Source organism: Charadrius vociferus, unplaced genomic scaffold (genome assembly GCF_000708025.1).
Source record: "Charadrius vociferus isolate BGI_N301 unplaced genomic scaffold, ASM70802v2 scaffold514, whole genome shotgun sequence".
Classification (NCBI taxonomy): domain Eukaryota; kingdom Metazoa; phylum Chordata; class Aves; order Charadriiformes; family Charadriidae; genus Charadrius; species Charadrius vociferus.
In genome coordinates, this window is record NW_009648118.1 from 135592 (window position 1) to 206808 (window position 71217).

Consider the following 71217-nt stretch of genomic DNA (forward strand, 5'->3'; position numbering starts at 1 on the left):
GTATTAGTATTGACGTTTTCAAAATACAGCATAATTCATATTATGTAAAAGATGTTTTGCAATTATATAAAGGCAATAGGAAGGCAGTCACCTCCTTTGTGTTTATCACTGATGTGATAATGACTTGTAGAGGTTGCAGTGATACTCTGTTAAGAAATCCTTTATTTATTTTTTTCTTCGTCCTCATTCCCTATTCTTTTTTTGGCTAGGAATGAGCAAGAAGACAAACAGCAGAGCATTGGCTCCAGTGCTCCAAATTCAGTGCACGCTAGGTTGGGGAGAACTGCTGGTAACAGTGTTCTCTCATCATCTCGGGTGCTGCTGGCGTCTTCTAGGAAGCTACCAAGCCATCGTAGGTTGCCTTCTCTCACTTCTGACCAACTCTCCTCAAAAGCTCCTAATATATACAATGATGAAATCCTTAGGGGGACTAAATTGTGAGTTTTTTCATTTTATTCTTTGCTTTCTTCAGAACTTTACTGAAATTTCACCAGTGAAGGCTTTTGCAAAATACTTGGGGACTAACCCAAGATTTATCATAGAATCATGGAGTGGTTTAGGTTTGAAGGGACCTTAAAGATCATCCAGTTCCAACCTCCCTGCCATGGGCCGGGACACTTCTCACCAGCCCAGGTTGCTCAAAGCCCCATCCAGCCTGGCCTTGAACACCTCCGGGGATGGGGCCTCACAAGATTATTACTGATTCTAGAATTCAGAGAGGAAAAAGAAAGCAAGCAGAACCATGTTTTTTGAGGAGATGCATTCATTTTGTTGGTGTGGGGTTTTTTGTTTGTTTGTTTTGAGTTGGGTTTTTTTTGCTGTATTAGTGCTGTTGCTTTCTGTAGCTGTGCTCTATAAAGAAATGTACTGCTTAATAATTTCATAGTACTTCAGTGAAGAAGTCTTTAATATGAATTTTCCTAAAAGAGGAACCTTTAAAATTCTGCAGGGTTGCCAGCTCAGATCGTTTATCTTCTGCTCGTGCACCTACAACCCGGAACAAGTTGCCACCAATAAACACAGAGGCTGTTGAACAGTATCTTTCAGTACCTCGACTGCAACAGATCTCTGTAAGTTGTGTTCATTTTTTAACTGGTGAAGAACTTCAAGCTATTTGGAAATAAATTGCTCTGTGTCAGTGATTGAAATGAGCAATTTTACAGGTTTTTTTTGGTTTGTGTTTAATATGTGGTCTTAACATGCTAATCTGTGTTACATCGGGGTACCACTAACATGCAAGAGAAGCCAGTTTGAAAACCCCAGTCACAAACAGACCATGGTGGTAAGACTTACCTGTAAAAACAGAAAAATCTTTTGGGAGGAAAAAAAAAAAAAAGAGAACCAACTAGCCAGACAGACAGTAACCTTGCACTTATTGCATCTGGATTTAAATAGCTCTTTTCAGTGTTTTATTCGCTAATGTTTGGTTATAAGAAATAGAGTATTATGCTGACTGAAGTAGAAGAGGATACTGACTAAAAAAAAAAAATAAATAAATGTTATTGTTACTGGCCTGTTTTTGAAGGTTAGGGAAGTAATAAATCACCACAATGAAAGTAAATTGGTATTTTGATGTTGTTTTGCTTCTGAAAAATATTTTTAATTGAGATATGTGAAGTCTATTATTGGTATTATTATTTTATTTTAATTAATATAAGAATTTGGGAATTGTAGGCTAATACTAGGGAACAGCTTCAAATCTCTTTGAAAAACATGAGTACCCTTAATTTACCTTAAATTGGTGCTTTTGGTTAGAGAAAACATATTTTTTCTTTTCTTTTTCTTTTGTATTTTTTTGTATGCCAATGGAAAAGTCATTATATTAACCAATTCAATTGCTTCATTCTCTCAATGCTCTCTTTAATTCTCTCAGCATCGAGGACGATATGCTCACAGCAGAGTGTCAAGCGCAGTGCCTGGCAGTACAGAGCAACGGCCACTCAGAGAAAGAACTGTCATTATTGATCAATTTTCAAGGCCTAACACAACTCACACATTCAGGGTATGTTACAATGTAAGTAGAGCCATAGAGAAGTGAAGAAGCTTCCATTTATGCCCGCTGTTGGCCTACAGGAGGTCTTATTTACTGGGTCTCTCCTGATTCTGGTGTACATCCTGTGGAGAGGAGGATGTTAAAAGGCTTTGGGAGGGTGCAGGACCTTGAAAAGCAGGGCTAGTGTACGGGGAAGAAATTTTTTTTCAAGTCTAATGCATCAAACAGTTTCTTTGAGGATGTCTGCGCACTAGAAGGGTGTGGTTTTAGTACTGCTTGGAGCTTTGCAGCTTGGTAGGACTCACTCTGCTGGACTAGATTGTAAAAACTAATCAAACCATTTAATCAGGTGACCATACCATACTAGCTAATAGTATGTCTTTCCTTTTACAGACAGACGCACCTCAGAAGAGGTCGCTGACTCCCTTGGATTTTGCTAACCACAGAGGGATGGGTCAAGGATTTTTAATAGGTGGGCAAAGTAAGAATCCCTTGGAAGACAAAAGACCGACAAAAACTATTAACCCATAGTACAGTTGAGAAGTAAAGTGCTCAGAGAGAGCCACCTCCATATAAAAGAACAGGTGTGCTTGGCAGGATCATTTGAGTTTGGTTTTGAAGTTTCTTCTCTCTTGGTCTGTGATAGCCCGAACTCTGGCTGTTAGGAGCCCTGCAAAGCTTCTATTCGTTGTTATGACGTGGAAGGAAAAGGATTCCCCCTCCTGTTAAATTTTTATTTTTAAGATTTCAGCGTATTTACAATTATGGCAAGACTATGTGGTGTACAGGCTAGACCTTTTGCAGCTGCTAGAGTAGCAACACAGATAGATGTTTGTGAACTGTTTCATGATGTAAATTTTATTTTAGCCCCTATATAAATTCACTGAATTAATAAACTTATGAGGGGAAAAATAAAATTGAAAACGTGCATTTATAACATAAGTATAAAGCTCTTTTAAATAATAATAAAAAAAAATATTGATTTGCAGCTATGTCTTCCATTTATAACACCAAAAAAGAGAGCAGCCCTATGTGGCTTATTTAGTTCCATTGTTACAGTAAAGCTGACTAGCTAGTTCCTGAGGTATTTGAGTGCTTGTATGTAACCTTTATTTGTTTGGAAGTTCCTTGAGTTTAAATAATTATACGATTGGCATAATTGTATAAAAGGTGATGTAAGAATAAGGGCAGGTTAGCAAACATTCATCTGAGCAGGCTGGTGGAAATAACATATGTAGTCTTGAAGTGTCTTTCAGATTCTAGCACAACTAACAAACAGTATTTTACCTTTTCTAGGCTCACAGCATTACTACAGATCCTTTCAGAGAAATCCTCCAACCTCAAGAAAGAGATTTCAGATTGCTTCTTAACCCATCTTAGGAAGAAACAGAACCGCCCTGCACTGTGTGGAAGACTGAAACGCTAAATTTGCCAGCTGGTATCTTGTGTAAAAAAAACAAAAACAAACAAACAAAAAACACCAAAAAACCCCCAAACAAACAAAAAAAAACCCCAAAAACCCAAACAAACAAAAAAACCCAAACAAACAAAAAAACCCAAACAAACAAAAAAACCCCAAACAAACAAAAAAACCCCAAACAAACAGACAAACAAAAACAAAACCAACCAAACAAAAAAAACCCAACCACAAAAAAACCAACCAGAAAAAACAACCAACAAAACACGTGCAGTATGCTGGTTTCTGCTGAGCCTTGCAATCCTCAGGATGCCTGCATTGCCTTCTTTTAAAGTTGTCTGACCAGGGGTTAGACTAAAAATTAGAGCAAAGTGAAATAAATGCTCTGTTTGCAGAGTCAAGATGCTGTTGCTGCTGCACTTTCTTCTCAGGCATTCCTCCTTTTTCCGTCTTTCCTTAAGGAATTGTTATTCTGCATATAGAAGAAGCAAATAAGTTATGTTTAGGCCATGAAGTCCTGTTCCCACTTTTTTGTGTTTCCTCAGTGTTAAAGATGTTCTAGTCTGTCCAAACATCACTCGTATATAAAATTTATACTTTTATACAGGAGATTGTGGGATCTCCTCTTTAACTGCTGTTTTAACATTTCTCCGTTTTTCAGTCTGTCTGCTTATTGCAGTTGCTCTCTTGTAAATATTCTGTCCCTACTTTTTCTTTTTCCTTTAATTCTTTTGAGATGGAATTTTTTCATTGTTTCTAATTATGCTGTTCTAATTGACAGTAACTGTGGGAACTGCTGGGATAAGCTTTGTTTACAGGATGCAATGTTTTCCCTGCTCAGGCCAAACATGTTTATAGATGCTGAACGATTGCTGACAAGTCGGTAAAACTGTTCCCACTTCTTGAGATTTCCTGTAAAATATTGCCCGTTATTGTACAAATTGATCATATTTTGAAATATCCGAGCCTTCAAAGTTTTAACATGAAAATGTGTACTTAACTGATGAAAATATTCTTTCATACCTCTTTGTGTAGACCCAAATGGGAAGATCCAAGAGGAGACTGGGATTGCCTTCAGCCCAGAGATCACAGCCCTGGTCAGGTCCCTGGCTGTTAGTACTGTGCGTTCACAGTCGGAGGATTCCTCCTTCCGTCAGAGAGCCAGCAGTTTAAGTAGATGTGGCTGAAGAGCTGTTGAAGTGGAAAGGGAGGAGGAGAAAAACTTAATTACTTGCCCAAATTGTGCAGTTAAGAATAGAATCAGTTTCTTCTACTTGGGAACTAATACCAGTTCTTCTCGCTTCTTTTTATGAATGTTTGAGGATTGGGAACCCAAGGCAAAGCATTTGTAGTGTATATTTTATATCTGTACTGTTAATCAGATTTCTGGTTTTTGTAAATGGTCAGCACACACTGCATTCTTTTGAGTAAATGAAAGCATTTTTAAATTACTTTCCTGGCTTAGTATTTTCCTTCTTTGGCTACACCAAGTTTACTCACTGGTGATACTATGCTATCTGAGAAAGCAGAATGCTTTTGCTTTGGAGTTGCAGGTCGATTTCATACAGTTTCAGGTCAATTTGATGCAGTTTCTTCAGACATCTCAGATCAAAGATGATGTAACATTCAAAATTCACATCTAAGTTGTCTTCAATGATGTGTCCAAAATGTACTTTTGCTGTGGTGAGTGCTCCCTCCTGCACTATGTAGACATTGATAAGAATGCAGAGAAATGATGGCAAAATGTGTCCCTCACCATCTTGTGGCACTTCATGGCAACCCAGATCTTATGTTGTAGACTAAATGAAAAGATGAGTATGCACGAGTTTGGTTCTGTAACGGCAGAAGTGGGAACCACACAGTGAAGAGTGGTTCATCATCTGGCACTTTGTGAAAGGGAGAAGATCGCTGACCTCTGCGAAGCGATGCAGCTCAGTCACTGAATTTCTGAATGGAGAGAAGAGCAGAGAAACAAGTATCTGCTTCTGCAGCTTTAAAGAAAGAAAAGATCTGCTAATTACTAGAGCAGCAATGGTATGCTCTCAGGTGGCAGAGGAGAGGGACAAGGGATGTTTGCTGGCTACCAGAAGTATTTTAACACTTTTCCCTTCTGGTCAGTTTTCAGGCACCTGACAAAATAATGGGTCATCTTTCAACCTGATAATCAACATGTTGGATAGAATTCTTCACTTTTTGTTTTTCTTGTGGTCATGGGACTACTAAGTCTCACTTCCCATACTACCTGCACACCTAAATATTTATGAAGCCTACTTGAGCACAGGAATGGTGTTGAAGTGAATGTCTTTGTAAATTTGGACCTCTAGGGCCACAGTACGACAGCAGCTGCGATGAACTGGTCCCTGTACTCACTTGGACATAATCCTGAAGCCCAGAAGAATCCTGAAGCCCAGGACGAGGTGTTTGATACGGTTTCCATTCCTTCTTTATCAAGGTTGAAGAATTGGAGGTAGAAATGTGTCTTGTGGCCCTACTGCAGCTTTAAACAGCCAGAGGTGGTTGGGATGGGTGCTGCAAGGTCTGCAGGAGAGTACTAAGAAGGTTTCCCACGTAAAGGGTAGGGTTTTCCTCATTTTTACTGTAAAGCAGTTTGTAGGAAGTCACTTATTTGCTGTTGTTTTGACCCTTCTGCTCCCTTTCCCTTTTCTTTTCAGGAGGATATCAAGTACCCAAAGGCAGAAATATTGTTGTCATAACTTATTCCCTGTACAGAGACCCCAGGATCTTCCCTGACCAGGAGGAGTTCAGGCCTGAGCGATTCTTCCCTGAAAATTTTAAGGGAAGATACCTGTATGCTCTCCAGATATTTAGCACTGATAGCTTGTGTGTGTCCATCACTTTGTAGCTGACGTCTCTGGACTCACTAGGGAGTGATGTGGAGGAAATTCCACCCTTATTTTCCCCTTCAGTCTTGCAATGGTTTCACGGTAGGCTTTTCAGCTGGGAGTAGGTGTCAAGGTGTTGGCAAAGGGGGGTGCTGCTGGGGTGGCCTCTGAGAGAAAAGGCCAGGGTAGAGAACACCAGATCCTGCTGGCTCCGTAATGGACCCACTGCAGGGCATAGCTGAGCCCAGCAGCCAAGCTGGTGGTGCCTCTGTGTAAATGTATTTAAGAAAGGGTACAAAAAGCGCTGGACAGACAGCAGAGGAAGGGAAAAAAAGAGAGAGCAAAACAGCAGTGCAAACATCAAGGTCGGTGAAGGAGGAGGAGGAGGTTCTCCAGGCAGCGGAGCAGAGATTCCCCAGCAGCTTGTGGAGAAAACCGTGCTGGGGCAGGCTTGTCCTCAAGGGCTGCAGCCCATGGAGGAGAAAACTGTGAGGAGAGAAAGGGAGTGGCAGAGAGGAACATATTTTTTGTCTTTGTTTCTTGCTTCCCAACTCTTTATTTTTAATGGGGAAATTTTAATTTAAATTATTGCCAAAGTTGAGTCCATTTTGCCCATGACGGTAACTTGTAAGCAATCTTCCAGTTTTTATCTTGACTCATGAGCTTTTCCATCCTGTTTTTATTCCCTGTCCTGTTGAGGAAGGGGAGGGAATGAGTGAATGGGTGGGTGTCTGGCTGCCGGCCAAGGCTAACCCACCACAGCTTCTGACAGGTTCTACAGCTATGACTGTGTTATATGCAGGCACATCAAACATAGACAGTGAATTTCTGAGAGCAAACGTCAGACACCAAAATCTTCCATGTTGCAAGAGTGCAGGTGGGCAGATTTGCAGTACGGTGTGTTTCTGTGAGCCACCATCATGAGTTCTTCCAGATCTTACACTGCCCCTTTTATTTGTGCTCCATGCTCTCTGGCTTGCTTCATATACTGTGTAGCATGCTGCTAGATTCTTTCTTTGAACTTGCTAGAGTTTAGCAAGGAGAAGAGCCTGTAGGATCTAGCCAAACCACAGAAGAGCGGGCAGAATCTCCACCTGTGACCTTGGGATGGGTTGAGGCCGTCCAACTTGGGAGTATATTTATTCCTTGACACGCAGATGAATAAACATGGGTGTGATGCTTTGGTAGCTGCTTTGTATTAATGCCTATTTATTATGACAGCATTGCTGGTAGATTATCAGAATTGCTGTACACCAGCAGGCCGTGCTCTGGGAGATGGGTGGCGGCCTGCTTTGTTGCAAGGCATGTTGTTCTTATCCTGGCATGGAAGATTTTGGTTTCTTAGAGAGGAGGCATACTTTTGTATTCCGTTGGGGATAATTCATTCATGCAAAACTTCCTGTAGTGAAGGAGCCCAAATGATGGCTGCAGAGCAGAGCAGTTGTGGCTGTACAGTGAACAGCAGGTTGCAGAAACCATAGCAAGGTATGCTTGATTGAGGTGAGCATCACAACAATCAGTCTCTGAAAAGCGTAGCTGTGGTGTCTGTCTCTCAAATGTTGCTAATTTCCTTTACCTGTGTGAGGAAAGATTATCTACAGAAGGATTCGAAGGTGGAGTCTTCCTCAAGCTTTGGTCTTTGAAGGCTAGGGTTTTGGCTACTGTGGCATGAATTTCAGCATCAGGCCTAAAATTCCTCTCTGAGGACTGGGGGAGATCTCTGAGCTGCTCAGCACTGATGGTGTCTTTTCAAATGAAGGCATACTGTGTTCTTTTCTTTGGGGGGGATGGGGTGGGGTGGGAGCTCTAGTGAACTACAAATTAATTTTTTTTTTTTTTTTTCTTCAGGGCGAGTAACTTTCTACGTAAAGTTTAATCATGTTGTAGTTGTGTATGTTGAGAAAGAGGGAAGCTCTTTGTAAGAAAAAACCTAACTGCAAATTAATTGTAGTGATTGCTAAGTTAGCAACCGGTTAGTCTTGCTTACTATGGATGCCATGCGTTTTGCAAGGGATGGCAAAAAGTCAGGTATGTCTTGGCTGGGGCAGACGACTAATGTAAAGAGCACACCACAGTTTTTTCAGAATGCGTTGTGTACTTCTCCTTTGTCCTTCTGTCATATCAGATCCATTTTAGCCTTGCTTTGCTTTGGCTTTTTGTTTTTCTTGCTGATGACAATGATTTTATTGATTTCCTTATTGAAGAATCCAGACCTGCATTCTAGGGACATAGTGCCTGTGGGCTGACAAAGCTGCCTGTTGCATTAAAGGACAAAGTAATTTGGCAGAAAATAAACCCCCTTGCATCCCAGCCTGTGTATCAGAGGGGCTGGGGGTGACTGGGCTTAGATTCTGAGTGATGCCCAATTCGGCGTTAGAACTCTGGTTGCTTTCAATATGTATATTGAACTATCACGATTATGGATGCACTAATAACACCATACACAATGCAATCTAGCAGCATTCCATGAACTAGCACGGTCACACTTAAGGAGTTTGGTCACGTTCACTATGAACTCTCATGGCTAGATTAATGAAAAGTGTAGTTTATTGAAGCACCAGATGCACAAGTTCTTTTGGATTGCTGGTGATGACACTACTGTCTGCAAAGCACGTGCAAATCCTAAGGATGTTAGTGATACAGCCTGGCTACAAACACGCTAAGTTATAAAGCAACTCTATAGAGATTTCTAAGTTTCGGGGGGAAGCGCTTGGTACAGCCAAGTGTTCGAATCTTACCCACAAGTGTTCTTATGGGGGGAAGAGAGCCTCAGCCCCATCAACAGATCCCAGAAGTCAGGGGTGGTCAGCGATGCTATTTCCCTGACCACATTGGTATCTTCCCTGACATCCCTCCTCTCTTAAGCTATTTTTATACTATTTTTTACCTTCCAGGTGGAGCTTGAGGGACTTTAGTCATACATGCTTTTGTTATGCTTGGTGTAAAACTTTCTCACTTCTCTTTTAAAGGTATATACTATGAAAAGTTCAGAGTGCAGACTCTGTGAGGAGTGGTCGCATCTTGGAGGCAGGTGGCTTTTGGGTTGGAGGTGTGTTTTGGTATTATAATAAGCAAAGTTCACCCAAAGGATAGTGTTTTGTCAAAAAATGACAAATCGTTGGCTCAGGGTAGCAATTAGGCAGCTTATTGGTTCCATAAGGCCTTCAAGGGTTCCATAAGAATTTTTCACAGAAAGAGTGGTTGGGCATTGGAACAGGCTGCCCAGGGAGGTGGTTGAGTCACCATCCCTGGATATGTTTAAGAGCCGTTTAGATGTGGTGTTGGGGGATATGGTGTAGGGGAGAACTTTGTAGAGTAGGGTAGATGGTTGGACTCGATGATCCCAAGGGTCTCTCCCAACCTAGACAATTCTATGATTTTCATAAGGCCTTCAAGGGTTCCATAAGGCCTTCAAGTTCCCATTTTGTCACAGAGGTTGGCCGTGGTGTCTCCACTCTGCTCCATCCCTCACACTGTTTTTCTTAGAGTTAGCACACCAGACTCCCCTGATGTCACCAACACCTAAGGTTGCCTAAGGAACCTTTGTGGAATGCATCCCTTGCACACCAGCTGCGCTCTGCCCTGAAAGCTTTGTCGATGCTGCACCTTTCTTTAAAATGTGAGTATAACTTTAATTTCTAAGTCACCTCCAACAATTATTTCACGCTGCCCGACAGGGTGTGTGCCTTCTGTCAGCATGGGCAGATAGGCCGCCACTTTAGGGAGAGGCTGATTAAAGGCAGATTTGCACTGTAACACGGATTTATAAAAGCAAAGATTCACTAACCAGCAGAGTGCCCACTGAAATCCAACAATGAGCAAACCATCTCTCTGGGTGAAAAAGGAATGCTAATTGCGTTCTGGTTGAAAACTTCTCTCCTACAGAACATCCTCCAAGGTTCATAATGATTATGAGTCTCAGTGAAATAATTAGGTCACAGAGATGCCAGAGCTCTCATTTCTTCTTTCTTGGATGTATCTTTTACATCTCATTCCAGTGTAGCTCTGCCTTTTGTTAGCAGCGTCACCATTGCCAGCTGCTGGCAGGATTTTGCAATGTTTGTTCTGCTGTGTTCCCCGATGGCCTCCCCGTGGCTTTTCACCCTATCCCTGCTGCTTCACTGGTTTTCAGTTTGTTTTTTCTTTTTCCTGCAGAAGCAGTTATCAGCAATTAGAAACACAGATTTTTGACTTGGAATCACAATTAACCGCTTCATCTACCTATCGGCTTCATGAAGACAACAAGCTGCAATTTTTTTTTAAAAAGCAGAGATTATAATTACCAATCTGATCTCCATGTTACAAAGTCCTGCACGCTTGCTTCCTTCCTGGGACGTCACTTGAAGAAAAGAGGGGACTGATGGCTACATAGCTTGCCTTATGTGACTGCAAGACAGGGGACGTATCTGCTGCTTTCTGTCACCATTACAAATAACAGCAAGAGTAGCAAAGTTCATTTCCAGCTGTTTACTGTGCAGAAAAAGGCAACAGTCAGCACTTATGATAAAGTGTTTGCGGGGAGATTGCAGGAACAAAGTGCCAAAATTTATTCCCCTCTGCTGCCAAGGGTCATCAGCCCTTCCTTAGCCTCTGATGTTCTGAGCTGTCTCTGTTTGTGCTTCTTATCTTAGCTGCTTTGTTTATGCTGTTTGTTGGTTTACTAAAAACGCCAGTGCAGTCAATTTTGGTACAAAACAGGCAGGACAAAGATGCCCATGGCTAAAAAAGCTCTTATGATATATTCAGGGGGTGAAGGTTTGCAAATGGGGTGTGAGCCATGCTGTCTTTTCTCTGAACTTCTGTTTGACCACAGGGTTTCTGAGCATTGGAGGCTTTGAGGAGCAGGCGCTCCACAGCCCTGCAGCAGTGAGAAGAGACCCTGGATCCTCCTGAGGCAGGAAGGGCAGCAGGGTTATGCGGTGGGTATGGCACCACTTCTGACCAAGCACTTTGCAAGTTGTGGCACAGGCACTGGTGCTGCCAGTCATGTTACTGGCACCCGTTAGCCTGTGACTGGGCATTCAACAGTGAGATCAGTGCAGGCCATTTGAGCTGAGAAGCATCAGTGTGCTTTGCAGTGCTGCTCTTGATCATGGGTCTGTATGGGCGCTGGTTTGTGCAACCCCTGGAAGCCATCAACCCAACTGATGAAAGGTACTTTCCCTCTGAAGCGCCTGAATCACAGAATCGTGGAGTTGTTTGGGTTGGAAGGGACCATAAAGATGGGCAGGGACGCCTCCCACGAGACCAGGTTGCTCAAAGTCCCATCCAACCTGGCAACCTGGCCTTGAACTTTTCCAGGTATGGGGCAGCCACAGCTTCTCTGGGCAACCTGTGCCAGTGCCTCACCATCCTCACAGGAAAGAATTTTTTCCTAATGTCTACTATAAATCTCCACTCTTTCAGGTTAAAACCATTCCCCCTTGTCCTATCGCCCCACTCCCTGATCAAGAGTCCCTCCCCAGCTTTCCTGTACATCCCCTTTAGGGACTGGAGGGGGCTATAAGGTGTCCCTGAAGCCTTCTCCAGGCTGAACAACCCCAACTCTCTCAGCCTCTCCTCACAGCAGAGGTGCTCCAGCCCTTGGAGCATCTATCTTCATATCCCTCCTCTGGACTCACTCCAACAGGCCCCTGTTCTTATCTTGGGGACCGCAGAGCTGGATGCAGTACTGCAGCTGGGGTCTTAGGCATCTAGTTGGAGAGCACTGGAGCGGTTCTGTATGGCAAAATTGTATTCCCTGAGCATCTGAAAACAGATGTTGAGAGAACCCATCCTTCCCAAATCAGCAAAAAGGTGTGTTTTTTCTCATGACAACGGTTTGTGTCTTTTCCTTCTGAGGTATTGCACGGGCCTGCGAAGAACTTCCTCGCTCTTTGCTTGAGTCATAGGAGCCAAGTGAGGGCAGGGAAATGGCACCGTTCCCTGTGGCTGCTCTGCCGTCACAAAGTGCTTGCAGGCAGCCTCTCCGCGTGTGTGGTTTTTATATCTTTGTTTATTTCCCTGGCAGGAAGCTGTGCCTTGGGAGCGTGTGACAGCTCCGCCTCTCGCTATCGTGGCCCTCGGCACACTCGGCTCGCTGCGGCGTGGCAGAGCCAGCCGGGTACCGGCAGCGCTGGTTCCCCAGCAGGGATCAAGGTTCTGGAGCAGGAGGCTGGGAGGCAGCGATGGAGGTCCTGCAGGGAGTCTTGGAGAGACCCCAGCTGCTGCACTTGGGGACTGGGGTCATCGCTCTGCTGTTGACGATTTTGGCCGTCTGGTCCCTGCCCTCCCTGATGAATTACTGGAGGCAATGGCGGGTGATGAAGCCGATCCCGGGTATCAGCCCCTGCTATCCTGTGCTGGGAAATGCCCTACTCTTAGAGCCTGATGGAGAAGGTAAGGGCAGCTCACGCCGTAGCCCAGCTGGGAGGTCCTTGCACTGTGTGGGGCTTTGCTGGAGGAGCCAGCGCTGAAGTGCTTGGCTGGTCGAGCTGCGGCTGGCAGGCGGGGAGTGGGGGTTGTAGGCTGTGTCATCTCCTGTAGGTCTCTCCGGGGCGGGGGGGAAGTGTGTGAGAAGCAGGCAGGGGAGGAGAAAGGAGAGAAACTGCATGAATGCGGGGTTACTATCAGTCAGAGGTTAGCTCGAGGTTCAGTCTGACAGCGGCTTCCAGATGCTGTGCTCACACCCGTTTCCAGCTGTTGGCGAGGTGGAGCAGGCACGCTGTGGAATGTGTTTTTTTGCGTCAGGGAGGTGTGCTGGTTGCTCTGTCAGGAAATACTGTGTTACAATGCCGAACACTGCGTCCCCATGGCTGTTACCTGCGATGCAAACAAAGCTTTTAGCTTGCAAAAGAAAAATACTTCTTTAAACACTTTTCCCCCAAGTGAGCATGTGCAAAGGACTTCCACATGCTGAGTCGCTGGGTCATTTTCAGGATTAGCTGTGTTAGATGCAAAAGAATCATGGAATTGTTTTGGTTGCAAAGACCTTTAAGATCATCAAGTCCAACCATTAGCCTAACACTGCCAAAACCACCACTAAACCATGTCCCTCAGCGCCACAACTACCTGTTTTTAAATACCTCCAGGGATGGTGACTCCACCACTTCGCTGGGCAGCCCGTTCCAATGCTTGACAACCCTTCCAGCGAAGAAATTTTTCCTAATGTCTCGTTTAAACCTCCCCCGGTGCAACTTGAGACCTTTTCCTCTTGTCCTATTGTTTGTTACTTGGAAGAATAGACCGACCCCCACCTGGCTACAACCTCCTTTCAGGTTGTTGTAGGGAACGATAAGGTCTCCCCTCAGCCTCCTTTTCTCCAGGCTGAACAACCCCAGTTCCCTCAGCCGCTCCTCAGAAGACTTGTGGCTCCAGACCCCTCACCAGCTTTGTTGCCCCTCTCTGGACACGCTCCAGCGCCTCAATGTCTTTCTTGTAGTGAGGGGCCCGAAACAACACAGTATTTGAGGTGGGGCTTCACCAGTGCCGAGTACAGGGGGACGATCACGACCCTAGTCCTGCTGGCCACACTATTCCTGACACAGGCCAGGATGCTGTTGGCCTTCTTGGTCACCTGGGCACACTGCTGGCTCATCTCCAGCCGGCTGTTGACCAACACCCTCAGGTCCTTTTCTGCCAGGCAGCTTTCCAGCCACTCTTCCCCAAGCCTGTAGCTCTGCATGGGGTTGTTGTGACCCCAGTGCAGGACCTGGCACTTGGCCTTGTTGAACATCATACAATTGCTGAGTATTTGCAGTACATCCCTCAAAAGAAAACTTTTCAGTTCTTTTGTGGTTCAATGGTACCTTCTTTTTGCCAGGTGCCTGAGAGAGCACTGATGTGCTACTCATTCCCTTTCCATTTGGTACTTGGTTTTGCACAGGAGCGTATTTCTTGAAGAGTCTGTGGTGTGAAAACAGCCCTGGCTGTGCTGTCAGTGGACCAGCGGACTCTTCTGGGTGTGTTTGTGATGCCCACGTACACCAGCCTGCCCTGTGCACATGTGTACCTGGCTGCGCTGCCAGAAGAGAGAGTGACTGGGTCATGGGAGCATGGTGAAGCCAAGGACACGTGCAGCACGGCCATGCACATTGCCCAGTGCTGATTCATGCTGAGACATCATCCCTCTGTTTTTTGAGGGTACACATTTTTTCTCTGGATCCAACCCCGTATCTAAATACAGATATGAGACATCTTCCTTTGGAAGCGAGGGCAAGCAGCTTTCCCTGAAGTTGACTTTGGGGAAGCAGTAGCAGGACCGTAGTGGGGATGTGTATATGAGCCTGACTGAGAGACAGATCTTTTACTTTTTTTTTTTCCTTCTTCTTAAATCTTCTTAAAAAACAAAACAAAAAAGAACACTGCTTCTCTCTGCCGAAAGCAGTTTGATGGAGACGTTTATGTTCTATGGAGTCTCTAATCTCCTTTGTTAGCAGGAGTCACAGAGCCTCCATGCTGTAGTTAAGTCCATGACCGTCCATCTTTGTTCCTGTTTATGTAAAAATGAGTGAAGTTTGTGGTTTATAAACTTTTTCTTGAAAAATGTGACAACTGAAAAAGAAGATAGTTTTTAGAAAAAGGATAAGGTTTTATAGCAGAAAGAAAATTGACTTGTCATCTGATGGTGATTTTATTTATTGATATCAGTAGACAAATGCTGGAAAATTTGTGATATTTTAATCATGGTAATGTTAGAACAACAAGAACAAAAAAAGGCAAAATAATCTGACACTCTTAAGCTGGTTGGGTAAGGTGTCATTAGAACTTTGCCTGAGACTAGGGAATGCTGTATTTGGGTATCTATTAGGAAAATATTTTTTTTCCTTTTTTTTTTTTTTTTCCCTTTGATTTGGAGAACTTTGAATTTTCAACTCTGCAGAGGCATTGGAGGGAGTAATTTATTGTTTAATCTACTTTCTGAAAGGTCAAAGGCATGTTTAATCCTTGAACATGCTGATAGCGGCTGCCTCCTCTATAATTGCCGAATGAACCTGCTTGCCCTCTGTGATGAGACAGCGGGATCTGTGAGCAAGGGAAGAGCAGTAGATGGTGTTTTAATTTGATTCAGCGAGGTCTTTGATACCATTCCCCATACTTTCTGTATAGCTAAACTAGGAAGACATAGACTGAATAAGTGGATAATGATGTGGGTGGAGAATTGGGTGTATTGCTGAGCTCACTGGTGTCAAGTCCAGCTGGCAACTGGACAACAGTGGTAGCTCTCAGGTGGTCCCTGGCATAAACGATCATATGAGTCTTTGTGCACTTAGAGATGGGGACATCTGAATTGCCAAATCCACAGTGGCCCCTTAAGAGGTCACTTACCCTTCAGTAAGGTTTCTAAAAGGACAAGAGTGGAGTTTAATCCTGGAGCATCCAACTGTCAAAAGCTCCTGCTAGAATTGCAAACCATCACTGATGGCTACGGCTGCGAGAGAACGAGAGGATTTAAGCATGTTGGAGTAAGAAATAATTTGTTTGCCAACAAACAATAATAGTGTAAGGGCTCCATGTATTTTCTTAAGGAGTGCAGCTGTCAGAAACTAAATATTTCAAGCTCCTGCACAGTGTTCTGCCATTACTGTGCATGGCATCACTTGTGCGTGCACCACAAACGTCAGTGCAGTCTCGGATGGGAAAAGGCTCGACGCTGTACTGGGAACGTAAAGCAGCGTCTTGATTATAGCGTTTTGGCTGGCGTCAGATAAGCCAAAATGTAAGCATAGCCTTGATAAAATTTGCTTTGGCTTTAATTGTTACAAACTGCCTTATCTGCAGCTAGGAGAGGTTTCTCTAGAACAGAGTACCATCAAGGGTACAGCTCTAAAGAAATACTCCTACAGTACAGCTAATAGATAGGTGCAAAATATGCTTCTTGGTCATAGTAGGAAGATAAAACTACAACAAAAACAGAATTACAGGGCATGTGGTGAAAAAGAGTTCATTACAGAAGTCTTTCTTACTCGGCAAACCCCTCTTTATCAAAAATTCTAGTCTGCTTTTTTTTCATTCTAGGTTTTTTCAAACAACTGCAAACTTATGTTGAAGAGTTCAGGAGTTGGCCATTGTTCAAACTTTGGATAGGACCGTTGCCTGTCATGATTTTGTATCACCCTGACAGCGTGGAGGTGAGTGTGTTTGTCTCCTGTCTATTCTACTGTCATGCAAAGCAGCACCCAACCTGTTAGTGTCTATTCCCTCAATGTAATTTTTGCAAAAAAAGGACTTGGACTGAATTTACTTGAGATTGTCCTCTGACCCAGTGCTAAAGAAAGATTGAAAACAGAGGAATATAAAAAGCCTAGTATGGGAAAAAAAAAAATAATACTGAAGATGGCCAGCAAATGAAAGCACTGACTCAGTATGTTTTATAAAAAACATCATCTCCTTTAGCTTTGTTTTCACGTGTGAAAACTTCTACTCTCAAGATCACAATGGACAAGCAGATCGCAGGGAAGATGGGACCACTGAAACAGGGATGGAATATTATGAAATGCAGGTTGCAGTACTTGTGTCTGTCTGGCTGACTTGTGCATTAGACCTTGGTGGGTCTGTCTTGATGCCGTGAAATATAGTTGTTAGTTTTTGCAGTGATCATCCTTGAACTGGGAAGAGAGAGTTGATTTTTGTCGGAGTGTTCGTTGAAGAGATGGTAGTACTTGTGAGTTCCCTTAAGGCTGGAAACTGTTGGGTTTTCTCTGAGCTCTGCCTGCGACTTTGTAACACAGATTTTTCTTTTTCAGGAAGATAAGGAAAGTTGGGAGTATTGAGTATTTCATTGTTTCTCAGGATTGAAATATTTACTGGAAGACTTGAGGGTGTGAACTCAATGTTCCCCCTGTGTACCAGCTTGTACTGAAATCTTGTGCATTTTACTGAGGCTCGGGGCATTTTTGTGGAGGTACTGAGGTTATGTGAAGTAATCTCAGCTGAAGAAATCTCTCTCCACCTAACAAGTGATGCTTTTTTCCTCTCCTTTCATTTTTCTGACAGGTTATTCTGAGCAGTTCGAAGCATATAGAAAAATCGTACTTGTACTATTTCCTGCAGCCGTGGCTGGGCACTGGACTTCTGACAAGGTATAGTGAAACACCGGTGCATTGCTGTCTTCTTGAACATGGCAGGATATATGACAAGAAGAGGGCTTTGTGACAGGAATGCTGTATGTATCTCTGGACAGAGATGTAGATGATAGCTGTGGAAGTCTTATTCCTTGTGATGGCTTTGGCTGCTCTTTAGCAGCTGATATCCGATAAAGATGTTTTGGCATTATCTGTTTCTTGGCAAATTTGGCCATTGTTACTGTTTTGCCCAGAGGCTTGAAATGAATGTGAGTTATGGGAAGTTGTAGCCTATGGCAAGTGGTGTCTTTTAGTCTGCAGTGCTACACACTGGATGTTTTGAATGTTGGGATGTGTGTCAAGTGGTCAGCCTGTGGCAAAACTGTGACTGTGCATTGCTTACCCCAGCTGGTGATGCTGGAAACTGGCAGGGTGGGTCTGAGGTCAGTGATGCTTTGGGATGGGATGGGAGAATATCTACACCCTGTCATTCATTTCCCTCATGATGTGGAGGCTTGTAAGAAGTGAGCCTGGGTGAAAGCCTAAGTCAGGAGTGGAGAAAGAGAGGAGCAGTGATGCAAGGGCTTGGTGTCCTCTGGTCTTGGGAGGGTCAAGGAAGCTTTTGTCTGGATGATGCAGATATTCAAGACTCAGAGCCAGGCAAATATAGATTGGCTCCGGTGCCTTTGTGCCTCTTCTGTGTTTGTGCAAGAAGGTCAAGGTCCCCCTCTTAGCAGTAGAGCTTTGTTGCTTGTTTGGAGCCCTCAGTGGTGAGCTCCTTGTGGTTTGGGGTGGGACCGTAGTGTTGTAAAAGCCAGCTGTGATCATGTGGTGTGGGAGGTGCAAGTTTATGGGAGAGGATGAGGAATGCTTTTTATCCCGAGTTTTGTTCATGGCCCTTAAGAAGGCAGTATTCAGTAGCATAGTGCAGAGAGTTGAGGTCCATGGACATCGGGCATGGTGTATCCTCACTGTCAGTCGTCGTCTTTACTGGTTGTTTTGTTTCCAGTAGACCTTTAGAGGTGTTTTAATTTCTTTGTGCTTGCAAAAACATAATGGAGGGGAATGTTCCAGTCAGGAACCAGAGCAGGTTAACAGAAGTGGTGTGATGGCTTACCCTGTAAACAGAGCTGCCAGTTGTGTGCCTGTGGGGCACCTAGAGAAAGCTGGTGTCACCCGCTGAGTCTCCATGCTCTTTCATTGACATGTGGGAGGGTGGTTGCCTGTCTCCAAGGAAGTATTTTGTAGCCAGACCTCGAGGCATTAATTTGTGTAGTGTTCATGGACCCTAGTGCTCTGCAACCCTTGTTTCTTAGTCAGCGGATGAACGCAAGCATGGGTGGTGATCGTAGAATGGCTTAGGTTGGAAGGGACCTTGAAAATCATTGAGTCCCAGCCCCCCTTCCATGGGCAGGGACACCTTCCACTAGACCAGGTTGCTCAAAGTCCTGTCCAACTTGGCCTTGAACACCTCCAGGGGTGGAGCTTCCACAGCTTCTCGGGGCAACCTGGGCCAGTGCCTCACCATCTTCAAAAGTGAAAAAAATCTTCCTAATATCTAAATAAAATCTACCCCTTTCCAGTTTGAAGCCATTCCCCCTCATCCTATCACTACAAGCCCTAGTAAAAAGTCCTTCCCCAGCTCTCCTGTAGGCCACCTTTAGGGACTGGAAGGCAGCAATAATACAGCTGTCCCCAGATTCTTCTCTTCTCCAGGCTGAGCAACCCCAACTGTCTCAGCCTCTCCTCATAGGAGAGGTGCTCCAGCCCTCGGATCATCTTTGTGGCCCTCCTCTTGATCAGCTCCAACAGGTCCATGTCGTCTTTGTTCTGAGGGCTCCAGAGCTGGATGCTGTACTGCAGGTAGGGTCTCCCCAGAGCAGAGTAGAGGGGCAGAATCCCCTCCTTCGCCCTGCTGGCCACACTTCTGATGCAGCCCAGGATACAGTTGGCCTTCTGGGCTGCCATTGAGCATTGCCGGCTCATGTTGAGCTTCTCATCTAGCAGCACCCCCAAGTCCTTCTCCTCAGGGCTGCTCTCAGATTCACAGAAACAATGTGACAACTTGAGGCCTTGATGCTGAATAGCTGGCTTGTCCTGTAGGTGGCTTGTGTTCCATCCCTCTGAGTCTGTGCACTGAGCAACTACTGAGGCTGTATTGCCTGAAGACTTGTTGGCATGTCCTTTTGTTGAGAGCAGCTATAGAAATGGTGGGCTGTGCTTTGGAGAAGGCTGGAGCAAGAAATATTTCCATTTTGCTTTTTCTAGGGAGCGCTATGGACAGGTTGAAGAGTCATCTACAGTGTGTCCATCTGTGAAAGTGTTCCAGGCTGCAGTTTTCACTGTGTAATTCCTGTGATGGTGAGTGGTTTATTTTTGACTTGAAGTTTTTAACCGTTCCTTCTCCCTGTTAATTTTGCAGCACTGGAGACAAGTGGCGGTCACGGAGGAAGATGATAACTCCCACGTTCCACTTTGCAATCTTAGCTGACTTTCTAGAGGTTATGAATGAACAAGGATGTATTTTGTTGGAGAAACTTGAGAAGCATGTTGACAAGGAACCGTTTGACGTCTTTCTAGACGTCACTCTGTGTGCCCTTGATATCATCTGTGGTAAGTCCTCTTCAGTTACTGTGGTGGGGCTGTAAATGATGCAGATGCTTATGAGTACAGCTGTGCTGTGTTCGGGGAGGAGACAGTTAAAGAGGAATGTCCCTGCATATTGTGTGAATGCATTTCCATCCTCCCAAGGCCATCCTTTCTCCTAGGGTGTCTTGTGTGCTTCTGAGCAGGTGAGTTTGTGGGACGGGCAGGGCAGGGGTAGCAGTCTGAAGTGAGGTTGTGTTGAGGAGCAGGGTGGCTGGGCATGGAGATGGTAAGCGAGCTCATCACCTGGAAAGGGATGTGTGTGTGTACCTGTCAAAGGGACTGCGTGGTGACAGTCAGAGGCTGGGAGCAGTAGTAGCTCATTGTGTACCGAGACTCTGTTTCTCACTTAGCGCTCATGAACTGTTGGTGATTTCTTCCTCCTAGAAACGGCAATGGGCAGGACTGTGGGTGCTCAGCAGAATAAGGATTCTGAGTATGTTCGTGCTATCTACAGGTAAATGGACATTTTTCTTGGCTGTTTTGTCTGGAGTTGATGCTGCTGGTGTGAGGAGTTCATCTGCTGTGAGCCAGCAGAGAGATCACAGATGGAGGTAGAAAGCCGAGAAGGCAGGAAAAACTCCTGCAGATTTTGATGCATTTTCTGATGAGTATATGCAATGGGAGGCTGAGGCTTTGAGGAGGGTGTCAGCTGCCATTTAGTTAATCCATTGGTACGTGAGGTTAAAAAAAAAAAATATGGAGCTGCAGCATTTCAGATCAGCATGACTGGCAGAATTGGGAGGATGCTGGTTTAGACATCATGTGAAAGCTGAGGCACTGCTGCTCTGCAGCTGACGGCAGTATTTACACCATTCAAATGGTATGGGACTGTCCAGGGATTAGGAAAAGCGTGGTTTATATTCCTACCACACTGGTGTGTCAGCCTAGATGAGGTGTAGCTGCTTGTGGCTTCTCACCCCTAGCCTTTGATGGGGCTTGTTGAGACAAGCGTGTTTTAAAAGGGGGGTGGAATTAGCGGGTTTGGTTGTCATTGGTTCCTTGGCCTTTCCAAATGGTACCACAAGTGGGACTGAAGTTGGTCTAAATGTAATAGTTACTCCTCAAAGTCTCTTTCTGCAGCCAAAAGCATGAGCAAGAGCTGACAAAAAAATGACAATCAGCCCTTCCAAAAGTACTCAGTTGTGTTTGAGCATACTTGAAGTCTCATAATCTTTATTTCAAATACTTTTCAAGTGCTGTCTGGCATGTATGGTATCTGGATAGTTAGATAGGAATGTAATGCTTTTAGATGGCTGTTCGAGGTCACGGAGCAGATATTTTGGAGCCCTGACACAAGTAGTCTTCTCAGGTTGTACATAACTTTTCAGCATGGTCAGTGCTTTACTGAGGTGGAGTGGGCCTGGACTTGGATGACTTAATATGTCTGTCTCAAGAAGATTCCCACTAAACGTCCTTCTCAGAAATCAGTGCTTTAAGATATAAATCATGGTGATGCTGGGACAGTTTACAGAAGTTCTGAGATGGTTTGAAATCAGGAAACAAATATGAACAGCCTTCCCTTCAGGCGAACGGCTTTAAACCCACACAATGCGTTGAGCTCCATTTCACTGGGGGAGGTAGAACATTTTTTTTTTGGTTCTTGAAACTGTGCTGTAAATGTATTTTTTTTTTAATTTTTTTTTTTTTGTCAAGAAATGTTACATAATGTAATTCTTGTTCCCCTAGGATGAGTGATCTAATCCAACAGCGACAGAAGAGCCCTTGGCTTTGGCCTGATCTTGCATATAAGCTGTTCAAGGAGGGAAGAGAGCATGATAGGAACCTCAAGATCCTTCACAATTTTACAGATACAGTATGGATTCTTTTTTTTTAGTGTTGTTTTTTAATGGTACATTCTAGTTGTTTGAGTGAAGTCTTGCACTCAGTAGAGAGCTTCCAAATGGGGCTGAGGTGCTGTCCCGCTGGTATGCATCTATTAAGAGGAGAACTATCTCTCTGTTGGGATTCCAAGGAATTCCCTGAAAAGAAGACAACAGCTGACTTCTCCATCAGGAGCTCTGTCTTATTTAAGCAAGGGAGTAATAAGACTTACAGGTCCTTGATAGCCGAAACAAACAACAGGAATTCATTGAACTCCTGTTCTGCCCCAGATGCTCCACATCTGAATCACCTGCAACAGCTCACTGCCAAGTTTGTAGCAATGAGCAAAGGGGTCTGCTTGGTAATGCCACTTGGTCCAGCCCTCAGAAACTGAAGCCTGTATTCATTTTCCCCTATGCGGAGCAGAACTGCTGCGATGAGCAAACACACGCAGGTCCCCACATCAGCAGTAGGACGCTTTGACACAGAAACCATTAAGCGTATGTCACTGACTTGGCTAAAAGCGCAGTGCCTTCTCACCATGATAGACTGTGCAAGTAACGCTCCTTTCTCTGACCAAATAGTTCCCATGCTGTTCTTGCCAATGGTTGCCCTCCTCAATCTACTGTTAGGATGTTACCAAACAGGCTGCTTTCCCTGAAACAGGTGTATGTATCCCATGATGTCATCGTATCAATACCCACAACACAGGAAATCATCTCTGAACTTTCACTGCATATAATGAGCCCTATTGACTCTGTGTTGTTAAGTAGTTCATCTTTTGCTTCCTTTTATGGGGAATTGCAGCATTGAGGCATGGGAAAGGCTCTCAAAGGGACCTAAGGTAACACTTCCTCTCTTCCCACGCTGGGCTGGTGCACTGAATATAAGAAGCCAAATCTTAGAAGATGGCAAAGAAACAGTAAAGAATAATATCGCCAAGTGTAGCTGCTGACAGAAAGCACTGTGACAAAAGGTGGCTCAATATGTGTTTTTATATGTGTATGTTCAGTGAGGGAAACAATGTGTGTGTATATAACTGTTTGTTTGTTTTTGTTTTGTTTTTTTTTTCCCGTTCAGGGCTTCCTCTGAACAGAATTATGTACTCTACAGCCTTTATTTTTCTGTTGAGAGCAAGAGGAGTTTATTGAAGGGTTTTGTTTTGCTGTTATGACAACGGTGGTGACAGCAGGAAATCTCTGTCACTGGGGCTGGGCTTTGACCTAGAAAAGGGAAGTTCAACCACTGCTCTCATACTGAAGAAAATTTGGGAAGCTTTAGTGTAGTGGTTCAAGCCGTGCTATGTGTAGTCCTGATGCAGGATTGTGGGGTGCCCTGGCTTCTCTTCAGTCTCCTACGTTCCCCAGAGGTTGGAGATGTGATGCTTTCCTTAGTTATTGGATAGAGCGGAGAATATCTTCTTGGTGATCAGTCTGTTCCAAATGTGGTGATGTTTTTTCGATTTGCTGTCGCTGTTATTGGCATTCACAATTGGCTGGTTCCGGGTATTCTGGATGTGTTTACACTTCTTGATCATCAACAACTTGCTTGCATAGTTTAGCTATCTATTTCTTTGATCAAACAAAGGCTATTCAAGGTTCATTCTATTGCTTGGGACAAGAGGGGTTGGTCATGTTTCACCTACTAAGACAAAATGTCCGTTAAATTTCATGAGCTAATGCTGACAGCTACACTAATTAGCTCATGTAGACTGCTACAGATGATGTTGTTTTAATAAGGTGGGACAAACCTGTGTGGTGCAGACTGTGCACATGTGCTGCATACATCATATCTAATATAATGGTTCTAATCTCAGGTCATAGCAGAAAAAGCTGCAGAACTTGAAAACACCAAGCAAATGAAGTGTGATGCTGATGGAAACAGTGAAGAAAGTGGCTCCAAAAAGAGAAAAGCTTTCCTGGACATGCTGCTGAGTGCAACAGATGATGAAGGGAACAAATTGAGCTACAGAGACATTCGTGAGGAAGTGGATACTTTCATGTTTGAGGTATCCAAGCAACCCTTTGGTTTGTTGTTCTTTTGGGGAGTTTTCAGGCACTTGACAGAATCATGGGTCACTGTATATCCTGATAATCAGTGTGTTGGATAGAGTTCTTCGCTCCTGATTTTTGTTTTTCTCGTGGTCACGGGACTACTAAGTTTTCCTTTCCATACTACCTGCACACTCAAGTTTTTACAAAGCCTGCTTGTGCACAGGAATGGTTTTGAAGTAAAGTCTTTGTAAATCTGGACCTCTAGGGCCACGATACAACAGCAGCTGCTATGAACTGGGTCCTGTACTTACTTGGACGTAATCCTGAAGTCCAGAAGAAGGTTCACAGAGAACTGGATGAGGTGTTTGGTACGTTTCTATTCCCCCTTAATTGGGGTTGCGATGATGGTTGCATTTGTGAGCAGGGATGTGGCACATTAGAAGCCTAAATTTACTTAGGAGGGGTGGTAGGAACATGCCCTGTGGCCCTTCTGGAGCTTTCAGTAGCTAGAGGTGGTTGGGATGAGTGCTGGAAGGTCTGTAGGAGACTACAACCAACCTTATGTCTTTGGGGTGAGGCATGCATATTCAATGTATGTGTAGCACCTTCTCCTATGTGGTCTTGGTGCATGATGAGAGTTCACAGAGGGACCTGGGATGAGTTTGTTTAGCCAAAACTGGGGGGTTTTGGTTTTGCTCATCCCCCTGTTTGTTTTTGAACAGGCAACACTGAGCGTTCTGTTACAATGGATGATTTGAAGAAGCTTCGATACCTTGAATGTGTTGTGAAAGAAGCCCTTCGGCTCTTCCCTTCAGTTCCACTGTTTGCCCGTACCTTGAGAGAGGACTGCTGTATTAGTAAGTAGTGTCGTGCTTTTGCCGTTTCCTATCCTGCTAACGTCTCCTCAGTGGATGTGTTTCCCAAGTAAAGGGCAGCATTGTTTTGTTTAGTTTTGTTTTTTTTTTTAACTGTGCTGTGGTGTATAGAAAGTCATGTATTTGCTGTTTTGACCCCTCTTCTCCCTTTCCCTTTTCTCTTTAGGAGGATATCAGATACCAAAAGGTGCAAATGTTCTTGTCATAACTTATGCCCTGCATAGAGACCCCGAGATCTTCCCTGACCCGGAGGAGTTCCGACCTGAGCGATTCTTCCCTGAAAACTCTAAGGGAAGGCACCCATATGCTTATGTGCCCTTCTCAGCTGGTCCCAGGAACTGCATTGGTAGGTAGCTGAAGACAAAGCCCTTGTCGTGTGACAGTGCTGCTTTTGGGGTGGTGACTGTGACAGCAGTGAGTGTATCAGCAGTTGAAGTCTTGATGTGCCTGCTGGTCGTGTCCCCCGCTGCCCCAAATTTCCCAAACTCCCCACCCCCAAATTCTGGGCACTGTCTCCCCTGCAAGCCTGGTGCTTGAGCTGCCCCCTTTGTTTCTTCTCAAGGGTTTCCTTTCTTTCCAGGGGCCAATGTCATCCCAGAACTTCCTCTTCAAGTGCCGCTGAGACACTTGGCATTTATCAGTGCTCAAAGTAGAGGTGGTGCTGTTTATAGTGTAGAACACATGAAAAGACTGTTCCCTGCATTGATCTTAAGTGCAGATGGGGAACATTCAGCAATTGCCATGACACTTGCAAAAATGGAAAATACAACTTCTTCTGGGGTTTTCGTTTTGTTTGTTTTCTTTTGGGGGGGAGTGGGGTTGGGTTTTTTTGTTTATTTTTAGTTTGTCTCGTTGGGAATAGGTGCCCTTACCGTAAGAAGGGCAGACTAGGTCTTCCCATGTTCCAAAGAGGAGTCTAATTTAATATTACACGTCTAGCTAGTTCCTGGGTGCACAGGAACATGTGCAGGAGAGGTGGTTCGTTAATATCATTGCAGAAATACGTCACTGTGTACATGTGTACAGACATCCATCTGTGCACCATGCAGAGGGGAGCACAGAAAAAGTTTTGAGCACTCCGCTTTGTGTCCTGTTCCCATTTTCAGTTTCTTTTGAGTGAACTGCCTGGCTTGTCACGCTTGGTTTGGTTTCCCTCATATTTCCCTGTTCTACCCTTTCCTTCTCCATTTTTCTCTGAAATGTAAATTGAACTTCGCCCTCTGCGCTGCCAAATCATCAGTGTGTGTGATACCTAGTGTTCTTTGAAGGAAGGTTGATCTGTTGCCCTGTTGCAGTTGTATCTCCTTTGGTCTTCCCTGCATGTGTGGAACAGTGGGTTTTGTCTCTCCTCGCAGTCCCTGTGCTGCATCTTCTGCTCTGGGCCGTTATCCGTGCCCTGCTGCCTAGTCCACCCAAGAGACGTGACAAGGCTGTGTTTTGCATTAGTTCGTATAAAGCGTTGACTGATTTCTCTTTGCTGTTTGAGCTCTGTGTACTATGGGAAGGAGGATGTGCTGGGGATTGTCCCGGGAAGGCCAGAGTTGTCATGCAGGCAAAAGTGCTCATTACGGTACTATCAGTATGACCTTGATTTTGACCTAAAGGCAGTTCTGTTCCCGAGGCAGATGCATGGTCCTTGCTCTCCTGCATTCCTAGAGGTATTGCTGTGAGTGTGCAAATGCAGTAACTGTTGATGTAACCTGACATTAATGTCTTTCTTTTTTTTTTTTTTTTGCTGCCCTGTAATTTGTAGGTCAGCGCTTTGCGCAAATGGAGGAAAAAACTCTCCTGGCCCTCATCCTGCGGCGCTTTTGGGTGGAATCATGTCACAAGCTAGAAGAGCTTGGTATAGCTGGAGAACTGATTCTTCGTCCAAATAATGGCATTTGGATTAAGCTGAAGAGGAGGCCAAACGCTGGACCAGAATGAAAGGAAATTCAAGATTTAATTTTTCAAAAAACTTCCAAGCTCTTCAGGCTGAGATATGTTTTTAAATCGGATATTTTGATTGCGGTCCAGCAATTTGTTGAAACTGAAGTTTTTACTGATTGCTTCATTAAAGATGTTGTAATAGCCCTAAATTGCTCTAATTTTCTGATACACGTGAACTTCATGTTCATCTTTGAAGTGCAAGTCTTTAAACATGAAATCTTAGTGCCTTACCTACTCAGATGAAACTACTCCATTGCAACAGTGCCAAAAAAATTAAATTACAGTAGTAACAACAGTAATGCCTGTGATGGAGTGGTCTGGTTATATTCCATAACATTTGTGAGGTAACGGATAGTCTCAAATCTTTGTATTGTTTTCAGGTTTCTTTGGTTCTGAAAGGTGATCAATTCTTCCACTTGGCACAATTATTTTTTTTTTACTGTTTTGCTGATGACTGCATCTATGAAGACAAAGCAAAAATGTCTGAATAATTTCACTCTTCCTTTGTAAGCATTTACAGTAGTTCTTAAGTACTAAGTGCTCTGAATTATTTTTTAGGAAAGTGTACCATAAGCATTAATCTTTATAATCGTTCCATGAACTAGATAGCATGCAAACTACACACAGGATTTCATAATGACAGAAACACTGTATTATTACAATTTTTGAGAATAAACTTCTACTATGCCTCAATATAGAATGAAAGTCTATCTGTAAAAGTCACATGCCTGGGTGCAGGCAAATCACTGATGGATAATTATTTCTTACCATCAGTTCCTCTGGGGTGATCAATCAAACAGATTTTACTGTTAGTCAAAGCTGAAACCATGAGTCAGTCTGCACTTGCCTTCTGTGGTCCTGAAGGCAACATAGACAATTTCATGCTAATTGATGTTAAAGAGGAATTACAGTGATGCAATGAGAAGCGCCTGTGAAAGTTTCTGTTTGTACCTTCAGGACAGGTCAAAATCTGCAACAAGCCACACAGCTGGAGAACATGACTTTCAAAAGCACTGAAGAAAAAGGTGGTGCTAGACCAAGCTGAGGTCCTCTTGCTGGTCTTCCCTTTACTTCTGCCCTGTGCTTTGGCACTTCTTTTGGCTGGTGTATGTTATCCCAGCACGATTCCTGGTACTGCACAAAGAATGGTGCATGCCAATAGCCACACCTCTGTCTTTATCTGCTGATGGAGCAGTTGCTCTTGCCACCGTGGTTGGCAGTGGGGGTTGTAGGTGTACTGTCACCTCCAGGTCATTCTGGGGCTGTGGGTGACCTGCAGAGGGGAACTGGTGAGAAGCTGGAGGTCAGAGTTGATATGGACTGGTGCAACTCTGATGATTAATGTGTTACAGAGCAACAAAGGAGGTAATTTGCCCTTACTGGTTTTGGCAACCTTTACAGATTCTTTTGTCTTCCCTTGTGCTCTTTTAAGGACACTTAGTGGTTTAACACCTGGAGTACTGCTGTGCTTTGTAGAACATCAGAACAGTGAGAAAATAATTCCTATGTTTTCCAAGTAAATTAGAGGTTTCCTTGAACCTGCTGAATTCTTTATATTCTGATTTACCTAGGTTTTACCATTTTCTGAGGATCTTATAATGCTTAGTTTACATAAATGAAATCACAGACCCTGACAAATAGTTTATTGGAATTGCTGCCTTTCTTCTGCCGTTGAGAAAGTGGAATTAATGTAACAATGATAATATGATTACATTCTTTAGCCTTCATTGTCAAAGACAGATTTCATTGCTATGTAATAACAAGAATTTAAGTTTACAGGGCTGATTGTATAAATTGTTTTCTTTATAATGAGATAACTTTTGAGACAACTTTTTACATTACTAAACATAAAACAAATGACACATGTTTTCCAAAGAGACTCTAAGTTAAGGAATTATTTAATGCTTCTGGGCACTTGGTAATGTGAGCTTTGCAGGTATACAAGATTTGCATCCAGAATACATTTTCTCAGAATGTTCAGTATGTAGCTGAAACTTGGCGAGGTACCTTGTGTTTTGTTAAACTGTGTCCTTAAGCTGAGGACTTTTGAGGCAAATTAAAACTAATATTAATTCTTTTTCTTCTGTGGGATATATTTTGTGGAAACAGTTTTTAAAATTGACCAAACTATAACAATTCTCTCCATAAGGAGATCGTTTTTGTAACATCTGTCTATAACAGCATTTTTGCAACATCTGTCTTTAACAGCAGTTTTGCTTGCGCTTTGGTTTTGTTCAATACTCTTCTCATATAATTGTCTGTGAATGGTAATCTCTTTATAGTCTCTGGTGGGAACAAGAAAAATAATTGAGACAAAAACTGGATAAACCTGTAATAAGGAACTCATTGGTAAAAGTGCATGGGCTCAAATGTTGGCACAGGGTTACCAAAGCAGAAAATCCCCATTTAATGGTGCACATACTGTCTTTGCCAAGATGAGCACTGATGTAATCACCTAGTCTCTGTGTTCAGAGCTGTTCTGAAAAGGTGGTAACCTCTCACCTTTTGTTGTGAAAACTGATTCTGAAGCAAGCTGAGACTGTTAAGGAAATAAATATCGAGGAAATCAATACTGAAAGAACAGGAACTTTGTGCCTGCAGGGTAGGTGTTAGATACCTTGCGCTGCGTAGAGTGTATGCTTTTATTAAACTGAGTCATGTGGTGTGTTGTTGGTTATGGTCAGCAACAACCCCTTTTTCTTTTCTTTTTTTTAATTATTTTTTTTTATTTTTTTTTTTTTAACCCTGTAGAACTTAGGAATGCAGTGCAGCCTTGCCAGTTTTCCTGATAAAGTAGTGGGACAATAGAATATTGTGTAATAAAACGTACTTGTACATAGGAGCTGTTAAGGATTTTATTCTGTTGGCTAGGTATCTGCTGATGCTTAGACCTCAAGATAATGGCTGAAGTCTAAATCCAAATATTACTCCTGAGTAATGGTTCATATAGGGTCATCTCAATGATGCTACTCATGCGTTGGTGCTGGCTGTGTTTTAGAAGTACAGTTGCCTTGTTCTAAGAAGTTCATAGCCTTGTGTCCTGTAAAGAGCCCTTTTGTATGGTGACAGAAAGGGCACAACTTTCTACTGGGATGCCACCAAAAGAGTGTGTGAATGTTTCTGGATCGTGGTTTACGGCTGTTATAAAGAAAATTGACAAACCCTATGTGTGATCTCTTGGGTAGCGCTGCTTGAAAGTGCCTCCAGGGCTACCTCAGAGACACTGGAGATTTCCAGTCACCTTGACACAAACTGTTTTTTGGGCTCTGAAAGCTGCATATTTGGGACACATGCAGGAGGTGGATTTGTGGTGGCTAACTAGACATCCATGTGCCTTCTCGTATTTAATCCTCATGTCGCAAAAGACAAACACCTGTGTGTAGAACTTCTTTTAGCAGAATTTGGTATTTCACTCTATCTTTTGTCATATAAATAATGATAACTATGCAGAATTAAGGATACACAGAGAATAGAATCATAGAATGGTTTGGATTGGAAGGGACCTTTAAAGGCCATCGAGTCCAACCCCCCTGCAATGAGCAGGGACATCTTCAACTAGATCAGGTTGCTCAGAGGCCCCTCCAACCTGACCTGAAATGTTTCCAGGGATGGGACATCTGCCACCCCTCTGAGCCACCTGTACCAGTGCTTCACCACCATCAGCGTAAAAAATTTCTTCCTTAAATCTAGTAAAAAATCTACCCTCTTTTAATTTAAAACCGTTCTACCTTGTCCTGTCACAACAGGCCCTGATAAAGAGTCCCTCCCCAGCTTTCTTACAAGCCCCCTTTAGGTACCGAAAGGCCATGATAAGGTCTCCCTGGAGCCTTCTCTTCTCCAGGCTGAACAACCCCAACTCTCTCAGCCTGTCCTCACAGCAGAGGGGCTCCAGCTCTCGAACTATCTTCGTGGCCTCCTCTGGCCCTGTTCCAACAGGTCCATGTCCTGCTTATGTAGGGGTCCCCAGAGCTGGAGGCAGCACTGCAGGGGGGGCAGAACCCCCTCCCTTGCCCTGCTGGCCACGCTGCTGGGGATGCAGCCTGGGATGGGGTTGGCTTTCTGGGCTGGGAGCGCACACTGCCGGCTCATGTCCAGCTTTTCACCCACCAGTTACCCCAAGTCCTTCTTGGCAGGGCTGCTCTCAGTCCCTCCATCCCTCCATTGATACCGGGAGTTGCCCTGACCCATGTGCAGGACCCTGCGCTTGGCCTCATTCAACCTCATGAGGTTCACACAGGCCCACTTCTTGAGCCTGACCAGGTCCCTCTGGATGGCATCTTGTCCTGCAGGTGTGTCAACCACACCACGCAGCTTGGTGTCTCATACTTTGGATGTCCACAAAGCCATATCAAAATGAGAAATTATGTTGTTCCTCTCTTACTGGCACCTTCCCTCGTTCTCTCGGAGATGCTTTTCCTCTTGTTCCGTGTCACAACTGGGGGGTGTCTTATCATAGAGAGTAGATCCTGTCCTGTGATGAAGCTGCTTTTTGAAGAGGGTTGCCTTAAGAAATGTGGGATTTTGTCTTGGCAGGCAGAATTAGACCTAAATCAGACCAGACTAGTGTCCAGTCATTCTTTTCCTGAAGTGAAATGATTTAGTAATTCCTGCTACCTTTGCAGATGAACAAGATTTTCCATAAGTCCCATTGGCAGTCAGCAGAAGGCCGTATCAAGCTAGCAGGCGGTTGCACTGCCAGGGAGATTTAGTCTTAAAGAACTTGCTGACAGCTTAGTCTAAAGCAGTTTGGGGACTTTTTTTTTTTTTTTAAATACCAAATCCCAATGAAACAGAGTCAAAACAGAAGCAAGCGCTCCATTTTGTTTCAGATGATTCATCTAAATTTTGTACTTGTACCATTGAAAATGTTTCAATTCTGTTAAAATATTTTGATGAGCTCTTCTTTTAACCCTGCCATCCGAGTTACTAACTCTTCATTACCATATCCCAGGCTAGTTGCCAGAATATTACTGGAAGCTAAATGAACACCAGGAAGGAATTCAGACAACAGTAACCTTACGTGGAGCCTTATGAGCCTGAGGAGTATTTGGTGGTACTTGGTACTCCATGCACTTCAAATTTCTAGCTCCTCTCCTGGTATAAATCATGTAACCTCTTTTTTGATTTCCGTGAATCTCGGTAAACTGATGCCAGTTGAGAGTTTGCCTCAGCATAATTTATAGTTTGTCCTATATAAAATATGTCCTAGACTATAACAAACAATAATTCATTCAGGAACGTAGAGTTTGTAACCCATCCTTTTCTTTGTACAGAAGTACAACTCTGTTGATTTGAGCAAGAGTGCAGCAGTGTAACCAGGGGAGCATTTGTTGTGTGAGTAGCAGCCCCCTGAAAGAGAATGCATTTATTTTGTGAAGTGAGCGTGATCATTATGATTCTCTTTGAATAGCATTGCTGCCTTATTGCTCAGCTTCACCATCAATGCCAAGTGATGCCCATGTAGATGTAGTTAAAATGATGTATGCTTTTTGGTAGGAGTGTGATATATAATTTTGAGGATTCAAGAAAGTTTGTTTTTTCTTTCCCCCCCCCCCAGTAGTTTGCTTATGAAACAACCATCACCAAAAGACTCCTTTTGCCGAGACAAATTTCTAAAATACGGATATTGGATTATATTATTTTTATTTTATTTTATTATAATTACTTTAATTGAATACTATGCAGGTTGAACAACAGAAAAGTGTATAAGTTCAGCTTGTTTTGTTTATATATATTCTTATACATGATAGTTTTTGTGATTGCTTTCAGGAGTAAGAAAATTCTATAATTTGAAGTAAAGGTGATAATTTTTCCAGAAGTGTAAAGGCTTATCATCATTTTATAGATGAGAAAAGAGAGACTAAGTGACATATCTGAGGTTACACTGAAAGGCTTCTGTGATGTTGGCTGGGGATAGCGTGCTATCCTGTAGCTGTAACCCCATGATACCTCTACACCCCGCGGCTGATGGAAAATCTCCTCTTCCGAGCTGAAGGTCAGAGCTGTACAGGCATCCTGGTCTCAAAACACTTCATGTTACAGGAATAATCAATGTGTTTCGCAGTAAAGCCTTTCAGAGCTCTCCCTTGTCGCTGTTACACGCTTAAAACAGAAGAGAGCACATAAAAAGGTGCTGTACTGAAAAGATCTGAGTCCTCTCCTACAAGCACATCAGGGCAAAGCACATTGATGCACGGGAGAGTATGTAGGACTTTCTTTGAGACAGTTTTTCCCCTGTAAGGAGGATTCAGAGACCCTGCTGGCACAGAAGTCCTGGAGAAGTCATGCCAATCACCAGGATGTTCAAAAGGGTCACAGCTGGGTGAAATGTTTTGATTTAGGTATTTTTTTTAAGTAGGACACATGTATTTGTCTTTCCAGCATATTCAATCTAAAAGAAAAGCAGAAAAAGAAAGGGGAGGAGGGAAGAGTTGTCCCTTTGGCAATTTCACTATGAAATGAAACACTTTGTTTTTGTTTTTTTTTTTAAAGATTTGAAAGATATTTTTTTTTGTTTTGAAATGTATTTTGCTTTGGTTACACAAGTTAAAAACAATTGTGCAAATCAAAGCAAGTGATTCAGATCAACTGTAAATTAAGTTTGACTTATTGTTGCATTTACAGTTCACATATCTGCAAATTTATTTTTTTTTTCTGGCTTATTAGTTGCATCCAACAACAAAATAGGAGTGTAGAAAGGGCCACAGTAAACCTACTTCGAAGATACAGACAGGATAATTTCTGCAGTGTGTTGAAAAGGCAGAATAGGAACTTGAACTGGTGTTAAAGAAAACAGAGCACAGAATACGTAGCTGGAGGAAATATCTGGATACATTTGCCAAGGGAATGCCTCAAGAAAATGGGGTAACAGTAAAACACAGGTAATGATTCTGTCCTCAGTTACGGTAGTTTCATAATGGTGTCATTTACTCGGGTCTGAGTCATTAGTCTTACTGATTTCATGTGGATTTCCACCCTGCCCCCAGCTCAGGATTAACTCTTGAGATGAATCTCATTCCTTGTTTCTGGTTTCTTGTGCTAGTAGGAGATATGCTGGCTGTTCTGAAGGAGGAATTCGCCAGTGGCGAGCAGGGTGAGGGAGGTGATTCTGCCCCACTGCTCTGCTCTGGTGAGACCCCACCTGCAGTACCGTGTCCGGCTCTGAGGCCCCCAACACAAAAAGGACATGGACCTGTTGTAACGGGTCCAGAGGAGACCGTGATGATGATCAAAGGGTTGGATCACCTCTGATATAAGGACAGGCTGAGAGAGTTGGGGTTGTCCAGCTTGGAGAAGAGAAGGCTCTGGGGAGACCTTATGGCCCTTTCCAGTACCTACAGGGGGCCAACAGGAAAGAGAGGGACAATCTTTTTAGCAGGGCCTGTTGCAATAGGACAAGGGCTAAGAGCTTCAAATTAAAAGAGGGAAGATTTAGACTAGATATTAGGAAGAGATTTTTCACTCTGAGGGCGGTGAGGCACTGTCCCAGGTTGCCCAGAGAAGCTGTGGCTGCCCCATCCCTGGAGGGGTTCAAGGCCAGGTTGGATGGGGCTTGGAGCAACCTGGGCTGGTGGGAGGTGTCCCTGCCCATGGCAGGGGGGTTGGAACTAGATGGTCTTTAAGGTTGCTTCCAACCCAAACCATTCTATGATTCTTTCATTTTAAAATGCCATCAAGAGGCAGATGCTGAGCTGGTGTAAACCCTGGGTATCAATTTCAGTGCAATCTGGACGATGTATGCACTGAAAGTGTGGCCCAAGGTCAGTAACAATATTGACAGAAAGAGCACCCATTCAAAGTAAATATTAAAGATAAGTTAGCATTGCAGGCACAGTAATATTTAACACAAACTGTTGACTTCTGGGTTTATTTTTTGGGTTTTTTTTTTGTTTTTGTAGAGCATAAACCTTATCCATTTATCCAGACCTACTGTATGTTCAGGTATGTAATCATTATTGCTATTGATATTCAGTGAAAGGTTTTCATAGCAACAAGACAGTATCGATCTGTTTATGGATTGTGTTATGCGGTTAATTTATTTGATTCTTTCAATGCTTAAGTTGTTGCATTTAGGGAAAAAAAAAAAAAGAAATGTTTTAAAATTCATATAAAGTACCAGAAGCAGTGAGGTCGAGTCATTTGTTTGCTACGTTGATAATAGCATCCACTTAACTACAAGGACAGCGTCAGGATTAACAATGACATTTTGATGGAATATAGCTCCCAGTCTAAGCAAGAATAAATAGACTTCTGTAAAACAAAGCAGAAATTCTCTAAGTGCTTATACGCTTTATTGCTTTTTGCAACAATAAGTAAAGGACAAAACTTTTGTTGCTCTTTCGTATTACTTTATATATATGCCATAACTGCATATCGCAGCTGTAATTTGTAATTCTCTGTTTGAGTTAATGGTGTAACAGTGCACGTGTAAATCATTCACTAATATGCTTTGCAGTACCTTGTAAAACTAATTATACACCCTTTATTAAACATATCCTAAAGAATGATTTTGTGTTTTTTAGGATGATTTGGATTTATCAGACTTTTTATTTCATTTTCTTACTTGCTTCCGTTTACAGTGGTAAGTGAATATATAATTCCTAAGACAGGCACACACAGTAACACACCTTTTCTAGAAGGGGAGATGACGAGTAGCTGCAGTCTGGTCCTGAGAGCGCTGTCTCAATGCTGTGTTACATTTGGGTAACTCAGAGGGGCTTTAAAGACTACTGCAGTAAGTGTGAATAACCCCAGAACCAGTTGTTTTATTGTAAATGATTTTTTTTAGAATTCTCTTGATATGCTGGAAAATTAGTGGTTGTGTACGTTTTTCAGTGTCAGTCTGTGTTAATGATTTACTTTGTTCAGTTAGCAAAAGTCAGACTACAAAAATTGCATTGCGTTTCCCTGAAGTTCCCTGTGCTGATAAATTATAACTAAGACCTAACGCAGGTTTATGCTCAGTAATGTATTAACTGTTTTCTTAGAGGACAATGAGGTAACACAGCTTTTTAGCAAAATCTGTTTGATAAATGTGGTATTATTTAAGAAATGTTTTACATGGATCTCAGTTTCAGCAAAACTAAAATCTTGCAACATTTCTGAGGCCTAGGAAACATTTTTATTAAATTAAAATATTCAGAACCAGCATAATTTTACATGGTACATCATTTTAGGGAATAAATCAATTTTTTTGGTGTGTTAATTTACACTAGAAGAAGGTAAATAAGATCCAAAATGTCTGATAAAGCTAATCTTTCCATGTTGGCTTTAGAATTCACTTAGAGTGTTCTAAGTAATAGCAATGCTTTCTGTTAATGGCAAAGTTGGGCAAAGGAACTCTAGTGAGAATAAGAAATACCAATTTTTTTAGAGAAAGCTCCTGAAAGTATATACACCAGAAAATTCTGGGTGTTTATAAAGTACAAATTTTGTATTAACAAGAAATTAACTTTAGATATTAACATCTCTTGCACATATGTCTAATGGTTCCTTACTTCTTCCTTTTTTTTGGTAATTTATATATTTTGCCTATGTGCAGGAAACATAGAATTCCCTAAGTATTGCCTATAATCACATTAACAAAAAAAATCCACTTGTAATATTTTAAGACTGTAAAATCCACTATGATAGCTCTATTTGTTTTCATTTTAAATAGCTTTTGATACAGCATGATAGCTCTATAGTAACAAATTAAGCAGCTAGATAAAAAAAATTCTGTTGGATTTCCTCCCATTCTGTAAAAATACAGTATTTTCGCTTTATCTTTTAGCTAAGAAAAAGCACTTTTGTAGGCACAAATGTTGGCATATTTGCTGATTTGCTACCCATTTGGAGGGTAAAATACAAGAAGAGAGTGGGCTCCTCTGCAAAGCCATCCTTCTTGTGTGTTTTAACACGGAGATCTTCCCAATGCCTTCACTTTGAAAGATGGTCATCGGGGTAGTATATGGCTGCGTAGAGACCAGGATAACAGCTGATGGCCTGGATGAGTCTAGGCCGCAGTGTGCTGGTTGCATCTGTGTTGTGTTAAAAACCCAGTGCACAAATGATTGCTCTCCTAAATAGAAGATTTAAGAGTAATTGGAAGTGTTCAAGACCAGTCTAGATGGGACTTTGAGCAACCTGGTCTGGTGGGAGGTGTCCCTGCCCATGACGGGGGGTTGGAACTTGGTGATCTTTAAGGTCTCTTCCAACCCAAACCATTCTATGATTCTATGCTACTTAGGTATCTTCATTGAGTGGCTCTGCAGGGTGAGTGGGTTTCGTTCCAGAGAGTCCAATATGGGATTGATGAGTTCCTGCAGATGCGAGGTGGTAGTCGAGCTCTTTATTCTGGACAGTTCCTGCATCTGTATTTTCTTTGTTGTGAAGCAAGTCAGACGAGGTTTGAGGTGGATTGTGAGTGAGCAGAAGGTTTATAAAATCCTGTGGAACTATGGACAGTGGCATCAGCTGTGAATCTGGCCTCAGAGTATCCCTAAACACAATAGGACTGCCTTCACATACAAGTTTCTAGCTCTTTTTGATCTCTGCACTTCCTTCGTTTGGTTTTCCTCTTTATGGTGCTCTGTACTGGTCTGCCTTGGAAGATGCCACTCCTAAGACCTGCCATGAGTAGGTCCCTTCTCTCTTTGCCCTGCAGATGTGCCTTGGGGCCTGTGCTGCTGCTTGGGCTCCTGCCTCCTCTCACGCTGCCCTACTCCAGCATCAAGTATGAGGCAGGAAACAGGGGGAGACACCCCAGAGAGTTTTATTTCTGCTGGAGAGCAAAGATGAGACTCTCAGAGGAATTGTGATACTCACCCTCTTCCCCTGCCAAAGGACGGTCTTCAAAGCAAGGTCAATGACAAAGAGGAGTGAGATGTTGCTTCAGCCTCTCCTGGTGAACTGTGCACGCTCCCATCTCTAATAACTTACGCATTTTGTTATTCCATATCAGAATGTGTGACTCAGATCTATGAAAATACATATTTCCAAGGAGGAGACCTTGCTACGGTTTTTACACCAAGTGCCAATTACTGCCAAGTAGTGTGTACTTACCATCCTACCTGTCTGCTCTTCACCTATTTGCCTGCGGCATGGACTGAAGATCCTGCAAAAAGGTAAAATGTTCAAGTTTGTGTGGCTTTTGCTGGTCTCCTGTGATAATTTTAGGAACTCGGTAATGTTTTGACAGAACACGGTCACACAGGGAAGGTGACAGGGTTGCCATGGAAAACAATGTAATTTATCTTTAAAACTGGTGATCTAAGAGAATATTTGCTTAAATTCGAAAGATTAAATTTGACCATGCCCAACCATTTGCGCTCGCATACCAACCCTTCCAAGGAAACAGAACCGACTGTGCATCTTTTCTCCGTACCATGTATTTATTGTTGAGGGACAATCTTGCATCTCCAATGGTTCCCTCTACTGCCTGCCCCTCACCCCAAAGCATATTTTTCTCACAATTAAGGATGTCAGTAGCATAAGAGGATAAGGCTGTCTCCCCTCTCTATGCCCAGTAGGTTTCTGTCCCCCAAACCCTGCGCTGTGCTTCTTGTTTTAATGAGACCTCTTGGAGCTCCCACTAACACTGTATTCTCATCTGCCACCCAATGCGCTGGTGCCAACAAAGCAGGTGCAGCTCTACCCTATCGTTCTCCCAAGTTGCACTTGTCTAAATTTTAATGTTGAGGGATGTTGGACAGCTTGCCTTTCACCCGAGAAACAATCAGGAAGGACTGTGTTGTACTGCAAAAGCTGTGAACTGCTGCCTTTTGAAACACAGGTTTTCCTGCTACTTAAAAGACAGTGCTACAGAAATGCTGCCGAAAGTGGATATGGAAGGAGCTATCTCTGGACATTCCTTAAAACAGTGTGACATCCAAATTAGTGGTAAGATATGGTTATTGAGGTGTATGAATGTTAGGCTCTGTATCATGTAGCAGATGTTAGAAAATTAGCATTTTGAAAACAGGAATAGAATTAGGGAAGCAGCCAAGCAGTGATTTGTAAGATCTTTGCCAGATCTCTTTCAAAGACGGCTGACAAAATCTTCCACTTCAGCCCCAAATGTCCACAGCCGAGGCTCCCCAGATGAGGCAACATGGAAATTATGGTTCTCCAATCACTGCTTCTTTTGCTAGAGGCAGAAGGGAGCACACACTTTCACTGATAACTCTGGTTCTAAAGATTAATTTGCTAGTACAATTCCCCTCCAGCAAGCTGCTCGTAAGGCATGTGTGACCCTTCTTCTACCTTTGAGGAGCAGATGCCCAGCAAGGCAGACGTGCACAGTCACGGTGACGTTGCTACTTTCATGATTCTCTGTAATAATTTATTAGCGGCTTAATTTATTGTGTGTGCGATGCACAGAGTCACTGTTGGCATGCCATACCTGGGAGTTATCAGCAGGCACGTTTAAAGTCTATTAAATGTGTTGTTTTAAATGTGTTTTAAACTTGTACCATCATAATGATTTCATTAACAAGGAGAACAGCTTTAAACGTATCATGGTACTGCAGAAAAAAAAGAATAAGGAAGAATATGTTTATTCAGTCCCTGGTTTGAGGCCAAATAGTGTCTCATGGGTGTCAGGCTAATTGTTTAGTTTTATTGGTGTAGCACCTCAATATGCCAGGGCTAAATGGATCATAATTCATGCAAGTTCTGCATTGCAGCTATTGACAAAAGAGCTGTGTTTCCCTTTGATTTCCTCTTGCCTTTCAGAGCAGTCAGGACTTTTAAAAGCCCTTTCCTGCAAGTGTCCTGTCACAGTTGTATTGGAGTAGCTTTGGCCCAGCAAAAGAAATTTCAGTGGGATGTTATTCCTTATGCTATATAGACTAATTGATATCACTGGAATTACTGTAGAACCAGGCTAATGTCACTATAATGAAAATCTACCTGTATATGTTTAAAAAACCCATCAATGATTGGCTGACCCTTGTTCTGTGAAGAAACTCCACTCACCACGAGGCACAACTTCAAGGCCAGGTTGGATGGGGTGTTGGGCAACCTGGTCTAGTGGGAGGTGTCCCTGCCCATGGCAGGGGAGGGGGGAACTAGGTGATCTTGAAAGTCTCTTCCAACACAAACCATTCTAAGTTTCTATGAAAACCTGCATCCTGCACGGGGAAAAGCTGTTCCACACCCCACAGTCATCATTCTCCCTCTGTGGAGTGTGAATTCAGTCTTCTGACTCAAATGGGAGATGTCTGATGCTTATGAGGACAGAATCTGCCTTTTGAACTGCTCATTTAATTTGGAAATGGGAAATTATGTTTTAGCCTTAATCCTGAGTTCTTGCTTTGATAAATGTCTCCATGGGCTCAGCCGTGGTGGTTAGAGCTGCTCTCTCACGCAGGCAGAGGCACTGTCAAAGTCTGCCAGTTTTTTTTTCCTCCACAGTACTATACTACACCTACACTTCAGATTTTGTTACTACAAGTATACATGAAGTATGATGTAACTGAAGTGAGCATGGGGTGTGGAATCTGGATTATGAGGGTTGTATCATATGAGGTGCTATCTTTTGGTCAGTTTGGGGTGCAGGCTGGGGACAACAATAGAAGCATGTTTACAAGACTTGGTGTCTCTTTTTTCACAGCTTGCAGCCCAGATGTCCACGTAGGACTGGATATGGAAGGGAAAATTTATGATGTTGCTACAGCTGACAGCTATCAACAGTGTCAAAAAAGATGTACCAATAACAACCATTGTCATTTTTTCACGTATGCCTCAGAAACATTTCACAATTCAAGCTTTCGGTAAATACAGGTTTGATCCCTCTCCTTGGACAGCACTGTGTTTTAGTAGAGTAAATCTCAGAGCAATCTAAGGTGAGAGAATTTGTTCAGGGAAATATTTTTTCCTTGATTTGTCATCCTTGCAATGTTTATTCAAACTTACATATGGGAAAAGGTCTGTAGTAAATTAGCTTTCATATGTCCATCCTTGAGAAAGAGAAACTTGATTATCACAGCACTGAAAAAAAATATCAATGATCTTTTGGAGATATTGAAATGCAAATGATATCGGTAGGTGTGCAGCATCTTGCTCTGTTAAATCTTACTCTGCTTATTGGTCTGAAAATAGCATCATCAGAGCAGCCGGAGAAATTATTTCATTTGTAATAGGACTCTTTTTGAGCCATTAATCGGCTCAATTTTACAAATTAAACATTGTTCAGCTAGCTCTGTTCCTCATTTGAAGATTGTCCTGCAGATTTGAGACTGCTCTGGCCCGTGGCCAGAACACGCACCATGGTGGGAATTATGGGGCCAGGAGGGTGGTGTAGACCAAGGAAGATGGCCTGTTGTCTTACCACTTTCTTTATTCTTTGTCGCTCAGTAAAAAATGCTTCTTGAAACATACCAGTGTAGGAACTCCAACCAGCATAAAGGTGCTTGATGAGGTTGTGTCTGGATTCTCTTTAAAGCCATGCCAGCTTTCTGAAATAGGTAACTATTAAAAATCTCTGTCGATTCGGTTTAGATTTAAAGGTTATGGATGAGGAGGTGCAGTATCTCTCTGATGTGTTTCATTATGTAAAAGAATTCTAGTATAAACTTACTCTTGCAAATACAGTTCGTACTCTCAGGCAAAAAGGAGGTTCAGATCTTTCTAATTTTTCCATTTGATTATTTGTCTTACAAAAACAGTTGCCTGCTTTGAAGATCTAAAGAATTCTTTTGTAAGATTAGTTTGATGAAATTCCATGTTATCTTTGTACTGTGGATACAAAAATGGAAGAGAAAATCCCATCAAAGTCAGAGATCAGGAGGAATATAAAGCTTTCTGAATTCTGTTTGTATACTGTGTATGCACTTAGAAATTTTTAATGAAGGCCTGCAGCTTCCTCACACAACTGGCCAATATGAAGGGACCTATTCTGTGTTCTGTGGGTGTCTTGTGATGAAAGCAGTGTCTGTGCTTGTTCCTGCAATCATTAGTAAGGCAAAACTCTCCGGAGTGTGAGATCAAACAGTGTGCATTATACCTTCTTATTCTCAATTGAAACATCTTTCTTTTCTTTTTTCTTTTTTTTTTCTTTTTTTTTTTTTTTTTTAAATCTCTATTAACCTTGTCTTACTGTCTGGTATTCTCCCTTCTTAATAGCGATGATACTCTGCTTCCATATAGCCTTATTTTAAGATAACATAGTTTTCCTATATAAATCACACTTTGTAGAGACTGCATCTTTTTTTCTATATCAGTACATTTTCTTCAGACTGTACTAGTCCTAATGTGGGAATAATCTTTGGAAACTCTTGAAAAAGTTGTTTTGTTCAGATCTTAACAATGGAGATACTTGTTAAGTAAGAAAAATGAAGTGTGAAGAATAAAAAAAGGAAAAAAAGTTTTGTAAAGAGAAGAAATCAATTCAGCTATTCCCTCGCTAGGTGTACGAGAGAGAATGGAGGGAAGAATTTTATTTTTCCAAACTCTTGCATTAAGATATACTAGAAGACACATATTCATGGCTAGCAGAAAAATCACAGTACTCAAGAGGATCCTGCCCACAGACTTTGAGAAGAATGAGGGGACTGTAGCATATGCAAACCCAATACGATTTTAAGTAAAAAAAAATATTAAGAAATATCAAAAGCCAGTTGAGACTTTATCAAATATATTTATGGTTTATGACAGTGATGACATGGCTGTAATGATCCATCACAACTTAAATCAAAATTTCTGCAAGCATGTGAAGGTCAATCTTGTTTCTACCCGTCTACCTTGCAAGAAAGGCAAGAGGAAAGAGAGAGAAGGAATAAATCATGGCATCATGGAAGCCTAGACTTCCATGCTATTGCTATCTAGAGGTCACCTAAGGAGGTCATCTGTCCCAACCCAAGAAAGATCAGCTATACCTGTCCAGACAGAGATTTGTCAAAAGTAGTCATAAAATCTCAGTACCAGCTTCTGCCTTGTTGTGTTGTAAATATTTGAAATAGGTTTATTTGAATATTTGTTGTAGTTTTTTTCTGACTGTACTTGGGCTGACTAGTCCTACACTGTATACATTCCAGTATCATAATTTTAAAAATATATGCTTCACCTTTCAAAGCTTTTGAAATCACAGCACCCTCTGTGAACACCAAAAAGCTAAATTCTATCATGAAACTTTGAGATTGCTTCAGTCAGGTTCGAAGACCACTGAAATCCTCGATATTATGGGATTTCTCTGTTTCCTGTTCTACCATGCCCTCTTCCCTCTGCTCAGTAATGCTAATGTTGATCCCTTAACTGCAATTGGTTTCATGAAGAAGAGAGGAAAAAAAAAAAAAGGTAGCTCTTTAGGCTTTCTTGTGTCTTTTACCATTAGCTTTCCTTCTTCCCTGAGCAGAGCCTGAGCTCCTTTCTTAATGCTAGTTGAGTGGCACTGCATATTTTTCTTTCAAAAGTTTGTTCCTTCCTATTTGGCCTTGCGATTTGTGCCTTTGCCGTTCTGATCTTGTCCTTATGCACACATGCTATTTCGCATCCATAGCAATTTGTCCATATCTCTGCCCTTTTACCAAATACCTTCCTGGACGTCATTGAATATTGAGCAAACAATCACTGAATGTGATCATTGAGATCATGGGTCAGCTTCCCTAAACTTCTAGATCCACATTTGTGCTTTAAATGTCATTTCCTTTAGAAACTATCCATTCTCCTGATTGCTCTTTCCACTTAACATGGGATCTTACCTATTAATTATCAGAGTTAATTGACCCTTATTTTCTAGTCTTGTGATTATTATTTTTTTTTTTTTTTACTGCTGTTCTTATTGTGTAATTACTGCCCGGTATTATTGTCTGTTCGTGCTTATGTTTTTTGATAACCTCATAGAATAAGCTCCACCTCTCCCTTTTACTGTTTTTGCCTTCCTGTAGTAAGATGTCCACAGTGAGTTTCTACAACTCCTTGGGTAGTGTCCATGGCTGCTGTACTTTCTCAGCTGCTGAAGTTCTCTGCTGCCACCAGGTCCTGTGCATTGGACCATTTCACTGTTTTTCCTGTCTTTACACTTTGATAGTCTCAAGGAACATCCTCCATGCTCGTGCTTCCCTTTTTCCTCTTTTTATTGTTTTACTGCGATTTTTAACTAGGACTTCAAGTATATCTTTGGAGAAGGCAACCTGTTCTTCTTGTTCTAAACATGCCGGTTCTTCCTGTAACTCATATATCCAGAGTCTGGTGGTGTGAATCATCCTGCCAAGCTTCCCTTATGTTATTTTGGCCATGCCAGAGGGCAGGCTGTACATTACTCCTGGTTATTCTGCCTGCTTTTCAAATAGTGTTTAATAAAGTGTTAAGAGGATCATCCCATTATTTTTCTTCTAGTCTTCCCATGATCCCCTTAATGATAACCATTACCTTAATTATTTTAGGCTTTGCCTAGATTACCATGATTTATTCCTAACTGTGGATTTCTACACTGATCTCTACTATTCCCAATTTAAACCTTTCCCTATTAGATTAGCAAATCTGTGTTCTAACATGTCATTTCTCTTCTTCTTTATATCCACCTTATCCCTCCGCAGTAATCCTCTCCATGAGTTTACACACTCAAAAATGTTCTTGAGAAATTTTTTTGGTTAAAATGCAGTGTTATATTCCTGGTTTTTCAGTCACAAAAGACAGAAAATGTGAATAATTTGTAAACCTTAATATTCTGATGACATAATAAAGTTTTTGGAATTTTGATATTCTGTTCTTGTTTTACACAGATTGCCAAATGGACATTTTTGAAGATCAGGAATTTTCAGGAATGAATATTACAGGTTTTTTCACTCCCGATATCTCTGTCTGCCAAACTATTTGTACATATTTTCCAAAGTGTTTGTTCTTTACGTTCTTTACCAGGGAATGGCAAATAGAATCCCAAAGGTGAATATGACAACTAACTTTAATTCTCTAAGTAGTTTGTTGTTTTTTTTAAAAAAAAAAAACCAAAACAAAAACACACAGTCTTTTTTAACCACTATTATCTCATTCTTATGGAAATTTTTGTTAAAAGGTTATTTTCAGTAAAGCGCAGCTTTTTATGGTTTTTTTATTCGTAAGTTTATAATTTCCTATGGGCATTTCATTTGTTCTCCAGTGTAATCAGGGATTTAGTGTTGCAGGTGCGTATCTGGTGTTATTCTGAAGAGAGTTAAACACACCAGAGACAGTGAGCCTTGAGATTGCTTAAGTGTTTAAAGCTGCATTTTACGAAATTATCAAAAGAGGCATCTGGTTTTCTAGCAATATTAAGATACCTACTTGAAAAGATTTTTTGATAAGGTTAACAGCTTTAAAAATGTTTCTATTGAGCTTCCTTTTTTCAGTAGTGAGAATAGTTAAAAATGTACATACCACACAAAACAGAAGAATAAAGTTTCAAAGGAATTTCAGAGAGAAGCAAAACTGAGATGGCACACATCGTCTAAAGTCACCTCTTCTACGTATATATAAATACCATACAATCTCTAGTAGTACAGTCATATGCTATTTCATAAAACAACTAAAGCCCTCTCTAGGGATTTAGTGTGAAATAGCGAACGTCGTGAATGCATTTGCAAATGAAATACTTTTTCGGAGAGAGACTTGGGAGAAAAAACACATTTAAGGAAGAACCTTCCCTTACCAGTACCTAAAAAATCAATTTTAGGATGTAAAAACAGATTTGTTATTATAAAAAAAATTTCATTTTAGAAATCTTTGCCTTCTGAAGACATCAACAAGTGGGATACCAGAGGCACTTATATCGCAAGAAAATGCTGTATCAGGCTTTAGTCTCCTAAATTGCAGAAGATCCTTTCCCGGTAAACAATAAACGACAATAAAAATACTAATTTTTAATTAATCAGATGAACAGACTTTCTGATGCTTGGAATGCACTCATTCTTACAGCCTGCAATTCTCGCACTTACATGCATATGAATTTTTTGGGAGAGGAACTCAATGTCACTTATACTAAAGGACACAGAGCCTGCCAGCAGGTTTGCACCGACGTGATCCGCTGCCAATTTTTTACCTACTTTCCCCTCCAAGATTCGTGCAATGAGGAACGGTGAGATATATTTTTTAAATAGTTCAAAGATTGCCGAAATAATCATCCCGCAGATTTGGGGAGGGGGTAATGTATGTGTTCTGTATAAAAAGTACAAACTGATTCTTTGCATTCATTCCTTGGCAGAAAGTGTGAGTGTCACCTAAGAATGTCCTCAAACGGATCTCCAGTGGAAATAGTACATGGGCCAGGAAGGATTTCGGGATATTCACTAAGATTATGTAAAAAAAAAGCCAGTACTGGTGAGTAAAACTTTCATGTAAAAGAGGCAGTGCTTAACTGATTTCAGTACAGGAAGCCAAAACCTCCCTTTTTTACAATAAAAGATAAAATTGGTTGCATTGTATTGGTTGCAGTGTCCAAATGGAACACTCGTGAAGTTCAAGAGTGTTCTGAAAAAGTGGAGGGGGAAAAAAAAAAAAGTGGAAAAAGGGCAAATTATCTTTAAGCACAGTTTTGAATTCTTTCTGTAGTGTGTATGCAGCATTCTGCAAGAACTATTAGGATCGTGGGAGGGACAGACTCTTCCCCCGGTGAGTGGCCGTGGCAAGTGAGCTTGCAGGTGAGGTTGTCCCGTCAGAGACACCTCTGCGGGGGCTCCATCATCAGCAACCGGTGGATTCTTACAGCTGCTCACTGCGTCGCGAGGTGAGGCCAAAATGTCAATGTACGAACATAAACAAAAATTTCATCCAGCGTGGGAGAGGAGTTGAGATCCACCTTTCAGAAAAATAGAAACGAGGACTAGAATAAAATAAACTGGTTTAATATGACCAAAAGGTGAGGTTTTCAGGTAGGCAACTTGTATGCTTAATGCGACAGGAAGTCCATGCTTTGCCCCTTTGTAACGTAGTATTGTAATACTGATGCTAAATTACTTTAATGCATCTAGAAGATGAAATTCTAAAGCAGACAGCAGATACCTACAGAAACTTAGACATTCTCACGCGATATATACTTTTTCTTACTGTAATACCATATCATCTATCAAGGAAAATGTGTTGCTAGGTTATTCCATTTCATAAACTTCAAATGACTTATCTCAAAGGGTTTCTCCGTGGCACTTCAGAAATGGTACTAAGCTGATAACTTCAGCAGCAGGGTGCTCAGCAAGTTATTTGCTGATTTATTTGACCAGGACATGAAGTAAACCTCTGTGGGGGTCCACCCCTTATTTCTGCATTAAGTGAAACATCCAGATTGCAGTTGTCCTGGTTTTCTTTTAACAGCTTTGGGGTTTTTTTTTTTAAGAAATTCTATCAATCAGTCAATTAATACCTTATTTTTAATGCAGTTTTCAGCTGTAAGAACTATATTTAGAGCACCCAATACCCAAGGCATTGCTCATTCGCACTGACGCGTATAGTCCATAGTGTTACTGACCATTAAAATACCATCAGATTTGGGTCATGAAATCACCTGTGTTGTGAAAAGCTGATTTAATTGTCATGCAGGTGATTAACTTCCCATGTTAGATTGTCACCACCTGTAAAGCAGGTTATCCTGTCACTTACAGAGTGAAAATTGTAAGGCTTTTCGTCAGTCTGGCAGGAGAGAAGGGACAGATAAGGGATAATATGCTTCAGAGAGTGTGTTGACCCAGCACTGTGATCTGAAATCAGGCGCTTTTACTCAAGCAATGTAGTATGTTACCCGTTACTGGTTTAGCGTGGAATAATATTGGCAATATTTTGCCTCTGGTGACAAACCTTATAAAGGTGGTTAAACCCTCTAAAAAATCCTATATAAAGAATACCATTCTCTATCTGTTATGCAATATAAAAGTTACCGCTATTATAAAAAGCGAAGGGAAAATGCTTTAAAAATAATTGAAAAAATAGACTACGTTCATTGAAAATTATTAAGCCTAACTGATATTTATGAATTCATGTATAAAATGTTCAAAAACTGTTGGAAAATTTATTTGGGACAAATTTTGTATCTTCATTGCATGTACCAAAATTTTTAGGTTGCCTTGATGGTGCAGTATCACAGTGAAATATCCCTTAAACTTACTCAAAGTAAAGTTGAAGTCATAAAGATTAACTGGGACTTTTCAAACAGGTTCACGATATTACATTTTCCAATCTCTATTTACATTCATTTTGGTGAGTAGTTTAATTTTCATAAAAAGTGTCCGAATGGATACTACTTGAATTTATATTTCCAACCCTATTTTGGTTACTAGAAACACTGCTGTGTTGGAGAGAATGGAAAGAATCTCATGTATTTCTTCAGGGCTTACATTGGGTGCTTGAAGGTTAAAAAAAAGTATAAAATAGGAGAAGAGAAAATGAGAAAACAGAGGCAACATAAAGTGAAGGAGGATAAAAGATCGGGACAATGGGAATCTGTACATAAAGGAGAGAAAAAACTGATGTAGGGTTGAAAATGGGGATAGGAAGAGGAGCAGAGGGAGGAAGAAGTGGAGGAAACGGATAAAACAAACCTCTTCTTGTTTTAAGTGTGGAAATAAAAAAAATAAATTGAAAGAATGACCTCAGTGCTGTTCACTGTACTCTCAGGAGTAACAGAAGACATTGGCACCTGCACACAAACTCTAAATTAGCACAAATCTTTTGCCGCAGACTGACTGTTTATCTTTTTCCCTCAGTCTTGAGAATCCCAACGTTTGGCGTGTTTATGCCGGTATTTTAAAACAATCAGAAATAAATGAGGATACTCCCTTCTTCAAAGTGGAAGAGATTATTGTCCACCCTCGGTATAAATACGCACAGACTGGATATGACATTGCTTTAATGAAACTCGATAAGCCTATGACTTTTACTGGTACGTAGTGCATCGCAGAGGAATTCTGAAATGTGCGGGACGACACAGGGCTGGCGTTGGTACGGCAGTGCGTGGTGCCTGGGCTGCCTTCCTTTTACACGCGGTTACTGGGGTTTGAGGAGAATCTCATTCCGTTGGCCCTGAAAAGAAGATGGGTGGGTTTTATTTATGTGACTAGAGCGATATACAGTATAAGGGACAAAGCATAACACGGAAGCTATCGTCAGGGGGCGTGTAGGTGCCTACAAAACCTTAATGTTGCAGTTGCCTCTGGTCAAACTATTATTTTTAATCATGTTTTAGATCTTCAACTACCTATTTGCCTGCCATCAAAAGAAGATGCTAACATACTTTATACCGACTGTTGGGTAGTTGGATGGGGTTACAGAAAAGAAAAAGGTACAGATAAATATTTACACAGTGAGTTCTTGTATTTGCAAAATTCATGTGGCTAAAAAAAAAAAAGCCCAACGCCCCTCCCCCTTTTTTTTTTTAAAGACTCCCCCCTTCTTTTTTAAAATAAAATTCTGCTATGTTCTTGGCTACTATTATTGATATTTGGTCAGCACTGTAATATAATTCTTAATTAGAATCTACTTCTATTAAGACATCATAAAATGTACATGAAAGATGTATGAAATTATCATTTGGTAACTCCATGCTCTGACACAAAAATTAGATTTTATAAATTGTTTGATTCAATAATTTAAAATATGTAAGAATACAACCTTAAATATATCCTATACAGCCCTCAAATACATTTCCTTAGATTCTAGCTTATTCTACTGGCAAAAGCCAGTATATATCTGGAATGCTCTCTTTTGCATGCTCCCAGCTGAAAAAAGCAAACAGACTTAACACTGAACCGTGAGGTTTTGAATTACAGTCTGCACCAAACCATGCTTTTTTTTTTTTTTACATGATTTTATTCATACGACTTTAAAGATATGAGATTGAAGTATGTTGCCTTTATGATTCTGAAGGTTTATTATAAACAATGCCAAAGACCTTTGTGTTTTGATAGTAGATGGGATTTGAACTCTGATTTTACATGGAGGTAGGCCAAAGAGCTGTTAATTATCAAAGTGTGGTTTTAAATGTATTTATTTATATTTTTATACGTGTAATATTTCTCTGTGTATATATGTACACACATCTATTTAAATAGTGTCCTTTCCTTTATGAACCTCCCTATTTGAAGATTAGAGTTCAATGTGAAGTTGTACAAATTCAGAGAAGTGTTATATAGGCTAATTTCTTCTGTTAATTTCCAAGAAAAGGCTGCTCCCAAATACTCTTATTAACTCTATGTGCAAACTTCTCCACCCTGTAAACTATCAGAGCATGGAGCAGCACAGATTTGGCAGCTGGGAGATTCCAAACCTATTGTAACACCTGACTAAGAAATAATCATTAACACAAAGCAACGCTCTTACTAGGGGGGACAGGTTCCAAGGGCCAACGTCCCGAAAGCCGTCCTCATGTGAGGATTCACTGCAAATCACAAGGGAGTTTTGAAGGTTGCCCAGCCACGAGACATAAAAAGGCGTTATAAAACATTATAAAACCATTCAAGTTAGCAGACAACTCACATTGATTTTCTTCTTTTTCATGTTAGTAAACAATGTCATCAACATCTAACAACACTCTAAAAGCAGCGGCCTCCAACTGTGTACTATCACTATATAGGGATTTCTAGTTTTTAAATTTTATTTTGCTGGAGGCAAACGTTTCTCTGTTGATACCGCCTGCTACATAGGTCGTGTAGAAGATATTCTTCAGAAGGCTACTGTTCCCCTGATGTCAAAAGAGGAATGCCAGGCAAGGTACCGGAAGCGCAGAATAGGTGACAAAGTGGTCTGTGCTGGCTATGATGAAGGTGGAAGGGATGCTTGTAAGGTAATGAAAAGAAGTAGCATATAGTTATATATTCCAACCATTTGTTCAAATATATAATGGAATACTGTAATTATCTTTTTAATTGCCGTTAGAAAAATAGAACTGCTGATTAATGTGTCGCTTTTGCATGTCAAATGTACTGAAAATCAAGGTATATGCCAAACATTTCTTATGTGACATTGAAATCATTAGAGGTAGATTCTATGGATAAGAAACTCTGAGTGTGTGTATATGTGTCTCTCTCACCCATTTAGGGAATAAAACAGTATTCCTTTCGAGTATCAGAAATCCAAAGAGAGCAAATACAGTATTGCAAAGCATTTCTCCAATAACAGCAGGTTTCCTATATGATGTTTTTATTTCTTGACATGAAATACAGTACATAAAAGCTTATTTTTAAGCATCCACTGTGTACAAACCAGAAGGGAGGGTGCAAGCAATGCTATTAAAATGCACGGGGGATGGAAGGCTAAAAACAACTTGAGCAGATTGCTTCTGTTCATTATTAGAATTGAAAATGTCACAACAGCATGTTTTCAGTGAGCCAAATTCTCTGCTCGAGTGTAAACTCATGCACATACATTAGTTTAAATATTCTGAGTTAATTTATGCAAGAAGAAAATAGCCCAATTAGTAAGATTAAATTCTCTACCAAATTCAGTATTTTCACTTTATGCATTCAACAGTCAACATTTTTATGTTAAAATGTTACTGTTACTCTGATTGCTATTGATTACGTAGGAATAAAAATACTTGGAACTGGTAAGTAATTTTTCCTTTTTACCAATTCAGCGTTCTTCATCTGTTACAGTATACCAGAATATGGAGATGCTGTTTTATAAAAACAGCACACTTGCTATTGTCTCAACAACTCATAACAGCTACACTATAGAACCTTATGTTGAGAAAGATCAATTAGGAATAGGAAAAGAAAACAGAGATGTGTTTTATCCAGGGGAGGATCACTCTAACAAGATAAGCCATGAAGAGAACTGAGGTTTGTGTACTAAAACCAAGGTCATAAGAGAAAACATTGGCAAATTTACTAATTTTCTCACTTGCACATGTAGTCGTCATTAGGTTTTCAATCATGTCTATGTAGATAAATTAAAAAAAAAACAACCCACAACAAAACACAGTAGTTCTGAACCTTAACAGGACATGGAAATTACTTGCAATGACTGGAAAGAATTTAGAAGTCAATTTACTACAAAACCAGAAAACCTGCTTCAGTACTCTGTTAATTAGCCTTAAGTGAAAGTTATTGAAATCTGGGCACTTATGCTGGTTTTAACGCTGAATGATGCTGCTTTTAATCAAGGTTTGCTTTGAGAGAGAAGTACTGACCAGAGGTGTTCCTTGCCTGCTCTGTCTTTCTCCTGTGACACAGGGAGATTCAGGAGGGCCACTGTCGTGCAGGCACGAGGAGGTCTGGTATCTGGTGGGCATCACCAGCTGGGGCGAAGGCTGCGCTCGCCCCAGGCAGCCGGGGGTCTACACAAACGTTGCTGAGTATTCAGACTGGATTCTAGAAAAGACTACGTAGCATGAGAGTAACCTGCTGGCTCACAGGGATGTCATGGAATAATAACCCTAGGAGCGATGGGATGAAGCGTATGAAGGGTTTTCTTTAAAGTGGTGTTTCTTGTTAGCCTGGTATGTCAAAGACTTGATTAAAAAAAGTAGAAAAGTGGGAACAAATGAACTTTGCCATTACTAAATAAAAAGCCGTAATAAAAATAATAAACTCTGTGGTCAATGATTTGAAAAAAAAAAAAAAGAGGAAAGATACGTCAGAACTATTGATTTCTTCTGTCCTTGCTAGCATTAAATGGGAATGGATGAGGTTGCAGGGCATGTATGGACCTGGGAGCTGGGACCTCCTCCTGACTTCTGAGGTGCAGACACAGCTATGGAGGTTTCCCTCCCTTGTCCGAATTTGGTTGAAATGGGCCAACCAGTTACAAACTTACTAAGGGGCTTGGGGAAGGGAAACTGAGGCAGGGGTAAGCCTATACAGTCGCGTAAACCTTGTTTCCTTATGGTATTAGCCAAAAAAGTGGCAGTACCAATGGAGAAAACAAAACCAGGGCCTTGCCAAGCTCTTTAGTAACGATTTTGCAAATATGGTCACAGCACTGTCTTTCCCTTATGTTATTCTAATTTCTGTAGAAAGATTTGTGATAAGAATGATAATGTGGGTCTACTTCCCTTGAAGCAGAAAATCCAGAAACTCAATTAAAGAATCATCCCCTTTAGAGACATCATTGGTCTTTAGCACAATATAGTTTTATTTTCCAGACGCCTAGCTTCCCTTGATTAAAGAAACTGCTTGCTCTTCCTTTTTTCTCCTTTCTTCCTTTTGTCTTTTCTTTTTATTTTTTTTTCTTTTGTGTCAGGTAGCAAATACATTTTGTGGCCAAAGTTAACACTAGTGTGAGAAACAGCACTCAAATTTATTATTTTCCGATAGTAAGAGGCAGCATTTCACACTGAATCATAAAGGCAGGCACAGAACTTAATGTTTGTCTTTGACAGGCTTCAGAGCTTGTTTCCTAATCATCTGCATTACTTTAATTGCTGAAAATATGTTTTAGAGGACTCGTAATTGCCACACACCCAGAGTGGGTATGTTGTGGAGGTGAACAGCAGGAGTGGCCTTACAAGTAAATGAGTTTGTGAAGATTAGAAATTAAACACGTCAAATTTATGGAGGAAAACAATCAAGCTGGAAGAGACTTCTGTGTTTAATTTTTTTGATGCTTTATTTGCAGCTAATGCTGAAGAAAAACGTAATTCCACAACTGCAAAGTTCGAGTTGCATTTGTGCCTAAATGTCCAAAGAGCCCCTGGGGTCGGAGCGCTTCTCAAGGTGTGCAGCGCTAAGCTGACCACAGTCAATGCACCTCAAATTCCACAGGCTGAAAGGTGGTGGTTGGTTGGTTTGCTTTTTAAAGAACCAAAATTCAAAGCAGAGGGTTGCCTCGCTGGTGGTGCAGAGTGCTGAAGGTCATCTGGTTTGAGAATCCCCATGGTGGGTGTAGATGTTCAGAGAGCCAACATGCAAAGCGTGGCATACCGAAGCAGAATAGGAGATAAAGGTGGGGGCTGATGTCCTTTCCATGCTCTGTTTAATCCTCAACTGGTTTAAAATATCAGCAAACCTCAGACTTGCTGTTGAAAATCTAGAGACTTAAACAAGGGACTGAGAAAGAGCAGGAAAAAATAGAAAACACAGCAAAAAAAGGATTCCTAGCATTCGAATGTGGTTCTGTCCCCATGGGGAAGGAATGAAGACAGCTGGAAAAGAGCTGCTGAAGAAATAAAGGAATAGCTTTAGCACAAAAACAGAGACTGAAACTCTCTAAAGAAGAATCACTGGGAGACCACCCGAGATACCCATCTGCCAATATTCAGGCTGTGTATTTTTGCTATATTTGCTAAAGAGCAGATGCAACATCAAGCTGATAACCTTTAATGCTTTCTCATAACAATGCTATCATCAGCTTCTTTTTCAAATGCACATAAAATGCATGTGCTTTTTTGTGCTTTTTTTTCTTCTTTTTTTTGTTTTTGTGGGAGTTTTGTATTGTTTTGTGCTATGAGAATTTCCGGGTTGTGGCTACTGGAGTAATGAAGAGGAATGGCAGCTCAAGAGTGCTCTGTAGACCTCTGGAGCTCTGTGTTTTTTTTTCTCAGGGGTATACCCAGGGACAGCAATATGTGAAAAGAAACTTAGCTGTTCCTGTGGAAAGGATACAGGATCTCAGTGACTGCATACATCCTTCATGAGCGGCTGTTGGCCAGATGAAATATCTTATTCCAACATATTTTCACCTAGAGCAGATATTCTTCAGTGAAGTTTTGCATTAGTTGTCTGTTCATCCATTGCAAATTCCTGATAGCTAAAAGTGAGTAACGGGAATAGCTATTACATGCAGAATGCAGGAATTTCTGGTAGCTCTATGAAGTCCTTATGACTTCATTTAAGAACTACATGAGGGAACGTTTGACCTTTATGTGGATTCACATGCCGGCATAATATGTAAGTCGTTGAGACCTTTAGACTCATAGATAGAAACACATTGGTGTTATTAAGTGTTATGTTACTTAGGCTTTCTGGTATCAATAGGTGGCTTGCACTAAATGAGAGGCAGTTTATGACCTTTATTTATTCTCCCTTCTCCTCTACCTCCCTGGGGAAAAATAGTTTTTAAAACCAACAACCACAAAACCCATCTCAATCTCATTAAAGAAAAGCCTGGCCATATACTTTAAATCTGCCTCTGTTTATGTTGGTACAGAACATAAACATCAGTGCTTTAGTTGTTATTTTGATTAATGGTGAGTGTCTCTGGCGGTGTCTTACGTTCAGCTCTTTAGTTACACTGAAAATCAATAAAGCTCATAATCTTACTTACACTAGATGGGCAGAAGTCTTGCAAGGGGCAAGCGCCGCTGCTGGTGTATTGAATGGCAGCATTAGTCTGTCCTGAGTTCTTGCACAAATAAGGTTCCTTATCCCAGAAATGTACAGTCTTGGTCAGGCACAGATAAAACACTTTATAGGTGCCATGATAGTCTGGAGAGCAATTAGTTCATCATAAAGTAAAGCAATACTGTGGTGCTGCTGAAGTGGACTCTTTACCTTGTAATAGCCCTCTCCAGTCATTTTAATAGAAACATAAACAAACAAAACCAGCTTCCCATTAAACCAGCTTTGCATGGTGTTTCCTATCACTGCCGATGCTTTGTCTAATGTCTGAGGCTGAAGTATTTCTTCTTTAAAGTGACCTGAGCTGGGAATAAGAAGAAACGAAGCCTCTCATTTCTTCTTCCTGGGAGAACTAAAAATTCTTAGAGTGAAGATGCACAGAGATCACAAGTATGCCCATTTCCTCTGCTGCCCCAGAAAAGGGGAAGGGAACAATTTGATCTAAACTTTTAGTATAAGTTTTATTTGTTCTGTGAAAAATTCTAATTCTGCTATGATGAAAAATGCATCTCAGATGCTGAAAAATAAGGAACAGGATGGAATGAAAATAATTAATGGTGACGGTCTTCATAGTAGGAGAACTCAGTTAAATGAAAATGTGGATTCTTATTCTCTGTCTAATTTCTAGTGTATATGGAGGATTCTTTGGAAAATTATTGCTAGCTCATTTTGTCTATGAAATATCTGCACTAGAATATATTAAAAAAGCATTTCCACTCCAAATAGAGGGCAACATTAATTTGCCTCTTTGAACAATAATAGCAGATATGAAATACTACATATTTATAGTCAAGCGTTTCCTGAAATAGTAAATTAATTGTTTTTCCTGTGGTCTTTGGGTTGTAAATCACGTTATAGGTATTTATAGATGTATTAGAGTTACTGTGGAATGCTGTAATGTTGTATGTTACCAGAATTTCTTTCATGACAGTTATGCAGTGGAGATGTAAACCGGTTGTTTTGCATCTTCTTAATGTTTCTTAATTTTTATAACAAACAAAACAAGAATCAGGGCAAATTGGACACAGACCAGACCAAAAGGTAGGTACTCCTCTGGGCACCTGGAACCGAAAGCATGATGGAACGCCTAGACATCCCTTCCAGGTCCATGTAACTGTACCCCAGGACCTGAAGATTAACGAGGTGTGGTGCCGAAATGGAGTTATTAGCTCTGTGAATGTTAGGAAGTTGTAGGCTTGTCTGAAGTGCGGTGCTGCCCTAACGTGACTGTGCTGCACTCAGACCCGAGCTTATTGCCACACACTTCTGCTATGATTTGCTGCTCTACATGGCTCTACCAGCCTGGAGAAGAGAAGGCTCTGGGGAGACCCTATAGCAGCTTTCCAGCATCTGAAGGGACCCCACAAGAAAGCTGGGGAGGGACTTTTTACAAGGGCATGTAGTGATAGGACGAGGGGGAATGGCTTTAAACTAGAAGAGCGTAGATTTAGATTAGATATTAGGAAGACACTTTTCACTCTGAGGGTGGTGAGGCACTGGCCCAGGTTGCCCAGAGAAGCTGTGGCTGCCCCATCCCTGGAGGTGTTCAAGGCCAGGTTGGATGGGGCTTGGAGCAACCTGGGCTGGTGGGAGGTGTCCCTGCCCAGGGCAGGGGGGTTGGAACTAGGTGATCTTTAAGGTCCCTTCCAACCCAAACCGTTCTATGATTCTATGAATTGTCAGACTCATGTCTGTACTTCCACTCCCTTTCCACTGATTTTACCATCTGGTAGATTTTTTTCTCCCAGTTACCTCTTTGCTCATTTTTTTCCCCCAAAGGTCATGTACAGCGTTGTGAAGAACACTATAATTTTAATTATCAATTGAGATCTGGAGAAGTCACTGTTCTGGGGTGTTAATGGGTGATGTAGTATGCCTGAGGTTTGTTGCATTGTGTGTCCCTAGGACAGCATCACTTTTTCAGTCATTCCTATTGGCTGAGTGCTGCTTATGGAAAGAGGCTTCTTAGGGGAACACCATCTGTAACACTCCTGAAGCTTTTGTTTTTCTACGCTGTGAGTGATTGCCTTGTCCTGTGCATGGCTCATCATTTAAGACCTTTAAGCATGAGTATTTTGGTTTTGAAGTTGTGCCCAACACATTGAGTAGGGAACAAGACGTACTCAACAGACCACCGAATGTGGTTGGGGAAGGAGGGAGGAGCAGTGACATCCCAGGAGGATGAGGGGTAGGTGTAGAGGGGGAACGATGAAGGTATGTCAGCTTTAGAGCTGCTTCTTTTTTCTGGGCTTTCTGGGATTTGCCTGCTTTGACAGATGACTTGATGCCATAACCTTCAATGAATGCAGCTAATTTTCTGAACTCTCTTGTTGGAAGAACTCTGATGAACAGTTAATCCATCTTTTACACGATTCATATTGGATGAGTCCACATAATCCAAAACTTTAGACTTCGAAGAGTCCAAAAGATGGCCAGAAAGGGCTGGTGGGAGCACTGAAATAACTATAAACATGAAAAAGAAATGGAATAAAGATGTTGTATATTTCTTTCCAGTAAAGGTATTCTGCTTATCTACAGAAAGGTTTGTATGGCTCACTAAGTCTCTGATTTCTTTAATATTCACTGCATGTTCAGCTAACATTTCAGGGAAGAGAAGCATCTTCGCCTATGCTCAAAGAACTTTCAATAGTTTTGTCACTAGGTGGCACTTTTGCTCTAATTTGTCCTGTGTTTAATAGCTATGGTGAGAAAAAGAACTTGTTTAGTACAGCTTTGATTAGAGTAAGTACGATTACTAGATCTAAAAAGGATATTTTCAATCCTATAGCTGATAAATAATAGTAAATAATTAGATTAGCATCTTCATTTGTAGAACTTGGAGAGTTCAAAGACTGGATGTGTTTCGCTCCATTTTTCGGCATGGTATAGAGACATTAAGAGACCGTAGGACACGAAGGATGACCAAATCAAACCAAGCGAACGCTATTTGCCCACAGCTCCCTGCCTATGGAACCCCATAGCATTTCACACTTTAATAAATAGGCATCAAAGCCGTGGAAATCCACAGTCGAGGCCCCGAGCACATCTGGTTGCTCTAGGGCCAGGGGCTGGTGGCCCGAGGACAGCCCGGGGACAGTGCAGTTGTGTGGCCCCGAATCGGGGAACTGGGGGAGGCAGAGCTGGGGGAAACCTCTGCTTGGGAAGCTGTGTGCGAGCCTGGCCCTCACGCAATACTGCACGCTATAATCTGAAAGCAAACTCGGGCTGTACTTTTATAATATGTGATGGGTCCTTACCACCAACAGTATTAACTGAATTCCTTTGTCGGATTTTCATGTCTGGAAAAAATGATAGTGAGATTGTCTCAAATGGATAAATTTCACAGGAGTGGACAGAGATGAAAATGTGAATTGTTATTCTCCAGCATTTGCTGTGGACACAACCCATGAGGACCAAGGAGAATGATGTCCCAGGCACTACACGTTCTCGAGAGCCAGAAGGGTAAATAATAACTTGCTGTTCTAACACAAGTCTATGGTTTCAAAGTGGTTATTAATCTTAGTAAAACTTGCACCAGTCAGGCAGGAGGAGAGAGATGTTCTTTATGTGCATGACTGAACAAACCAAAGTTTTAGAGATATTTCTGTATTAAAGAAAAACTAATGGCCTTAAGTTATAGCAAGAAGGATGCTGAGAATGACTGTCTGGAGTAAAGAGAATGGAGTGGTGTGTAGGGGGCAGTCGAGGATATTGTGGAACTTCCATCACTGGAAGTATTTAGGGCTAAGTTACACCGTGGTGTAACTGGTCCTGCCTTGCAGAGAGGAGGTGGGCTGGACAATCTCCCCTCCAGCTGCTGCCTGTGATCACCAACAGCAATACAAAATCGTGGGTTTGGGGTTGTTATTTTTTTTTTCTCTATAATGTGTGTGGCTTTTTGAACTTGAAATATCTTTAGAAGAATATTTGTTTGTTTGTTTTTTCTTACCCATTCTTTGGCTGGTACAGTCCTTTCACTCTCCTGCAAACAACAGAATTTTTTATTATGGACTTATTTTCCTACCCTGCAATTTTATTTGCTTAGACAGCTCAGGTCCATTTAAATTCATAATAAACTGAAAGGAAGAAGAAAAAAAAAGAAAAAATAGACCTAAACATGACTAATATAAAGACATGGGTTAGTTGTGCCAGCCCAGTAAATGTGATTTTTGCCATTACCCGGAGGAAACACCAACTTTGCACTGACCTGGCTTTGCAGGGAGCCAGCACTTGTCTGCCTTGGCCTGAGCTGGTTGTACCTTGGTTTAACAGTTGTGTGGCAGTCAGTGACTGCTGCCTGACCTGTTTTAGCTTGAGCAATGGGAAACTGTATGTGGGAATGTCCAAAGAGCCCAGAGAACCAGTGTGCAACGAAACCCATCCCCCTGGGGTAACAGGGCTGAGGGGGCAGCTTTCAAACTTCAGCTGGGAAGCAATGAGAAAGAAGCAGACTGTGATAAAAAGCATAAAAAGATAACTTCAGTTGGATCTTTGGGATCCCCACCATGAACATCATAGTCCTTCCGGTGAAGGACTGAGGATGCTGACGATTGCTGTATGCACAACAACCCTCCACCCCCTCCTCCCCCTGAGACCCTCTCAAGGAAGCCTAAAACCATTCACGTTAGGACCCAAGGGGATGTGGGAAGCGCAAGCACACACTGGAGAAAAAGGGGTATGTAGTAGGAAAGGCTATTTTCTTTCTATAGCCATTTTCCCTGTATTATTAATGAAGCTTTTCTGTGTTAATTGGGCAACACAGATGATTAAGCTCTTAAAACGTTAGCTGGACTGGCAGTACATTTTGAAGGTGCATGTGTGGTGCATTCCCTTTTGTCCACCAGAAGAGTTTTTCAGTGTGACATAAACTAAATGGAGATTTACCTGGGGTCACGGAGGCATGCAAGGAAAAAGTAGAAAACGATCTCAAGGTGGTAGCAGAACTTCAGTTTGGGGTATTGTTGTCCATTGATTGCAAAATAAGAAAATGACTTCTTTTGCAACTCTTTCTGTTGCTTCTGAACTCTCCTATTACTCTGCATAATACAATGGAAACTCATCTCATTTAGCCTCCAGGCACCAGCTAATGAAAAAACATTGGTAAAATAACTAACTCACGGTGTCCTCATAAATACAGTTGATATCGACATATAAAGATTTTGTACTCGGTTGGTATTGGTTATTTTTTAATTTTCTACAGAATGTTCTGTATTTGATATTCCTTTTAAAGCTGCGGCTGCTAGATTCATAGGACTGGGTAGGAAGGTCACCTTTATACATAGAAAGTACATTTCTGTCTCTTGTGGTTGCAGGGAAAAAAGCTGAAAAACATGACCTATGGCCATCCTAGAGGCTTACAAGCTACCATTAGTATTTGTAAGCAGTTTTGCTGAACAAAAATTCTCCTGACATTAAAGCTTTTTTCATTATTTTCAGAGATCTGACTCACAGCTGTCACGTGTGTGGCGCTGACAATACTACGTAAACCTTCAGACCAGATGAAGGGTAAATCTGAACCAAAAATGTAGGCCAAATGTTCAACCAGAATTTAAATTCAATAAAATCTGACTTGAAATTCTTGCATTCCCTTTTGTCTATAGCACAGACTTTGGTAAATAATTTGACTAATAGAATCACAGAATCCCAGGTTGGAAGGGACCTCAAGGATCACCTGGTCCAACCTTTCTCAGCAAAAGCATGGTCTAGATAAAATGGCCCAGCATCCTGAATGTCACTGACTTTGCTTCTTCAAAGGTCAATGTGCACCGCCAAAATACTCCAAACCTAAGCTCGGCCTCGGTAGACAGGCCACAGATGATATGCCTGGACTTGGTGTTACTTTTCCATTCCAGAAGTGAACTCCCTATATCAACACTAGCCACACCTACAGATATAGACAAAATTACCCTGGGAGAAGGACACTTGGAAAAGAGATGGGTAGGGTAATCTTGCAATTAAAACTGGAATTTGAAAGAGCTGATTGTTTGGAGCATGTCACTTACTCTTTCTTTGCTTCAAGAGTATCGCTTATGATGCTTCTCTACAGTTCTGTGCTCTGGCCTGACTGGGAGTAGTCTCCAAGGTAAATAATGATAACGCTGATTGCAAATAATAATACTGGTTTATCATTAGGAAATTATGACAATATTTTTGGCTGCTCTTTCTGTGCTTTGATTGACGGAAAGACTCCCAGTTGCGGTGTTTCATGGGTGCACTTACAACGCTGTGATGACCACCTACAATACTTCAGACAAGATTATAGAGAGATAACTCATGTTTCCTAAATGCATTGTCTGAACACAAGGGATACCCACGGCAAAATGACTCACGCCTGCCTGGTAAGTGAGACTTTTTTTTTTGTGTGAATTGCTTCCAGAACCTTGTTCCTGGCATTACTTGCATGTGGTATCAAAGCAGCCTATTTTTTGGTGTATGTTTTGACGCAGTGCAAAAGGTTACTTTATAGCACATCTAACACATGCTGTTTGATTTATTCAACCAAAAATCTAGATTATACCCTCTGAACTTAATGGAAATGATTAAGTATGCCGTTAAGAACATAATTTCTTGGTAGTAGTAAGTGTTACAGCATAACCAGTCATTATGAATGGACTAAACTTAACTGTTGGACCTGACCTCATATGGGGGACATTCTGCCATATCTGAAGAAATCTATATCTGGACCTGACTTGGGTACTCCATGAGTAGAGCTCACTTCACTGACTCTTACAACGTTGATTCTTGTTTTGTTTGTCTCTAGTTACAGCACTGCAAAATGTTTTAAGGCTAGCTGGATGGGCTGTGAAGGGCTTTTGATGACGTAAAACTGATGTTTCAAATAGAGGTGCAATTATATTTCCTTAAGGTAGATTGCAGGAACAAAAGAAACAAGTAAATTTTCTGGACCATCATAAAACAGGCGATTCTATAGTGAAGTTAATTATTTCTATGTAGATGAGAGGGAAGTGACAGATGAATGTAGAGGATAAATGAACAAGCTTTTCATATGTATGTGTTGGTTTCTTTTTCAGAAAATAAAATAATTGGTCCATATATTTTTATTTTATTTTTTTTTTTTAGGAAATAGGATAGGAATGCACATTGAACTATCAATAATAAAATCAGCTGCTGGGATTTTACTGAAGTATAATGCTGAGGTGGATAGTGGACTTGTGTTTCAGATGCTATGATCAGTTTTGTAAATAATAGGTCTACTGTTTTGTTTAATGTTGCTGTTGACTGTACATTATTCATTGTAATGTACCATCAACAGATATTTTTGACTGGCTGGGGTCATTCCATCTCCCATTTCATTAATGTTTAGGATATGAAGTGTTCCTCATGAATCAAAGGTTTTTCTAAGCATGGAAGAGACGGCAAAAGGGGTTGCGGCAATTTGTGGAATGAATGCACAGCCCAGGCAGCTTAATAACAGCTGTGGACCAATTTTGCTTTGAGAGACTATCTGTTAAACCTATAAACACACAAGAAGTGCAAAGAAAAAATCTCTAAGACTAAGTACCCAGAGAGATGTTAGTGAAATTAGTGTACTTTATAACTCCTCTAGATACGGCATTGTAAGAGCTTCTGCTGTTGCGTTCTGTAGTTAAGCCAGTAAGGTGGAAAGTAAACAAACACAAAACAAAGTGGATTTTTGGATGTTCTTTATTTTTAGACTGCAAACATTCCTAATGAAGATTGTAACATATTCATTAAGTATATTAAGATATTATTCATTTGCTATGAAGTTGGTTTTCTTGACAAAGATTCTCTCTGTGTCCGTCAGGTCTCAGCTTTGACTACAGAGTTTTTATTTGGTAAATAGGATTCTTAAGCTGTTGTGGTGTTTAATGAAGTCCTCCTTTGCCCTATATTGCATGCAGTTGTAAGAATACAAGCCTAGATAACCACATTAAATAACCTTTCAATCTTCTACGCTTTTATTTATCAGCACTTTGCCTCCTGGCACCAGCACCCTTACCTCAAAGACCATTTTTTGTGTTATCAGAAATGTTCTTTACACCAGAAAGGCTAAGTTGCTTTCCCCTTACCATATGAGTTTACAGAGAAAGTAAACAGCGTAGCAAAAATCTTTGTGTGAGAGGATTAAATAAGTTTCTGCTGGAATAATTATTTGCTAAGATAAAACAGGGGGAGTGGGTAGACCTCTTTGACATCAGGGAAGGAGTTAGAAGAAACGGGAGGATGTGCTGGTGCTCAGCAATACAAGTAGAAAGACTGGCGCTCCCACTGCAATTTCAAACTGTAGAAAAGATTAAAATTTATGGCTCGAGGGAAGATTGATGAAAGAGCTTACACAAAAAAAAAATTACTGATGAGAAAAAAGAACGGGGATAGACTGGGAGAGCTAAATAGACTTTGGCAGTTGAAGCATGCAAACATGCAATAAGGCAAGCAAGAGGAGAAAAAGAAGTACTGCTGACTTTTGGACTTTTAGCTATTCCATAAGCACAAGAAAAAGCCATATTTTAAAAAGAGAGGGAATACAAAGGCCCAATTCTGTCCATCAGCACTATAAGGTAAGATATATAAATATATAATACAGAGAGAAAATGAAAGAGTAGTGGTACAAATTATACTTTGCTGATGGACTTTCAAAGTTCACAGAAGCACAATAAGGAGCATCGCGGTTTGTGATTACTCTGGCACTTTTTTGAAATATACAGATGCCAACTTGAACTGTCCCAGCTACATTCAACCAGGGCAACATTTACATTCTCCTCATCTACCTTCTACTTGCAGTTTCTTTTGAAGAATTTTCCTTTTCTTTCCTGTCTGAAAAACAGCCTTGAAGTGTCATAAGAATGAAATGGAAGTCGTGGCCTTGTGACCCTGAGGGTCAGAGCTTTTCAAACGTGGCTGAGATGATCCATACACATTAAGCAAAAAATTCCAGCCGGAGTGAACTCAGAGGTAAAGTCTTCTGACTATAAAAGTAGCTTATACTTAGTTGAACAGCTTGGGACTCACTACAAGGAAAGGGAAATTCTGGTCCTATTCAAGTTGGAGAGTAGTTCACCTCTCCCTTCAGTGAGGCCAGAGCTTCTCTCTGCAGGATATCATCCTGTATCTTCTCTATGCTGTACCTTCAGGGCTGCAAAGTGCCATCAACAGAATGACTTGTCAAAGCTCTGCTATATGACCGGAGAGGGCTGTGGGCTGTGCTCCTGGGGGTGATCCCTGAACCAGGTCTGCAAAGACCCACCCTGGGCTCCAGGAGCAATTTAGTGCTCTTCCAGAGTAAAATAGCTCTGCTGAATAGCAAGGCTAATTAGCCTGGCTTCAGCATAGTCCTGATGCAACAGAGTTCTTGCTCTTTTTGTTTTGTTTTTGTGCTTGTTCAGAGCTCGGGTGCTTATTCATGGTGCTAAATTGCACCTTATGGGCATGTCTACAAAGCAGAACCTTTCCTGCTGCCTACACAAGTAATGAGGATCTACGCTTGGTAAGTATCTCTCTTCATTCCTCAGTGGTTTTATCAGTAGTCTTTCTCAGCACACGAACTTTCATTATTACTTATTCAGCAGAGCTTCTGTCTTTCTTCTGACCTTGTCTGTGTTGGCTGAGGACGTTGGATGTTCGTTTAGCTGAGCGAGCATTTGTTGGCTGTTGCAGTACATTTAAGTGCAAGAAACATTTTGAAGAATTCAGAGAGGCATGAATTAAATCTGTTCCTGGGTGATATAACATATGTCCTCAGATACACATTTTTTTATATCTTCTGTTTTTGATAGCATAACTTGCCTTTGGAAATTAAGAAAATTTGCATCAATAGCCAAGTACCTGATTACAGAGGATCTAGCTCTATTTCACCAGGATAGATCAGTAGTGCTCTAAAGTCAGCTTTAAAAGTCTGTGCTAGAGTAAACACTTCATTAGATATGGTATAACTTTTATCTAAAGGGTATTAGGTCAAAGTCTCCATGTCTCCCCGAGGTATTTTATATATCTGACCTAGGACACTCATCTTCTCTGAAAACCTAACTTCAGAGGTTTTCATTTGTGAGTGGGATGGCTGTTAAAAACTTTTCTGAGGGTTAATGCATCATTAAAAGTAGTGATGGATACATCAAGACTACCCATCTTCAAAAGAGAAGAATGTGAAGAAACATTGACTAAGACAAACAGTCTCCTTGGAGTTGAGACTAGGACCAGGGCTTGAGTAGGTAGGAGGAGAATGGCTGGTCCTCAGATCTCACCCCAACACCAGCTGAACCTGGACTGTGCTTCCCAAATATGGGAGCTTGGAAGTGCTTGTGGGTCCCTGAGCTCTGATGTAATATTTACCCTACAGGCTTATCCTTTGCCTGTTCTTATGCTTTAAGAAGTCTGTGCCCTGAAGAGAAGCAAACAAAAAAATAATTGAGACTTGTGATAATTTCATGAGATTTAGCAGAACTGAAATTAGTTTTAGAGCATAAGATGGTGAAATAGGGATGTTTTTGAAGGCTTTTTGGTGAATCTGTTCTACTACGCATGCTTAAAGATAATTAACAATAAAATTCAGAAATGTAACACTTACAGTATTAGAAGGAAATTCTGAATATTTCTTTGGTTACAGGACTATGTGAGTTATCAGGTGATTACTTTTTAAACGCCACTGAAACAGTGGCTTAGTCTGGAAAAACTCATCACATAGGGGTTCTCATTCTATATTCTTAAAAACCACATTTTGACTAGTGTTTTTATCATGGTTGTAATGTCTTGTTTAAAACTATTTTCCTTCATAGATGACTTGGAAATAACCACCTCAGTAAAAAGACCTGAAGCAGAAATTATTGGTCTTTAAACTATTTGAATTTAGGGATCTTTCTTAACTGCATTATACATTAATACCAGACTGAGTTTTAAACACCTACCACTTTGGTATGGCTTATTTATGATTTATGCCTGTTTAGGTTTTGAGAGTTTTTCAAAGGCTTTTTGAAGCTTTTGGAGGTCCTTACTACTTTTCACAACAAATGACAGTAAATACTTGAGTAAATGTAGCAACAGCCATGTGACATATGATACAAGTTTTAACTTCGAGGTGTGCTACACCTTACAGCTATCTAGTTTTCTCAGTGAAAGTACTTCCCTGCCTCTCCTATCCCCACCTCTGTCTCATTTATCCCCCCCCATCCTCCCCAGAAGCCAACCAGTTCTGTCCGCATATTTCAGCTTTGGAAATTACTGCGTCACTTTAAACAAAAAATGTGCTTCTTGTCAAAAAGTCCCCATCTTTTCTCAGTCCTCCAAAGAGGGTCTTATTTTTAAAGAAAATTCCACCACTGTAGTGCTAAAAAAGAAAATCCTTTCGAGTAGTTTCTCTCCCAGAAGAATTGTAGAGACAATTGCATGAACATTGGGAAAAAGACTGGCACCTCTCTCTCCTGATTTTCCCCTCCTTCTCTGTGCGATCCTGTTGGTTTGCAGCACGTCTGACATCCTGGTGACATTTGTACTGGCACACAGGACCCAGCAGCGTAAGCACTCACTTCCCTTCCCTTCTCCAGCATCAGCACGAAAATAAGAGATATGAATGATAATAATAAAACTATAGGATGCCAGTACTGGAAATCAAAGTGATTCCAAAGGATGTATTTGGTTTGCTTTGTTATCTTTAGATAAATCCACATGTAGCCAAAAAATATGTAAAATCCAAACCCAAGGTTTTTCAGAACAAGCAATGGATTATATATGGGTTGGCTGTTCTGTCTGTCACATAAGACCTGTGGACAAACAGCAGGTATAAGAAGCACAGAAAAAGAGATCCTATACAGGTGTGGGGTTTTGGTTTTCTGTTTGCTCATGTGAGTGGTTGGGGTTTTTTTTGTAAATGAAGTCAGAGGTCTTGCATCTGCCAACCGTGAGTTAAGCAGCCTGCTTTTTCCCAAAGTCTTTCTGATTACATGAGATAGGAACCCAGATGGCAATTCTCAGTGCGATAATTTAATTCTCACTACTTAGATATCTTTTTCCCTTACAAATCCCTGGGAATTATAGACTGTGCAATCAGTCTATTTGAATCTTCCCCAGTACAAGAAGCTGTCCTACCACTAATGAATTCACATTTTATTTGCCAAATGTGGGATCATATCTCAATTACAATTGAGGATGCTCACTTAGAAAGGAGTAGTTGTATTCATCCAGCTATCCCGTTGCATATACACCTAGGAAAACACTGACTTTCTTTCCTTTTTACTGTCTATTGCTCCCTGGGTTCCTAGGGTTCTTTCTTTGACAGTGGAAGAAGCAAAATTTAAATTTAAATATTTAATAAATTAAATAAATAATAATAATTAAATAAAATTAATAAATTAAATAAATAATAATACAAATTTAAAATAGCAGCTTGTTTGTTCCTTTCTTAATCAAACCTTAATTGATAATGATAGGGATAAAATATATGAATAACTGCTGTTTGTTTGGTTTTTTCCAGCCTTTTTCGATTTCTTTGATGTTTCTGGAGTCTGTTTTAGCTTGAAAGCACCGAATTTCCTGAAGGCACTCTTGGGGATGTCGGAAGTCCTTGACTACTCAGGATAGAAAATTTAAGCTTGGATAAGCATGATTTTCAAGGCTACCACTTGAAATTATGTGCTTTTCCATAATCCTACAGAATGGCAGATTAGGACAGGCTGAAAAATAGGGCAAATGATTCTCTCATTTCTTAGCGCAAGGGAAAAATAACACCAAAATATTGAGGTTGGTTTTAAATTCAAATACTATTTTCTTCATTTTTAATTTGGTTAATTTGCAATTCTTTTTATGTTTGTCTTTCTATGTGTACCTGGTAACTCTAAATGCTAGGCAGTACTTGTGCATTGTTTTTATGGAGGCAGTTCTCACACCAGGGCTCCACATTTCAGAGGAACACCAAATATTGAGACATCTGTGATTCAGGATGTGAAAACTGGCAATACTAGATCACAGTTGCGGTGAGATGCACCCTGTGCATTTATTAATAGCCAGATTTTTGGCTATAATTAAGATTATAATTTATATAAACTATCCTGACAAATCAGACCCTGATTCTGCAGGCTCAAATTCAGTTGGATTTAATTTCTGTGGCTGGAACTGAGTGTTTCAGTTAAGTATTAGTAATCCAAACCCTTGAAGCAATCCACCTTGATTGCCCTGATCAATCAATAACTTCCTGAAAGTGTAACAGGCATAGGAAAGATGCATTCTTTTGCAATTTTTCACTGAGAAACAAAACGTTCCTACCATTTAGCACAATAAAAATGGTCACGGAGTGTTTGTGAAAGAGTTGCAAAGAGAGCTGATGATTAATTAAAATTCTAAGTGCTCAGTAAAATGCTTTACAGGAAAACAAATATCGCACTGAGAATCTCAGCCTGGGAGACTTTGCGCATACAAGAATGCTGCCCAAATGCACATCCCCAGGGATGGACAGAACTGGTTTCCTGTTACTTACACCTTGATAAACAAAAATGAAGTGCTTCACAAGCCCCTCCATCCCAGTTGAATCTGTGGGCCCCTCAGCAAGGCTTAGTTTTAACAACAAGTCTAGGCACATGCAACAAGACTTACATGTGCATAAGGAACTTATATCAAAGATCTATGAATAATTCACACTTTAAGAACCTGCCTGTGGAAACAAACTCCCATTAGAAAATCTCTGGTCACAAACTGGGTTTGCTGCTGCTTCTCGTGGTGGCAGTGATGGGTAACAATCATGTGATCAGAGCACCCATCTGGAATATGGGAAATGGGATCCATGTCCTCCTAGTCAGAAGGTGTTCCAAATCATGTGTCCTATTTTTGTGAGGAACATAATATATATGTCATAGGAGGAATGCTCTCTATTGTTTGTTGCAGCTGGTCACTATGAAGCAAAGGGTGTGAAGGACAAGAGATGAGAAGTTCACTCCCTACACCAGTGGGATGCAGAAGGAAGTTTTTGGTTCTTTCCGCTGTCTCTTGTTTCCATGCTTTACGCAATGAGGGGATAATGTAAAAGAGGTGAGAGGTTATGGAGGAGATCATCTTGAGTGTCATGACACAGCACGTGCAGGACAACCAGGTGATCAAGCCCAGTCAGCATGCATTTAGAAAAGGCGGGTCCTGCTTGACAAACCTGATCTCTGCCTATGACAAAGTTACCTGCTTGGTGGATGAGGGAAAGGCTGTGGATGTTGTTTACCTGGGCTTTAGTAAAGCCTCTGACACAGTTTCTCACAGCATTCTCCTGGAGAAACTGGCTGCTCACGGCTTGGATGGGTGTACTCTTCACTGGGTAAAAAACTGGCTGGATGGCCAAGCTCAACGAGTGGAGGTGAATGGATTTAAATCCAGTTGGTGGCTGGTCACAAGTGGTGTTCCCCAGGGCTCAGTGTTGGGGCTGGTTCTCTTTGATATCTTTATCAATGACCTGGACAAGGGCATCGGGTCAACCTTCAGTAAACTTGCAGATGACACCAAGTTGGGCGGGCGTGTTGGTCTGCTTGAGGATATGAAGGTTCCACAGAGGGATCTGGACAGGCTGGATCCACGGGCCGAGGCCAATGGTATGGGGTTCAACAAGGCCAAGTGCCAGGTCCTGCACTGGGGTCACAACAACCCCATGCAGCGCTACAGGCTTGGGGAAGAGTGGCTGGAAAGCTGCCCGGCAGAAAAGGACCTGGGGGTGTTGGTTGACAGCCGGCTGGAGATGAGCCAGCAGTGTGCCCAGCAGGACTAGGGCAGTGATCGTCCCCCTGTACTCGGCACTGGTGAGGCCCCTTCTCCAGTGCTGTGTTCAGTTTTGGGCCCCTCACTGCAAGAAAGACATTGAGGGGCTGGAGTGTGCCCAGAGAAGGGCAATGGAGCTGGTGAGGGGTCTGGAGGACAAGTCTTCTGAGGAGCGGCTGAGGGAACCGGGGTTGTTCAGCTTGGAGAAGAGGAGGCTGAGGGGAGACCTTCTCGCTCTCTACAGCTCCCTGAAAGGAGGGGGTAGCCATGTGGGGGTCAGTCTCTTCTCCTAAGTAACAGGTGATAGGACAAGAGGAAATGGCCTCAAGTTGCACCAGGGGAGGTTTAGATTGGATATTAGGAAAAATTTCTTCACTGGAAGGGTTGTCAAGCATTGGAACAGGCTGCCTAGGGAAGCAGTTGAGTTGCCATCCCTGGAGGTATTTAAAAGACAGGTAGATGTAGTAATGAGGGACATGGTTTAGTGGTGGACTTGGCAGTGTTAGATTAATGGTTGGACTTGATTATCTTAAAGGTCTTTGTCAACCTAAACAATTCTATGATTGTATTGTATTTGTAAAATGAGCTGACAGGCATTATTGAATGAACAGATGTACCTGAAAAATCTGGACAGACTTTCAGGTACATAAGCACTTTGTCAAATCTGACACAGAGATACCAAATACCAAACTAAGTAGGATCCAGTGTCCTGGTTATAACTGAACTTTGTAAAAAGCATATACAATTTAAGGGAGGAGGAGGAATTTAGGATTGGGAGAGAAGGTGGTCGTTTAGTAGAATTGAAAGAAAATGTGATGGGCATAAAACAGTTTCCTTCTAGTTCATGCTACTTAGAAATTTTTGCTCCTACGCTTGTCTTTAAAAAGTTCTGGTAAACCCCTTGGAGGTCGAGTTCTGCGGCTCTGGTTCGAGGTGCTGCTCTGGCTGTTCAGTCCCGTCTCCATGACGGAGGCTGTGTTGTGAGCCGTATCAAGGGACAGTGCTGAGATGGAAACAAAAAGACCAGTGGGGAAAAAAAAACAAACCCAAAACATAGCAGGGGGACTGGGTGTGTATGGGGTTGTGTAAATGGGGAACGGAGATCTGAGAGGTCAGGGGTGGAGTGACTGTTGTCTGAAGATTGTTCCTCTGGTAACTTGCTGTTACTTTGGCTGCTCCACTGGGCTGAAACTCTGTTATTTATAGTACTTAGTCATCGTGTAAAACAGATGTATCTTATTATCCCAGGAATCACTCAAGAATAAAAGATGTGCATGTTTCTCATGAAATGTGGGGGTTATGTCAGGTATTTGGAACTGAGAGAAAAAATACTAATTTTTTATTTTTGGAAAGTTAATCATGCATTTATGGTGACAACAGATACGCTTTCAGTAAAACTGTATGAATAATTGGGTTTATTCCTTGGCGGATGAACCAGACTTAAAAAAATATTCAGGTTGAACCTCAGTGCAAATTTAGCAAGTTCCTTGGGTAAATCAAATATGTTTCATTTTCATGCTGTCCATTTTTAACAAAATATGGAAAAAAGACAGTTGGATCCCAAACGATAAGTCGCTGAGGGAAGCTGCTGACCTTTCACAGAACAGAGACCTGACCTTCTTGGAAGGGTTCCCGTGTCATTAAACATCGTCAGGGTAGGGCTGTCTCTGTCACCTCAACCATATGCTGCATGATATAAATCAGGGCACTGCAGGGAGGAGTTAAAAAAACCTCATTAAG

The 71217-nt window shown here is 41.4% G+C and overlaps 3 protein-coding genes across 3 annotated transcripts in view; all 3 read left to right on the forward strand.

Annotated features, from left to right (window-relative positions):
* FAM149A (family with sequence similarity 149, member A) overlaps positions 1-3363 on the forward strand; it is a 14512-nt gene extending 11149 nt beyond the window's left edge. Inside the window, exons 9-13 of the mRNA XM_009883917.1 lie at positions 210-437; positions 950-1070; positions 1874-2002; positions 2387-2474; positions 3290-3363. Coding sequence (XP_009882219.1) covers positions 210-437; positions 950-1070; positions 1874-2002; positions 2387-2474; positions 3290-3363 — 640 coding nt within the window. The remainder of the gene's footprint in view (positions 1-209; positions 438-949; positions 1071-1873; positions 2003-2386; positions 2475-3289) is intronic.
* A 9057-nt stretch (positions 3364-12420) lies between these two features.
* On the forward strand, positions 12421-26635 carry LOC104285445 (cytochrome P450 4V2). The gene is made up of 11 exons (XM_009883902.1): positions 12421-12631; positions 16250-16362; positions 17228-17313; positions 19718-19908; positions 20329-20398; positions 21631-21757; positions 23582-23773; positions 24025-24127; positions 24482-24616; positions 24801-24980; positions 26388-26635. The coding sequence occupies exons 1-11, from the start codon at positions 12421-12423 to the stop codon at positions 26561-26563; spliced, it is 1584 nt and encodes a 527-aa protein (XP_009882204.1). The 3' UTR covers positions 26564-26635.
* An 8454-nt stretch (positions 26636-35089) lies between these two features.
* LOC104285446 (coagulation factor XI-like) lies at positions 35090-51831 on the forward strand. Its single transcript, XM_009883903.1, has 14 exons — positions 35090-35147; positions 37509-37671; positions 38340-38446; positions 40161-40320; positions 40904-41013; positions 44269-44428; positions 45239-45348; positions 45437-45596; positions 45723-45838; positions 46070-46244; positions 48211-48386; positions 48690-48785; positions 50146-50285; positions 51676-51831. The coding sequence occupies exons 1-14, from the start codon at positions 35090-35092 to the stop codon at positions 51829-51831; spliced, it is 1887 nt and encodes a 628-aa protein (XP_009882205.1).
* The last annotated feature ends 19386 nt before the right edge of the window (positions 51832-71217 follow it).

Coding starts and splice junctions, on each gene's coding strand:
- LOC104285445 (XM_009883902.1), top strand. CDS start 12,421: ATGGAGGTCCTGCAGGGAGTCTTGGAGAGACCCCAGCTGCTGCACTTG. Junction 23,774..24,024: donor TGGATACTTTCATGTTTGAG/GTATCCAAGCAA, acceptor CTGGACCTCTAG/GGCCACGATACAACAGCAGC. Junction 24,981..26,387: donor TGGTCCCAGGAACTGCATTG/GTAGGTAGCTGA, acceptor TGTAATTTGTAG/GTCAGCGCTTTGCGCAAATG.
- LOC104285446 (XM_009883903.1), top strand. CDS start 35,090: ATGATTTGGATTTATCAGACTTTTTATTTCATTTTCTTACTTGCTTCC. Junction 35,148..37,508: donor ACTTGCTTCCGTTTACAGTG/GTAAGTGAATAT, acceptor ATTCCATATCAG/AATGTGTGACTCAGATCTAT. Junction 45,349..45,436: donor TTGCAGAAGATCCTTTCCCG/GTAAACAATAAA, acceptor TCATTCTTACAG/CCTGCAATTCTCGCACTTAC.